Source organism: Nansenia antarctica (assembly GCF_963989245.1).
Source record: "Nansenia antarctica genome assembly, chromosome: 6".
Classification (NCBI taxonomy): Eukaryota; Metazoa; Chordata; class Actinopteri; order Argentiniformes; family Microstomatidae; genus Nansenia; species Nansenia antarctica.
This window is the reverse complement of record NC_137676.1, coordinates 10,947,199-11,019,287: the sequence shown is the minus strand read 5'-3', so window position 1 is coordinate 11,019,287 and position 72,089 is coordinate 10,947,199. Positions and strand designations below refer to the sequence as shown.

Genomic DNA, 72,089 nt, shown 5'->3' with positions numbered 1-72,089 from the left:
AATTTTGAGAAATGTGACTAAAAATAATTTTTATCCTGAAGCATCATTTACAATAAGGAGCTATTAAAAACAGAAAAGTAATATATTTGACATTTTGGAGAGGGAACTGTGCTCAGTATAGTTTTAACATTAAAGGTCCCATATATTATTTTATATATTAATTCACTTCCTGGTAATTGCTATGTTGCAAATACCCTGCGTTATTAAAATATGGAGAAATATGAATTAGGAAATTATGGAAATACTGTAATAGGTACAGATTTCTGATTTTCACAGTGTTGGCATAAGCCCTCTGAGTACAAAAACAATAAACTGTTTTCAAAGGATATGGGACCTTTAACCTTTCAACGCTAGAATGCTAGAACTCCCAAAACACTAGCATGAAAAAAGAACAGGGTACATATTATTATTTATTATTTTTAAATTCTTCTTCTCTCTGTAGGTCTGTGATACCATACTTGGACACGCCAAGGAGCGCTTCTCCTTCACAAACCACCTGGTCAGTGCCACCTTGCTGCAGGGAGACAGGTTTGAAGAGTACAAGGGGGCCTTTCCGGAGGATGCACTGAACAGCACCTTGAAGGCCTACCCAATGCTCAGTGGAAGCCAGCTGAAGACCGAGCTCAATCTCCTCTACAGCAAGGAGGAGTTCAGAGCCTGTCGTGGTGCTGTGGACCTCTTCCAGCTTTTTATGGAGAACAATCTTGGAGAAGTGTTTTCAGAGACTGTCACTCTCCTAAAGATCCTCATAACCACACCCATGACCACGGCGGAGGCAGAGAGGTGCTTCTCGACCTTGAAAAGGATCAAAACCTTTCTCCGGAACACCATGACAGAGGACAGGCTGAATGCATTGGCCATGATGTCAATGGAGAAGACACTGGTGATTGATATGACAGACTTTAACCAGAAAGTCATTGAGAGATTTGCAGGCGTGAAGGAACGAAGGGCAACATTCATGTTCAAGTAGTGTAACTGGGGAGGGACACAGGGTTTGAAAGTAACAAAGAACACATTTATTATCACAATTGCATTGTGTTCCATGTCTTTCTCCATTGAATAAATAATGCCTAGTTGAATGGCTAAACAAGACAACTGTCTGGACAGTACAATCCATTTGAGCTGCTAGAATTATTCACCTTACCGCTGCACAGATAGACAAAGGGTCCATTCTGTTAACATTAGGTCTACTCTGCTAACAAAGACTATTCCAGTTGATTTGTCAGTTGTTGTGCATTATATTTTTTGTTGTGTTTGCAGTTTGCCCTTTAATACAAGTTATATATATATTCTCATGCTAAAATCCAGATTTTAAAGTTGATATTCTTCCCCGTGGAGCATGCCCCCATAACCTGTGCCCCACCCAAAAATGTTATCACCAGCCGCCACTGCTACATAGCCTTTCTTACCTTCAGCTGTGCATGAACTACAGGTTATCAACTGTGAAATTATATCTGTTCTCATATCGGTTATCATCATATCGGTTATCGGCCACGAGAAGCGGGTAAACATCGGTTATCGGTATCGGTTGGATAAAAATGCATATCGTGCATCCCTAGTCAAAACCAAAGCGGAATGTAGGTTTCAGAAATAGACGGACCTCAGAAGGAGGCCAAAAAACAAAGGAAAGAAAGAAGAGTGGAAAGAGTGTTGTAGTGTTTTTTCAACTTCTGACACTGTTACCTGCTGTGGAGGCAAAAGCCTGAGGAAAAGCTGCCCCGAGGCTGAACGCTCTGATAACTCTGACACCGGTGTCATGAGGAGTCTTAAGTAACTTACAGCTGCACATTTAAATTATGCTTGTGAAATGTGCAGAACTAAGTTGATCTAGTGGCATAAGTTATTCATTAGCAACAATTCTGTATGACACTGACCAACTATCTGGAGGTGATAACGAAAGGAAAGAAACCAAATATAATAAGAAATCAACACCTGATTTGAAAAATAAAAAGATTAAACGCTATGCTTTGCTTTGACCCAATGCTGAATGCACCATAGTTAGCTACTGTATGAGCAAATGCATGAAAGACTAGCAAATCGCGCTGCCAGCAGGATATCAGGGTTTCGGACCCAACGGCAAAGGGAAAAAGACGTCACCAGAGAAAAACGGACAGGTCAAGAGATCAAAATGCTAAGTCACCCCAGTAACCTACAGCCCAGAGACGGAGACCTGTAAGCCAACATTACCAAAGTTACTGGAATATAATATTCATTAAGCAAACATCTTATCTCACTTTGATGTGTGATAGCCACAGCCAATCAAGCAGTAGCTACAGACTTCAGGGGTGGAAATCAGGCCCGATTCTCCACAATCCATGAAATCAGCCCAGGTGAGACCCTGACTCTTACTAGGGATGTCCCGATCCGATATTGATATCGCATATCGCCGCGATATTAGTCCTGAATGCTGGATCGCAGATCGCACCAGAAAAAAAATAGGCAGCGATCTGGGGCTCGCGATCCGGCGTGTCACTCACGTGATGACAACAGTAGTAGTCAGTGGTCACGAGCATGAGAGTTGGCTAGTGCTACCTGTGTGTAATGAGTCTGACAATGTCATGTTGCCAGCTGGTGAAATCATAAACCATTTGCTTACGTAATTTTTCGTTTGTTTACATAGTCTGAAACTACAGATGGTAAGCTTTCAAATGATGCGTCATACATTGAAATCGGAAAGAAATTTAAGACGACACGAGTATTTGAATGTTTGTTTGTATCAATGTTTTGCTCAAGAATGGTGACTGCTAAAAACGCTGCTAACAGCTAGCGGCTAACGTTTCGTTCTAAAACGAAAGTATGTTTACAAGCCAGGTATCACTTACCGGTAGCCTCTGGCAACAGTGACTCCAACCCACAGATTATAAGTATTAAGTAGCAGTAACGTGCAGTGAGGTCATTGGCTGGGTAGGCAGTGAGCTATTTAAAAAAAATCATGCGATTAACGCAGCAGCCAGACTTCAAATGGCATAGCACATAATATAAAGGCAATCAATAGCCCTTATATCTTTTAACGCAGGCTCAAAACTCACTTCTTCAAGAAGTAGGCCTACTACCAGAATCCTTCAAGCACCTATTGTATTGTTAGTTTGCTATTTTCTCTATGCTATTGCTATTGCTATATTGCTATACTGTATTTTTAGTTTGCTATTCTTCATTTTGCCTTAAAAAAGCAGTACACTCCTACGTTAAATGCAATTATTGTAAGTTGCTTTGAATAAAAGCGTCGGCTAAATGACTGTAATGTAATGTAGGCTAATATACTATACTATAAAGTCAATCACATAGCCCATATATACTATACTATCAAATAGCTGGTCAAAAATGTCATGTATTGTTATCTCATAACTACACATAGCGTAGCGCAACAGCCTGTATGGCATTGCCTACATTCACCTGCATCTCAACAGGATTTACAGCAGCACACAAAACAGCTCAATGACAATATAAATTCACCTGCATCAACAACACAGGATTTACAGCATTTGAACCGGCACGCAATAGCCTACATTATCTTAACTGTTGGATATCCATGATGCTGATCTCAAGTTAGCTGTGGAAATGTAGAACCGCGGTGCGAACAGCAGAGGACTGGAATGCCGCTACGGCAAGCCAAACGCAAACTGTCAATCATGCTGTCAGAGGCAGCCTGCACGGTGCCTCAACGTCCATCAATGAAGACAATGTGAGAACAGACTACGCATGCGCAAACCTACGAAACCGTTGGTCTATCACTTCGCATAGCACAGAAGCACAAGCACAGTCTGCCTCTCGCACACACAGGTGCCTCTCACCAGCAATCAGCAACCAGCTAGCTTTGGGAGCAAACTCTCCTGGTGCCAGGGCATGCATTATATTTTTATAACAACACATTTTACATCATTTATTTTTATTTTAACAACATTTTAACACATTAAAGTTAAGAATAATGAGTAAAATAAATTAAAAAAAATATATATAATTTTTTTTAGATAAAAAAATAATTTAAAAATATTTTTAAAAGACTGATATTCTTTTTCTTTCTTAAATGCCTGGGTGAGGCACTGCCTACCCTGCCTCACCTGACTGCACGCCACTGGTATTAAGTGATCGTTAAACTGTTGTATATTATATCGAGTGGTACTTTAAAACTTCCACGTTGCCTGTTATGAAAAAAACGAAAAGCAGATATTGTTGACACCCCTTTGATTCTGCAACTGGTTTCTGGTCTCAGGCTACACTTTTAAAAAGGGTGCTATAATTGATTTGCCATTTGTAAGAGAAGATAAATAGAATAAAAACATGAAGGCACTAAAACTAGAAATCAGACAGCAACTCTTTTTTTTTTCTACAATACTGAATGCTGCTTTAAATTGTTTTAACTTTAAACCAGTTGGTCACTGAGTACTGCAGAGTACTGGTTTTGTTGCTTGAATAAAGGCTGGCAGTCTTTAATAGCCAACTGTTGTTGTGGACTATATACTGGGGAAGTATTTGTTATTATTCAGGAGTAAAACAATAAATACAAATATCGGATTGATATCGGTATCGCAGATACCTGAAGCCCAGGTATCGGTATCGGTAGTGAAAAAATGGGATCGGGACATCCCTAACTCTTACTGTGCGTGTTGTAGACAGGGACAGATGTGTCGACTGAGGGTGTAATAAGCTACCTCTCGGAAAACAGAAATACGTCAAATCACAGTCTTCAAACTATTTCTGACCTAAAACTCAGATTTTCGTTTTTTTAGCTAACATTCAACTTGAAGATGTGAAGTACCCACTCGTTATTTTTCTGAACAGTTTTACGGATGGATGACATTGCTAGAGTCGTGAGGGACAGCTCTCCGGTGAAACACGTCAACATCCCCCAGCTTGTAGGCCTGGAGAATGGCACTGTGCTTGTTCAATGCTACGACTGGCAAAAGCATCTTGGTGGCTACTTCCGAAAGCTCCCACACATTAAGAGTTACCAGCACTTCAGGTAATTCATTGTCATGTATTATCTATTTCATTTTATGAACATGGTATGGCGGTAATATTATTTCATTTATTATTATATTATATTTAATTTATATTATATTTAATTTAATGTATTGTCTTCTGTCTGTTGCAGCTTTGATGCTCGGAGACCTGGCGTGGTTATGGCCAGGGAATACAACGACGCAGAACCAGTCGAGTTTCAGCTACTGAAACGCACTGATGTCAAGCCCCCCAGAGGTGATCTTCCTGTGCAAGCCCCACCCGGACTTGACGTGGACAGACAGAAGTATCTCTTTGACAAGATCAGAGAATTCTGTTATGATGAGGCAAAAGACACCACATGCCCGTGCCCACCAGACTCCACAGCGCCTCAGAACAAGGTACCTCAGAACAAGGCACCTCAGAAAAAGGCACCTCGGAACAAGACTGTCCGTTTGTAGCGGCAGGAGAAACACGCTGGAGGAATGCAGGAATTGCACACTACCAGACTACTTGAGAAATACCTGAACACTTTCATTTTCATCTTGTTGAACTTTGCACAGCATGTTACTGTTTACACTTTATTACTTACATGTGACACTTTATACACTTTATGTTACACTTTATTACTTATCATTACTTATTTACTTGTGTTTGCACAGCATGTTACACTATTGATTGCACTTTAATTCTGCTGTAGTGTGACTACCATCACTTATCACTTTATTACTTATCATTACTTACTTTACTTATTTACTTGTGATTATTGTGATGGTATTATTGCGATTATGTACCTTGCTGCAAAGCTAATGTTGAAGAACCACAGCCAAAGATTTGTATTGTTGTGTACTGTAAAATAAATTCTGATTCTGATTCAATACTTTTTTGTTTCATTAAAAGAATAATAGTTACAACAACCATAAAGCCTCCATAATGATAAGCTGGCTAATTAGCTTAGGTAATACCTTGCTAGGTAATAATGTTAGCTATAGCTATCTGACCCAGTGACTAACACTGACAGATATTGACAGCTGACACCTCAATCTAGAGGGGGAGTGGTTGGGGGTGGGGTTAACCAGCCATTGTTACCGCCCATTACCTGGCTGTCAAGGTGTGAGAAGAACAACATCTTTGAAGGACATTTTCTCTGCTTAGTGATTTCAGGTGTAGCAACTTTCAAATACTCATGTTGTCTTCAATTTGTTTCCGATTTCAATGTATGACGCATCATTTGAAAGCTTACAATCTGTAGTTTAAGCACATAGTAAGTAGTAAGAAATAGAAAAATGATTTCGCCTACAGGTAGTGCGTTTCATTGTCAGTTGTCACAGATGTCAAGGGATGCAGTAGCAGTGCCTGTTCCTCTGACCTCAACTCAACCGCCTCTCTTTTCATTCTGACAGTCTTCAACCTCCAACCTCGGCCTCTCCACAGACAGACTGGCAGCTACCCGGCTTGCCAGATCTGCCGCTGAACAACAAGAAAACACCCAATACTGACCTACGAGATTTATAATGAACTGTCTGACAAGGTTTGACAAGGTGTTTATCAATGGAGTGTTTGACAAGGTTGAACATGGACTGACAAGGTTGAAGATGGATGGATTGATGACTTTATCAATGGACTGATGGACAATGTTGGTGATGGAGTGACTGATGATACTGACTCCAGTCTGACTGACAAAGTGGACAGTGTTACCAAATGACAAGACCGCGTGGACATTCCACAGCGAGTGGGAACTCGCTAGCGAGTTTATTGACAAGGGTGGTTCCTACCTGTACTTTATTTAGAAAATAAATAGAAAACTTCTATCTTTGTGTCTGTTCATCCATGGTGGTTATTATACAATGTTCTCATGACCTCTCAAGTGAACTCACAGAAGCATTGATAAGATAAGAACATCAACTTATTGAAGAGGGCCAACATTGATGTGACATTGAGGTGGAACTGTATGATTTCTTTATCAATACTGTAACAATTTTTAAAAATGTACTAAATAATCCTAACGAATTAACCATTATGGTTATAATCATAGCCTATTTAAAGGACCATTTCTTAGATTACGGTAACTCTTTTGTCCATGGATTGTAATAGGTGATAGTCTAGAATACATTCCTTACGCAGCATTTTTCAAACTATGGGCCGACTATCTGTCTCTCTCGCACACATGCCGCACACGCACACACACACACACACACACACACTGACTGCCCTACTTTTGCATGTGTAACCAACCGGAAGAAGCGACCTACTGTAGAGGGCCAGCCAATCAGATGGCTCGGAGGCAGATTTGTCAGCCAATCAGAGGTATGAGAGCTAGACTTGGCCCTGTCTGAGGTCATGATGACAGGAAGATGATAACCAAGTATGTCTGATAACTGCACTGCTGAGTCCACAACACACACACACACACACACACACACACATGTGTACACGCACACACACACACACACACACACACACACACACACACACACACACACACACACACAGGCATGCATGCACGCACTGCTTAGATTGGGGCAGATTGAGATGCTCAACATCAGAGGGAGAGGAAGAGAATGGAGAATAAAGACAGACACTGTTTGCCTTCTAAATAACACATGGGTAAAATGGTTATAACACATGAATAACCTATGGATTGTTTCCATTAGATATGATACCTGGAACTTCAGTGGTTGTGACATACGAGGGCAGTTTCAGCTCTAGAGAGGATGAGCAGAGTAGAATGTAGGTTAGTGTGTTAGAGATGTGGTGGGTGGAGGAGGAAGAGGTGGGGGAGGGTCCTGATGTACTGATGTGAAGAGCAGCAGGTGTATAAACCCATATTATTATTATTATTAATCATCACATATCATCTTCATATCATTGATGTCCTTTTCTGAGTGGACTGAGCCGTGCAGCAGTCAGTCAAAGTAGCAAGCTACATACAGCCAACACACAGCAGGGTAGCTAGCTAGCTACACACACAGTCATGCTACAGTCAGAGTAGCTAGCTACACACACAGCCATGCTACAGGCTGGCACCATAGCCAGCTCTTTGGTAGTTCTCTAGCGTTGGCATGTGCTAAGTCATTATTCCACCTGGGTGCCTCCCCCCATTTTGACCCAGGTCAGTATGTAACAGGGGGGCGAAGCTGACATCAAGTATGCTGATTTGAAAAATAAAAAGATCAAACGCTATGCTTTGCTTTGATGCAGAATGTCTGCACCACAGCTAGCTACTGTATGAGCAAATGCATGAAAAACTAGAGAATAGCACTGCCAGCAGGATGCCATGGTTTCCTAATTTGGGTACCTGGCTGGAGTGAGATTTTGATGCCAAGGTCCTGGCGGTAGCATGGGGGGGGGGTGATAGTGATAGACTAAGACCCAATCCCATTTCTCAATTTTACCCCTACCTGGTTGAAAATCTTCCCTATAAAATGGGATAACCCTTCAAGACCCTGATACGTCATCAGTAGTATCATAGAAAAGCATCGACGCTTGCGATTTGTTCACCACTTAAGTTGCACGCTATTAATCAATCAAACAAGTCATCAAATAAAAAAGAACAATGCCTCATTATCAGGCCAGTTCATGACAGAATAGCGGTGCTCTGTAGGCTAGCAACCCGTGCTTATACCCTGCCAGTCTGCATTGATATAGGACCAACAACAGTGCAACAACTTCGCGGCTAAATTTCGGGTGTCATATGGGGGGAAATGCAACATGGAAATATGTCAAAATGCGGGACTGTCTTGCACAAGGCTGTGTTTACACCACCAGGTAGAAGTGACAATGGATAATTTTTGCTCACATATGGCACATATGTAACATGTACGTGTAACCAGTAAAAAAGCACATTGAATCTGATATTCTCAGATCCGATTCAGGCCTCAATCTCATGCCAGCCTCAGATATACGTGTCTTTGCGACTGCGATCTAACCAGGCAGGTCGCATATAACTCTCAATTCCGATTTGCACATCATTGAAAATGATGACGTTTGATGTGAGTTTCACTCACTTCAACAGTGAAGTGCTTTCTTCTTCAGGCGTTAAAAAAAGTCGGATATAGGCACTAAATCGGAACTAGGCATTACGACCTGCGATGTAAATGCAGCCTTAGAAAAGCATCGAAGTTTCATCCTATCAATCAATCAAACAAGTCATCAAATAAAAAGCAACAATGCTTCATTATTCGGTTGTTATGTCTGACGTCACGTCACGCGTGACATTTAGCAATTTCCGGGTCCAAATAAAAAAATCCCCGCACCAGAGTACCAGTATACTAAAGCAGTAGAATGACAGTTCAATAATTTTTTTAGACCTATTCATACAACAAGGCAGGGGCGGCGCTAGGGGGTGGCTACTGGGGCTCAAGCCCCGGATGTTTTCTGAAAAGCCCCGAATGTTTTACTTAAAATTTTTTTAAAAAAAACTCTCGTGAGTAACGTGCAGTACCGGAGTCCAACAGAGAGGCAGCAGCTGCGCGACATTAGCCTGCATACTGCGTAGCCTGCCCTGCCCTGAAGAAGAAGTGATCTCAATCAGTGCCTGACTTGCACAATTGTAAGGATGGATATCCCAAAGTTGTTTTCAACAAAACAAGCGCCAAGAACTGTTGCAGCAGCCGTATCAGCAGCTGACAACAATGACTTCAGTGATGACATAGATGATGTTTCAGGTTTGTGAATCTTATTAGAAAGGTGACTGACTCACTGACACTACTTTTCCGGTTTGCTAATGCTAGCTGGCTATCATAACATAACGTTATGTTATAATGAAAATGAAACATAGCAAGGTACTGTTACGGTACATGGTAAGAAATCAAACAAAGGATAATACTTATTCAAATAAAGTAATATTATACTTATAATACTTATTCAAATAAAGTGAATAACAGGCTGATAGTCTTTGATATCTGCACTCTGGTTGACTGAGTAACAAGTGAAAAAGAATGATGTAACGTTAATGTTACAGCTAGTAAACATGGAGTAACCACATTAAGTATGCCCTTATGGTAGTATGTATGTATACAGAACATGACTCAAATCTATCCTAAGATGTAACTCTAACTAACTAAGTTTGTTTAATGTCCCAGGGGGGATTTGATTTCACAGTACTATACACAGGCCAACAATACATGTAATATATCGTCATATAACACAGGACAAGACTCTAAATACAATATAAGTGGTGAGCACAGAGTCTGCCCTGATATACATACTGTAACATAACTAGCCTCAGCCCATCAATTATGTAATTCTATACAAATATAAATGATGGTGACTGACAGGGGGAGCTACGTGTGCTGACCTCCCTCTGTGCCCAGAACCACCACAATTAGTTTGCTTCATTAAAGGGTGTGAATGTATATGTGTTCTCCAGTGCCTTTTGTCCGCTTTAAGGTGGTGGTAAGTTGAAGGTTGAAGGCAAAAAATTTCGGCGCGCTCCGCGCGCACATTATACTCTCCCTCTGGGCTAAGCCCCGGATCTCCTACGATCCTAAATCCGCCCCTGCAACAAGGGCACAGCACTTTCCCGTTTTTCCCATATTGTCAGCGTCTTTGAGCGTCGGAAAAGCGCTATACAAATATAATGAAATATTATTACTGTGGCATTTCGAAGAGAGCGCCTCAGCTAACGTTGGACCCGGAAACACGTCACGACTTAACAACTGAATCAGGCCAGTTCATGACACAATAGCGGTGCTCTGTAGGCTAGCGATCCTGCTCCTTCCCAGCCAGTTTGCACTGATATTAGAAGAAAGGTAACAAGTGCAACAACTAAGCGGCTGAACTTAAGTTTAATATCGGGCGTCATATGCCATTTAAGTATGCGACATGGAACATGCGACATGGAAATATGTAAAAAATGGGCGACATGCACAAATCAGCCTTAAAACATATAGATACAGTAGATAACGTTAGTAGACATGGAGCGCAGTTTTTCCATGGCGTTCCGAAATCCGATGTCACAGTCTAGATAGCTAGTGTGAGCTAACGCCTTTGATGCCACTCGCTGTACTAGCCTAACTAGCCGACATCAGTTAAGTGCTAGCTAGCTAACGTTAGCAAACAATGTCAATATGAATTTGCACGCAATTTGGGGAATTGGGTTGTGCTATGTTTGATGGATCACCTTATAACATTACTATTGGGCAGTGGCTAGCTAACGTTAATCTGGGGTTCACATTGACATTTTTTGCTAGCGTTAGCTAGCTAGCACTTAACCGATGTCGGCTAGCTAGGCTAGTACAGCGAGTGGCATCAAAGGCGTTAGCTCACTCTATCTAGACCAGCGGTTCCCAACCTTTTTGGACTCATGGCCCACTTTACAAATCTCTACAGTATTCGCGGCCCACTCAGGCATTTTACAGATGCGTAAAAAAAATGGGTGTCCATTATTTCCCCCAGGAATTTTCACACTAGTGCCGGTGAGGCCAAACCTAGCGCGCAAAGCGCACACACTTTTTTTCGAGTGCACGCGCATGAAACTCAAAACAACGACGTAATTTCACCAAAAACTAGAGGGAGCGTGGCAACATTTTAAAAAATAAATAGCAGTTAAACCATTAAAGCCGAGCGGCGATGTTTTATATAGCAGGTGATCAAATACCAAGATCGTAAATGTTGTATGTGTTCAATATTTACGACCAAACATCCTTATGTGTGTGGGCAACTCCCGACTCTCGACTAGGGTTGCCAGATGGGCTCGTTTTTTGGGGGTGGAATTAGCGGTTTTAGACTGTGGTTAGGGTGGAAAATGTCGATCCCATCTGGCAAACCCTGTTCGCGAGTCCGATTGTGACGGGGATGGAATGTAGCCAATCAAGAAGCGAGCTGACTTCTTCTTTTCGGATGGAAATATCGGCGCACACCACACACAATACGATCAAGGCTGTTCAAGCCAAGATTTTTAAATCTTTTTCAAATTAAAACGTTTTTGTAACAAAAAAAACGTCAATAAAACCATTTTTTTGCCCATGATTTGGCGGCCCACTTGCAGTACTCTCGCGGACCACCAGGGGGCCCATAGGTTGGGAACCGCTGATCTAGACTAACGTTAGCTAGCTGACTAACGTTAGCAAACTAGCCCGCTCCTGGAACCCAGATGGCTTCTGTTTACGGCTCTGCAGCCAATCATACTGATACGTCATCTGTAATGGCAGGGCCCCAAACACACAAACAGACCCGAATACATTCTGTACCGACACCGTGAATAGCCCTACCCTACATGAAAACAACAGAGCCATAGGGGTGAATTGGGATTGGGCCTAATTACACATTCAAACATGCCCCCGGAGTATCTACACTACAGTGTACATTCAACGTCACTAACAATTTATTGATCCATTGACATTTTATTTCAAAATAGAATAGTGTTTTGTCGTAAGAATTGTTTGGGCAGCGTGAGACTGAAGGTAAAAGTGTGCGTCACATGTCAGAAGCATGAGAGTTGGCAACCCTGACGTTGCAGTGACTAGCAGCGGGTTGCAGTGACTAGCAGCAGATTACATTGACTAGCAACAGGTTGCAATGACTAGCAGCAGTTTGCTGTGTGGGTGGAGGAGGTCAGCAGGAAGTTCATTTATGACAGAAGAAAATATTATTTCATCCTGACAGACAGACTCTCTTACTGCCTGATGGAGGAACAGCTGAGTCACTGCAGTCTCAGCCCACCCACACACACGTACACACACACTTATGCAGAGTGTCACCATATATCACAGAGCAGGAAGGAGGAGGGGAAGATGTATGGTTGGTAGTAAGACAGTACTACACCACAGCACACACAACCATGCAGAACTGCACATATACACTTCCACAGCTAAGGGTCTAGACTGATATCTATGTGTATCTATATATACACTCACAGAGAACTTAATTAGGAACACTACACTAATACTGGGTAGGGCCTCCCTTTGCTCTCAAAACAGCCTCAATTATTTGTGGTAATGATTCCACAAGATGTTAGAAACATTCCCCACACCATTACACCACCTCCATCAATGAGAAGGTGAGCAAGTGTTCCTAATAAAGTGTTCGGTGAGTCTAGATTATTCTCAGTTCTATGTGTGGCAGTTTGACCTCAGTTTGATATCTGTCTATCGGCTGGGCAAGCTATTTCCATTTAACGGTTATGCAAATGAGGGTGTCATACAATGCAAAGTTTTACAGTAACTGGGAACCAGTATGAGTTCATGAACAGTTGAATGAGCAACTTCCTATTCTGACAACCTCAGCTGACCCTGCCTAGCCCTATTCTTGCAAAGCTCACTGTGTCAAGTTTAGTTTTAGATTCAATATTTTACACATCACAGAGCCTCTGTTTCTGTCCCCCCCCCCCCCCCCCCCCCTCCCTACCTCCCCTCTCCTCCTCTTCCTCTCGACTACTGACTACTGGAGCTCACAAAGGCAATATCCTCTTGCCAGGACCAGGACAGAGACACAGGGGATTACTGTCCGGCGGGTGAATTATCTCTGTTGCCATCAGGCGCCGCTTTGCCTTGCCTGCTTGTAGAACAAACCGCTATTCCAAATCCTTCATCCCTTCTGCGGTCAGACTGTTCAACTCTCTGTAGGTGCTCGGATAGTCTAGCGATGCACTGTAGGCTATAACGCATATTCATGGTATTCATTGATTGTTGAATTGTATTGTATTATTTAAAGGTACCCACGATACCCAATGATCTTCCTAGCTCCTGGTGCACTTGTTGTTGTTGTTGATGTTTGTATGTGGTGAGACGTTTTTAAGTTTTTCTGTGAACATGCTGCCCTAAACTATTTGCCCTAGTGGGACTAATAAAGTTATTTGAATTGAATTGAACTGAATTGCACACACAGCACAAGATGTCACACACACACACACACACATACAGATTCTCAAAATAACCATCATAATTGGGATTGTGTGTGTGTGTGTGTGTGTGTGTGTGTGTGTGTGTGTGTGAGTGTGTGTATGGGATATGATTGGTTTAACTCCTTCAGTGCAGAGGCTTCTGTAACCCCTGCTGTCACTGGGTCAACAGGATTAATTTTTCATGTGTCCTCCTGAGGGGTAGGAGTGTGTGTGTGTGTGTGTCCTGTGAATTATGCACGAAGGACAAAAGATTAACACTTAGTGAGAAACTCATGAAGGTCCTGGTATTAAAGACCTGAGGCTTGGGGAGGAGAGGAGATGAGAGGAGAGATGGGGCTGGGGAGGAGAACATGGGGAGGAGAGGCTGAGGAGGGGATGGGGAGAACCTGGATAGGAGGGGCAGGGGACGAGAGGCTGGAGAGAGGAGAACCTGAGGAGGAGAGGCTGGAGAGATGAAATGCTGGGGAAAGGAGAGGCTGGAGCGGAGAAGAGAGGCTAGGGAAATGAGAGGCTGGAGAGGAGAGGCGGGGGAAAGGAGAGGCTGGGGAGGGGGGGTTTATAGTGAGACCCTGGTATAAGTGTGGTTCTGAGCCTGTCAGGATCAAATAGCATTCTCTCTCTCTCTCTCTCCCTCCCTTTACCTCTCCCTCTCACCACCAGTAACATGGCTAACATCCGTTTCCCATGAGGTTTCTCCAGTTTCAGTGTGAAAGTGCAAAAACGTTCCTCCTGATCATAATGATTTAAATGTGAAAAAAAAGAAAAAAGATCAGAATATTGTTTATGGCTTGTAATTCAGTATCAGTATTATCAGTTTGTATAAGCATGTACTCCCAAAATCGTGTCGTTAAAGGCATCGTATACGGTAGCCTCGGCCTCCACAGAGAACACGCTCTAACAGGTGCACCGCGCTCTCGGCGGAAGCGTTCCATCGAAACGAACAAGACATGTTGCATTGTATGACATTTGCTAAGTCGGTCTACATACCAAAAAAGAAAGCGAGAAAGGCTGCTGCTACAATCCCTACTCTACATCCGCTACCTCGTTATCGAGGGCAGATGTCACTGACAGTCCATTACATTACAACCCCAGATGCGGTCTCGAGAGGCAGATAGTCATGCCACGGAATGGAACGGTATTGCGCGTGTCTTTGTTTGTTCAATCACCGCACAGACAGACAAAGGAAGCGTGCGAGGCGGCCCGGTAAACCCAGTCTCGAGGCTTTTATATAAGGCTTACGGAAACATGTATTTCGGGCTCTCATCGATCAGATGTGTAAAGCATAAGAGAGTTCATCTCGAGGGTATTCATATCATATGGATGGTTATTATAACGGGGATATAACAACACACGTTGATAAGATCAATGCCACGTAAAATGAACGCTTTTTGTAGTCTTGAACCATGATATTGTTTAACACTGACCTTTTCTTTTCTATCGATTGCATTTCTCAACGTGACTCCTCGGCGCACCCTCCCCTATAGCGACATCACCGTACCCTCGTGCGCGCTACGGAAACAGCACGACTTCAGTATGAATCCTCTCTCGGTCACTGCCTGTCGGTTCTAGAACGATCTGACATCAACATTCCAACGGACAGGTAGCCCGTTAAATCCTCATAACGGTCTAATCGCCATAAATCAGCATTCAACAGCCAGTATTTAATACACTACAGTAGCCTATAGACTACTACTACTACTACTACTACTACTACTACTACTACTACTACTACTACTACTACTACTACTACTACTACTACTACTACTACTACTACTACTACTACTACTACTACTACTACTACTAATACTACTACTACTAATACTACTACTACTATACTACACAGACTGGCTCTGTCTATCGCAGCCTACACCCCAACGATTAGAGAGAGCAGCACGCTTGTAACGGATTAAATAAACACAACCAGATGTTGTTGATGCTTGACAACGAACCCGTTTGTTCATCTGTCAAGCGTTATCAATCCAGCTGTGTGACCACTGTCTACTACATCCTAATCAACAAAGATCTCTTTGATCATTTTAACACAACTGAACTGTGATGGAGACCTTCACTGAGCAGAGAGAGAGAGAGAGAGAGAGAGAGAGAGAGAGAGAGAGAGAGAGAGAGAGGATACATATCATTTATTTTAGTGTCTAGGGCGAATAAAACATGTGCGCCACAGTGTTAATAACGGTCGTCCACGTTGCCGTTCACGGAGAGCGACAGACACAGCCCCGTAGCCCGCGCGTGTGCTGCTGATGCTGCGTGTCCGGTGCGCCCTGCGATGAACTGGTGTTGATGGAAACTCTGGTATGAGAGACACCCGTTAGATACTCACATAATAGTCGTGTCTCGTTATATTTCACCGGCCATCTCGACCATGCCGTTAGGTTGATGAAATAATCATTCAAAATGGCACGTATACTGTCCTTCTTTATTTTTATTCGGTCCTCCCAGTTTCAACGGCGATGGCGGCAGGGAGAGAGGCAGGCAGGCAGCGTCGGGCGGTCGCTAAGCACTTTCTGATTCCGCGAATTCAAAGGAGCCGATACCGCCCAATGACATTGCACCCCCTATGGTGCTATCTCTACTGGACCAATTGGTGCGTAGCTGAATGGTTTGGAGCACAGACAGGCGAGTTATCAGTATTACACGTCTAGCCGAGGTTCCATCCTAACCTGTCATGACAATATTAGTGGACGCTGTGGTTTTGAATATGCTGTATAGGTCTACTGCACCTATATGAGTAAATATGATTTCCTAGTTTAGGCCTATTACTTCAGCATGCGGTGGTGGTGGTGGTGATGATGATAAACTGATGCAAACAGGTGTAGCTGCTCAAAGACTACTTAATACTTACTGTATTGGCTGCTTTGATGTGACTAACAACTGTTAATCCATACTATTACTCTGTGTGTGTGTGTGTGTGTGTGTGTGTGTGTGTGTGTGTGTGTGTGTGTGTGTGTGTGTGTATGTGTGTGTGTGTGTGAGAGAGAGAGAGAGAGAGAGAATTGCTGCCCCCATGTCTTGTTCATCAATCACCTTCATCAGGACGTCAGCTTCACACAGATGTCTCTCTATCTCTGTGAGAATGTGTGTGTGTGTGTGTGTGTGTGTGTGTGTGTGTGTGTGTGTGTGTGTGTGTGTATGTGTGTGTGTGTGTGTGTGTGAGAGAGAGAGAGAAAGAGAGAGAGAGTGTGAGAGAAAATTATTATATGTAATAAGATACATTTAAGAATCAAACATCATCTTGGGTTGAATGTCTGCAGCAGACTGTAGAAGATGATTTCCTGTTGTCACACACAACAGAACCAGTTTCTCTACTTGAAGCTTGACATGGGCTAAGACAATAGACACATTTACATGATTACAAAGACCTGATTGCCCTACCATCGAGAGCAGTTTATGACCTTTGTGTTGCCCCAGACCCAGTACTCTAAGACCAGACTGAACCAGTTGTGGCCATTGTGTTCCGCTTTCACCCTTTGTCTATCTGAGAGAAAGTGGGGGCCGCTTCCCCCCTAGCCTTCATCATAATCACCTTCATCAAATGTACAGGTCCACACCCATTGCTCATGATTGGTTTAAACCTCACCTGAGGGCGGACCCCTTACCTGAAGGTACCTGTTTGTATAAATACTCAGATGAAATGAATGATGATACTTTTTGAGGAACTTTCACTGTCAAGACCTATCTGACGTGCTGGTAAATTTCCTCCTTCTGCAGAAGAATATTAAATATCTTTTCTTATACATCTTGAAACGAAACAGGCTGCCATTATTGAATAATTTACTCTAACAAGTTGGCGACGAGGAAACAAGGGGAGCGGCTGCGGAGGTATCCTGTTCTGTCCGTTCTCAGCCATTTCAGCTGACGAGCTGTTTTTGAGACGGACCTCTCCCGTTTCACCTAGCAAGTGACGCGGTCAGGAGATCCCCTCTATTTTTTGGGATTGGCTGGGAGCGGATGATCAGGGCCTTAGCACGCTGTCTACGTACTACACGAACAAGGGTAAGCCTGTCGATTTTCATTTGTATACGGAACGGTATTTAATCGGAGAAAGATACCCATTTGGAGAGGTCTTTGTTTCCGGGTGCACTTTGTGATGCATGACTTGTGGCGTTTTTAGACGATTTACATGTTATCGTGGCTATAATTGCACCTGGCAAAATCATAAGACTACTCTTTTTGTGTATATGATATATATATATATATATATACGTGTATCTTTCGACGTTGCTGTTATCTGGTTACAGTAAAAGTATTAACCAGAGGGAGTGGCTGCTGACCTGATTGCAGACAGGGACTAATCAGGGGGAGTTGCTGTTCACCTGGTTACAGAGAGGGCCTAACCAGGGAGTCTAACCGATCGTGAACAGTGGTTAACTAGTGCCATTTGATTGTGATAAGACTTTGCTGTTTTTTGGTTAACAAAAGATCCAAATCAGCTGATATCTTGGTCAACAGAGGTCCAAGTTGGTTAACTAGAGGTCCAACATATTGATATCTTGGTCAACAAAGGTCCAAGTTGGTTAACTAGAGGTCCAACATATTGATATCTTGGTTAACTAAGATCCAACATATTGGTTAACACAGGTCTAAAAATAATCCTAGGTTGATCTAGGATTGGGTTTTTATTACACAGAGGTTAGTTCTGTGTAAAAGTGGGGAGGTGGTACTTATCCATAAAATTCATTGAGCCAACCAGGTGTTCTGAATTTTCCATGTATGAATATAGAGTTTCATTGAGCTAATCAAAGTTCTGAACTCCAGTTTTAATTAGTTAATCAGTGTTAATACTTCAGTTTTTCTGTTGACTCAGTGCATATGTAAACCAGCCACCCCTCCCCTGAAGCCCAGAGTCTAATATCCACAGACCAAGTTTGTTTGTGGATTGTATTGTAATTGTTTTGTAATTTTCTTATTTGAGATAAGACATTACAGCTGTTTTCTATCTTATGGGTATAAAATCAAGTCGTTCAGAGAGAGTGACACCACTTCTTGGTCCTGCTAAGATAATGGCAGACAAATGGGGTTTATCTGCTGTTATGAAGGACAAGAGAAACGTTCTAGAGAACAGCATGGCCAGCCACAAACAAATTTCAGACAGTGGGGTGATAAGGGTTTTGCATGTTATAATTGTGGGGGCAACCATTCCTACAAATTCTGCCCGACACCACAACAGCAATTTTAGGAAATAGTCTATAATTGTTGTTTCTCCATGTACAGTTGTATATCTTTGATGGTTTAAGAATGTTCTTGTTTTCCGACACTTTTAGGAAAATTGTTGAGTTTTGAATGTTCTTGTTGTGAAAAGAGACCCTTTTTGAGTTTCTGTTTTTCTATTTTAAAAACATTTTTTTTGCATTAGGCAAGGTTTTATATTTCCTAACCCAAGTCATGGGGAGCTGCTTTCTTGCGCAGAAAGACCCTGAGAGTTATTTATATTCTCAAGAAGGTAGGTTTATGTGTGAAACTCTGGGAGAACTGATCACTCTCCACTTTGAGTTTTTTGCATAAACCTGTCCAAAATTATATAGATCTGTTTGGTATTCATGCATTGTTCAGACCATGATGTATTGAAAAAAGAACCATGTGGCCTGTCGTATCAGAGGCTCATAAAAAAACTATATTTTTGATTGCTAACTCCCACTAACTCATTAACAATTAACCCTGGTTTTTCTTGTATTTGAATGATTTTTCAGTAAGTATATTTTGACATCATAAAACATGACACATTTGTTTATGATTTTCAAATCACACGAAAATGTTCTACCGTTTCCTATTTTGATATTAAGATGTTGGTTTGATTAGACATACAATTCTGTTGCAGTTTTTATTTTATTTTGTTAACTGTCTCCTCAGACAGACCAGTGGTGGCCCTGTATTATTGCAGATACACTTGATTTTTGCCACGGCAAGAATGTGATATATATTTCAGAGTGGAAGCCGTTTTACCAGAATCCAGAGACGGCGTGCTACGCAATATCCAGCCAGATGATTGAGGGATGAACCAGGGCCACCAGAGAGGGAAACGACGACCAGGGTTACCAGACCCACCAGAGAACACCGAGGAGATGACGATGAGGGTGCCAGGCCCGACAGAGGAGGAACCAGAGCCACCAGGGTGCCAGGCCCGACAGAGGAGGACGCAGCCACCAGGGTGCCAGGCCCGACAGAGAACCACCAAACGACCATCGACGACAGTGTTCCAGTTTCAACAGCCCGTTTCAAGGAGGAAAGACACATAGTATCATGAGAGATTTTGCTTCGAGGATGAATTACTCTGATTGTTGGATCTGTCAACAGATACCTGTGAGTCCAGCCAGGGTCCAAAGTGTGGACACCTGTACTAGTGAAGATGCTGGTGAAATGCCTGCATCATGTTTTCGATAGTGCTAAAGACCACTCCCCAGACCATGTCCAACATGGAAGGAGACAGACGACTGCCTGAACCTCAATGACACTGACAGACAACGACCGATTAGGAAGAGATTGAAAATGCAAGAATCAAGAAGGCGTCGGTCGTTTGGATTTATTTTAATTTTATTTATTTTTGTCTTGTGTATGATGTACTGTGCTTAATTTTAAGCTTGGTTGTTAATTTTAGGATTTTTGGGTTGTGATGAATTTTTATTATTCTTTCTCCAAAAATGTTTTGACCCTTATTTTATAAATTGTTCTTGTTTTAAGAGTTTACATCTTAAAAAAGTGTGGAATGTGAGAGAAAATTATTATATGTAATAAGATACATTTAAGAATCAAACATCATCTTGGGTTGAATGTCTGCAGCAGACTGTAGAAGATGATTTCCTGTTGTCACACACAACAGAACCAGTTTCTCTACTTGAAGCTTGACATGGGCTAAGACAATAGACACATTTACATGATTACAAAGACCTGATTGCCCTACCATCGAGAGCAGTTTATGACCTTTGTGTTGCCCCAGACCCAGTACTCTAAGACCAGACTGAACCAGTTGTGGCCATTGTGTTCCGCTTTCACCCTTTGTCTATCTGAGAGAAAGTGGGGGCCGCTTCCCCCCTAGCCTTCATCATAATCACCTTCATCAAATGTACAGGTCCACACCCATTGCTCATGATTGGTTTAAACCTCACCTGAGGGCGGACCCCTTACCTGAAGGTACCTGTTTGTATAAATACTCAGATGAAATGAATGATGATACTTTTTGAGGAACTTTCACTGTCAAGACCTATCTGACGTGCTTGTAAATTTCCTCCTTCTGCAGAAGAATATTAAATATCTTTTCTTATACATCTTGAAACGAAACAGGCTGCCATTATTGAATAATTTACTCTAACAAGAGAGAGAAAGAGAGAGAGAGAGAGCAGGTGCATCCCTGTCAGAAATATTGCTGTTTCTCCAAGTCATTGCTGCTGTTTTCATAAGGGTAGTCCTGGATCAAAGGGTTAAAGTCATAGTTCACCCAAAATACAAAATCAGATATGTATTATTATTTACCCTGAATGCAGGCCCGGATTAACCCCCTAGGGTGCCCTAGGGTGACCAGACTTGATGTGCCCCCCCTGCCCCGCAACACACACAACCTCCTACTTACAAAAAACATAGATTTACAAGAGCATATAACTACAGTACAGGCTCATCCCAGTTGGGCCTAATGGAATGGAATGGAATGGAATGGACTTTATTTGTCATTGCTACAGTACAGGTACCAAACAACGAAATTTAGGAGGGGTGGCTCCCCTGGTGTTAGGAAAGGAAAAAAAAAAAAAGAAATAAAAAAAAAGGCCATAGTATAGCCTTTACACTGATGCTCAAATCTGAATGCAACTCACATCACAATGCAACACGACTTTCTAAATATAGGCTAATTATTTCCATCATAAATGGCCTGAAACTACAGGCAAAACCATAACAAAGGGGGAAAATGCACATACTGTATACTACAATAAAACAAGCTCAATACCAACCAAGTCCAATAACGACTGTTGCAGGCATATAAGAATAAGAACATATTTTCTGTCAGCATTAATGAAGCGTACTACAGGTATTACTGAAATAAACAGCGCCTCTCTCTTTGCCGCTCTGCTCACCTTCGTGATGCTGTATCAGGCGCAGGCTATAGCCCTGTGCATCACACAGGCCCAAATCAATCACAGCGTCATATTAGCCAGAAATAATCATAAATAAGCCTTACCTTTAGCAGAACTTCTTCTTTCTTGATTTTACGCAGGCAAAGTCGTTCACTAAATCCTCAAAGTCCATTTGTTTGACCAACTCTGATTCAATTGCCAGCAGGGAAAGTGCAGACAGACGCTTCTGTCCCATAGTGGTTCTGAGTTCATTCTTCACCCGTTTGAGTTGGGAGAAGGATCTCTCGCCCTCGCAGTTGGTAACTGGCAGGGTAAGGAAGAGCCTCAGTGCGACAAACACACATGGGAACGTCGTCTGTGGTCCATTTATTCTCAGGATTTGAAGCATCTCCTCCTGAACGGGTTGTCTCCTCCCGCACAAAATCCTTGAACTGAATAAGTTCATCTCCAAAGTTTTTGTCCAGGTCATCTGGATATGTGGAGGAGAGTGCAGCAGCGCGTTTACGCACAGAATCGCGGTCCATGTCGGAATCAAACAAAACGCCAAATAGTCCATTCAGGTCCCTGTATGCATCAATGCGCTGAACAAGACAGGACAGCAACCTGTCAATGGTCACATTGTAGGTTTCCACCTTGAATCGCTGACTCCCAGTTAGCATCGTGTCATCCCCTGTTGACTCATCTGCAAAGGCTTTTCTTTTTCTCATCCGCTGTGTCTCGTGGTGATAAGAGGGTCTCACGCTTTTCACATCCCGAGAAGCATTTTCAAATGTAGAAAATTGATCTCTGGGTGATGCCACAAACGTATGCAGAGATTCCAGCAGTCACTGTGCAGTAGGTACGTTTATATCGGGCTTTTGCAACGTGTCACTTGCAGTGGCGGCTGGTGCTAAAATGTTTGGGTGGGGCACAGGTTATGGGGGCATGCTCCACGGGGAAGAATATCAACTTTAAAATCTGGATTTACAGTCAATTTTAGCATGAGAATAGCTCTACCCCCCTGTACAGACCTCGCCATCCCCTCTACCCCCCTGTACAGACCTCTTCATCCCCTCTACCCCCCTGTACAGACCTTTTCATCCCCTCTACCCACCTCTACAGACCTCTTCATCCCCTCTACCCACCTCTACAGACCTCTCCATCCCCTCTACCCACCTCTACAGACCTCTCCATCCCCTCTACCCCCCTGTACAGACCTCTTCATCCCCTCTACCCCCCTGTACAGACCTCTTCATCCCCTCTACCCCTCTGTACAGACCTCTTCATCCCCTCTACCCCTCTGTACAGACCTCTTCATCCCCTGTACAGACCTCTTCATCCCCTCTACCCCCTGTACAGACCTCTTCATCCCCTCTACCCCCCCTGTACAGACCTCTTCATCCCCTCTACCCCCCTGTACAGACCTCTTCATCCCCTCTACCCCCCTGTACAGACCTCTCCATCCCCTCTACCCCCCCCTGTACAGACCTCTTCATCACCTCTACCCCCCCAGTTTTCTCTACAATTTCTACAATTTTCTCTCTACAGTTTCTACACGTCAACGTGTACCGAAACACTTGTTTCCAACGTGGTCCTACGTTTCTCCTACACCAAGACACATACAAAGAGCATAGAAACATACAAAGAGCATAGAAACATACAAAGAGCATAGAAGATACAATCAGAATACAGTCTGCCATTCCTTCTCCCAGCATCGATTTGGTTTTCCTATCATGACTGAAGGACAGATGATTCACTTACTTACACAAGTTTGACTTCGGTAATAGGTCCAGTTGCAATATCATCAAGTTGGGAACAAAAGATGCCTCCTTCTAATCCATTTGTTCAATTTGTTTACAAAGTCCGGTAGTGGTTTGCTGTGTGATTTGCTGTATAGTTCCATATTCCCCCTGCGTGTTGGTCGCACGGCAGCGGAGACGGTCGCTGATAATTAAGACCAGCAGTAGAATGTTGCCAATAGACATATTACACAAAACACAAAACGAACAAAACAAATAAAAACACGAAGCAAACATTACTAGCCGCCATAGCCATGGTGAAGCAGGTGAACGAACGTGATCTGAAAGCTACGCCGGCCGTATGACATGACGTAAGCACGTAGGCATGTCCCAAAACCCCATAGACAAATGACCGAATGGCCTGAAGTTACCAAAATAGATTTTACATGCAAGTCTACGAGAACAGCCTAGTGCAATTTCGAGTAGATTGAAAGTTGCCCTGAAAGGGGCGGGACTTGAAGCTGATTGGAACATACTCCACAGAACACTAGCTGATTGGACTATGATATACTCCACAGAACACTAGCTGATTGGACTATACTCCACAGAACACTAGCTGATTGGACTATGATATTCAGAAGCAACACTGTCTAGAAGTCATAGGAAAAAAATCTCTCTCTTCTCCCTTTGGTGGGGCATTGTCCAATTGCCCCTAATGAACCAGCCTCCCCTGGTCACTTGTGGCTTTGAACCTAGCACAGTATCCCATAGATTGGACATTATTGCAGTCTCCAATTTGTCGAGATTACGACAGAGCGCAGCAGCCTCGCGCCTGGCGTCATCTTTCTCATCCGTATCTGCTGCAAACCTTCCCAAGGCCTCTCTTATTGCACTATAGTTTTCTCTCAACGCTTTGGTAGAGTTAGCCCTACAACTCCATCTAGTACTGGACAGTGGTTTTAGAGTCCCACTGATGTTCACATCCTTATTGTTAAATATCCGGCTCCATCGGTGAGGGTATGCTGCACAAAACGCATACAATGACTGAAGTAGGTCAAAGAAATCACTCACATCCTTACAGCTATTAATGGTGTTTACACCGACAAGATTAAGGGAATGTCCAGCACAGGGCACGTAATGAATCAGGGGGTTTGCTTTTTTAAGATGCGCCTGGAGGCCATTATATTTACCAGACATGTAATTGGTGTTGTCGTAACTTTGTCCCCAGCAATTCAACAAGTCTAACCCCAGGTCATGAACCATTCTTACTACACATTCAGCAAGACTTGCTTCGGTGTGGCTGTGAATGGGTTCGAAACCAATGAATCTCTCTACCACTTTCCCTTCCTCGCTGACAAATCTAAAAATAAATGTCAACTGGTCAACGTGCGACAAATCAGGGGTTGAATCAACGATGACTGAGAAGTACTTGGCATGCTGTAGTTCGGCTGCAATCGTTTTCTTTACTTTCTCACCCATTAATTGAATGAACTCAACACACACAGTAGACGATAAGTATGATGTTGTCCTTCGTCCCTTTTGGCCATACTTCTCTATGTGTTCTCTTAAAAACGAATCAAACTGTGCAATAAGTTCCAACAATCCGAGGTAATTGCCATTACCTGATGCTGATGAGCCCAAAAGTTCATCATCACCCCTGAATGCCAGGCCTCTCTCGCTTAAGAATTTGATTACAGCCACAACACGCCTGAAGACCTCCTTCCAGTATTTCCCCTCAGTGTCCATCTGCCACCAAAGCGAAGCATCCACCGTGCCCACGTTGCTCGATCTGCGCAGTAAAGTGAGCATGCAGTGCCTATGGTTTGCACTCTTCTTGTGGTCCGAAATTCGCTCAGGATGTCTCCAGTCACAGAACCCAGACGTAAAAGCATTACGCTGTGACTCAGATAGCAGTTTACAGGCAAAGCAGTAAACCACCTGCTGATGAGTAAATTAACCACTCTCTAGGCACTATCTCCTTGTTTGGGAGGCAACAATGCAATAAATCATTGGTAAGTGACCACGTTTGACCTCCAAGACCAATGTCCCGCACAGAGGCTGGGTATTTTGGGGCCCTATTCTGGAAGGCCACCGGGCCTTTAGAAATTGCCATTTCCCTCACATGCTCCGTGATGTCCCCCCATAGTTCCGGGTCTGTTGAGATGTTATAATCCACCAGCGGCTGCTGATCTTCCGCAATATTTCCCGGATCCACCTCGTCGTCTCCATCATCCTCGCTCTCGTGCACCTGGCTGTCCTCGGCGCCATGGCTCACGTCTGCCTGAGCAGTAGGACCATCTGCTGGGCAGTTAGCATTAGCATTAGCTTCACCGCTCTCGTCGTCGTTGCTAATAATAGCTCTGTTCGCTCCCTCGTTCGCTCTGCTGCCCCCACTATTCACTTCGGTGCTAGTTTTAGGCCTAGGTGAAATAAAAAATGTCCCAATTGTGGGGACATTTTTAAGAGCGGCCATGTGTCTGGAGTCTTTGCCTTGTTTAATTGTTCACTTGGCAGAGCCACTCAGTTGTCATCTGTCCATTTTGATTTCTATGTTGATAGTTTATAGTTGATACTGGGCTGCATTTAGATTTCTTTGTTGATAGTTTATGGTTGCACTGGGCAGCACTATTGGGAGGCAGAGTTGGGATGGAGGGCTCACTGGATGTTGGGGGGTTACAAAAAATACACTTGATAGCAATGTTGACAGGTTGAGGAACGTCAGGCATGTGTTAGATCCGGGTCTCGGGCGAATGGGTCTGGAGTACAGTAATACTGGTGGGTACACCATCTATGCGATGGGGAAAAGCACATAGGCCTACTTCTGTTTTTGTGATTCACCTGGGAAAATCGGTGTGTGCTTCGACTGTGCTGCCAAGAAACTCTCCCTCTACAATGCAGTTAACATTATTGATATGGTGATATTGGTACATGTCATTATCTTGATATTGGTAAATGTGCTAGTGTAAATGCTAACGCACTGACATGCTGGTATGGTAGCACCCCAAAGACAAGGCTACATCAACAAGCATCAATGTAATCCAAGCAATCTTTTATGTTTTATCAATATGTTTTTATAAAGTTGTCAAAATGCATCTCTTGCAAAAATATTGTATTTGATGTTTTGAAGGGTTTCTTTAATGATTAATGTGTCTTAAGACCATACTAAAGTTATGAATACAGGTATGAAATCTATGCAGATGTAACATGTTGTCAACCACTAGATGGCATGGTTGTCCACGTGACTTTAACTTCCTCATTATGGCCTCATTACTTTGCAGAACTTTGCTTAAGCAAATCTTTTGCAAAAACAGATACCTTCGTTTGTATTTATTATCCTAAATCATGTTTTTGTGTGCACTCCAGGGAACTCTTCCGTGAGTGATAATATTTTGATTTATTTTACACAATGGTATCAATTTCAAAGCCAAAGGTTGAGTTTCATCTTTCTGCAATCGGAGTAGCAGTTGCTAATTTCTCCAGTTTCAGTGCGTACGCATGGATCAGAGTATCCATGGAGGACCGCACATTTTCACGTCAAGTGGCCTACGCCTTCTTTTTTGCGTACACAGTGTTTATAAATGACCCCTATGTGTTATACTCAAATTGATTGTTCTTAATGACCACTGAAATAAACAATCTTTTGTCACCAAGTTATTGATCTAATCCATTTTTGGTACAGATTCAATGTGACCGTATGTGAGTCAGGGGAGGCTGGTGGAAGTAGGCTCATTGTAATGCATCAAATGAATGAGGAATGGTATAAAACACAGGTAGAGTTTCATTCTTCATTACATTCCATCCATTACAATAAACCTGTCCTCCAATTTCTATCTCCACCAGCCTCCTCTGATGTGAGTGTTTCAATAAAAATAACGGGGGCACTGTTAGCATTGGCAGTGTTAGCAGGGGCTGTGTTAGCAGTGGCAGTGTTAACATTGGCAGTGTTAGCAGTGGCAGTGTTAGCCGTGGCAGTGTTAGCATTGGCAGCTTTAACAGGGGCAGAGAATGTGCCTCAACTGGTTTCATTGTGTGAAAGTGAGCACTGCCAGGTCTGATAGAGAAGCTGTTTCCTCATTCTGAACTAGTCTTAGGAAGAGCCAGGAGCAGGTGGGAGACATGGCCTCTGCCTCTTACATAGATGAACTGAGCTGTCCTGTCTGTCTGTGCCTCTTCATTGACCCTGTCAGCCTCCTCTGTGGTCACTCATACTGTAGGCAGTGTATCACTGACTGCCTGAGACTGCAGATGAAGTGCCCACAATGCCGAGCCGCCATTCCAACAGCAGAGAGAAATCTCCCAACTAACTACACTTTGAAAAACATGGCCGAACAAGCTAGAGAGGACGAGAAGGAAGTAGGAGGACAACACAACAAGAAAAGAGTGGTGAGTTTAGTAATTTCAAGTTATTTTCCATATACGTACATAGTTTTTTTTTACGTCAAATATATATATTTTTACTTTAGTTTATTACATTTTTTATACACAAAATGACAACAGTGTTAGAGCACTTGTGAATGACAGTGTCATATTATTGAAACAACAACAGCAGAATACAAAACAACTACAACACAAACAGTCCGCTTGGTCATATTTCACACGTTACAGTAAACATAATAACCTCACCAGGTCAGAATAAAATAAATAAATAATAATAATAATAATAAGTAAATAAAAGGAAGTAAATGGAGTCTTATTCAGGGATTACTGGGATTTTTTAATTTGCATGATAATTTGATCATTAGCCTAGACTAAGAAAGGCCCCCACATCTTTTCAAATTTCTTTCAATATCTGATTTGTTGTAAGTTATTGAACATTTCTTTAATCCATAGAGCGTGAGTAGGCGGTGTTGGTGATTTCCATTTTATTAGTATTAGACGTCTTGCCAATAATGTTAGAAAAGCTGTCAGATCCGCTTGGGTCCTAGGCAAAGGCAACTGAGGGATGCCGATCAGGGCAGTAATGGGATTAAGTTTGATAAGTGTCCCAGTTACCTCTGACTATTGAAAATCTCAGTCCAGTAATTACGCAGAGATTTACACGACCAAAACATAGATGGTTTGCAGGTGTTTGATGATATTTTTCAACGAAGGGTCAATATTGTCATGAATTTTGGATAGCCGAACCTTGGTCCAATGAGAGTTGGTGAAAAACTTTACATTGTATCAACCCATGTCTGGCGCCGACAGATGAGGTATGCGCTCGTTTGTGAATATCCCCCCAAAGTTCTGCAGAGATCCCCTACTCTAAATCCTCCTCCCAAAGAGTCTTCACCGAATTCAGAGAGGTTGAAGATAAGGTGTGGAAGTAGTGAATTCTTACTACGAATGGTTGTGGTGGGCCTGCCTCTCTGTGCTTGTCTCGCAGCGTGTAAATGGGCATGGTTCAGCAGAGGCTCCTCGTCCAGGCGCAGTAGATCTTTAAGCAAGTGGGAAATGAATTCAGTGGGACAGAGACCAGTGGTGTAGTCTACGTGATACGCAGGACTACGCCGTATACCCACTAGGAAAGGCCAAGGATTTGCGTATACCCACTAGAAAATGCGAGAGGATACGTAACGGCGTTTTGTGACAGAACTTTCACACTTTTATTCATAAAATTCACCCCGTCTGTGTTACGAAGCACTTACTTCGAACTTTCTAACATGTTTGTTATCGCATAACCAGTCGTTCAGAATGCTAGTCTCAGTATTTCCCCTACAGAGCCTTGGGGTGGGCGGGCCGCGAATTTGCGAATCCTAGGATGGTAGGGGGAGGCAGGGCAATACCGCTACCTGATTGGTTGGCGAAGCACTCCCTCATTGGCTGGCGAGTCTCTCGTGCCCTGCCTCCCCTTACCATCCTAGGTTTCGCAAATTCGCGGGCGGGCCAGACCTCCACACACAGCTTCGTGCCGCTGGAGAATGGTTTGGTTTTGGTTTTGTTTTAGCGCGAGAGAGTTTTTGCAGGGTGAAAGCTCTGTAGAAGAAAGTAAGCAAGTTGAAACGTTAGCAAATGTAATTACTGTGTTCTGACAGAGAAAGTTGGTTCAAATTAGTCGTTATTATTGTGATTAGAAAGTGTCTGATTATAGTTTCATGGTGTGAATAATAGTGTCAAAGAACTAGCAAGCTAGCTAGCTCAGAGGTGATTAGATGAGCTAGTCTGCTGCACACTTGCCAGCTAAAGAGCTAACTGGAGGCACTTTATTATTTTACTTAAAGTAGATATACTATCTTTCTTATTCTGCTAGAGTTGGGCTTTATGGTAATACCATAATGGCATATACAGTACATGGACAGTGGATTGAAGCATTGGAACAAACCCTCACTCATTGGAAATGTCTGTTTTTTGTAGTTGGACATATGATTTTCTTACAGGTGAGAGAGTAAGTAAAGACAGCATCTGACTGCATTGCCCACAGCAACCCAATATTCAATTAGAATGATGTTATGATTTGATATGAATTCAATGTATACCTCTTATTAAATTATAAATACTCTGGTTGTTATATTTGCCTTTTGGTTGACAGCAAAAGAGGGAGAGAGGAGGATAGAGAGGGAGAGAATGAGAGAGAGCAGGATGGTGTCGGCACACCAGAGAGAGAGAGAGCAAGAACCAGGTGAGAAAGTGGACAGGTAGTCAAGACCACATAAGTAAGTAGCCTTGAGAACCGATGGTTCTCGAGCCTAATGTGGCCCATAGGGAAGGAGCCTATCTCCTGTTTCTGTAGCGTGAGGCAGCTTGATGTACAAGTATAGTCCATGCCACCCCCCCCAAGGCAGCAAACACCGGTGTAGATGCATACTGTATGCATAAGTGAGTGTGGTGGTGCTTATGGGGTGTCGCTACGCGCTACGGGACAGGTGTCGCTCTGACTGGGAGGGCAAAATCACAGTATACCCACTAGAAAAAACTAGACTACACCACTGACAGAGACCCTCCAACCTCTCCGGCAGACCCACAAATATTGAATATTGAATATTATTGAATATTATTCTTTCTGCATCTCCCCTCTAGGTCCTCGTATCGGTCATCTAGATCCGTTATCTGGTCACTGTGGTCAGTAGCTGCTAGCTCCAACTCATACATAGTTTGTGCGTGCTGTTCAATCTTTTTTTGCAGTGGTTCTACGGACTCCTTTAATTCCTTTCGGACAGAGAAAATCTTGGGAAGGAGACTGGAAGACAGAGTACATTTTCCCACCGAGGTCAGCTTTCAGGGAATCTATCATAGTTTGGCGTTGAGTGGGACATTAGCGTCAGCCTCGACCACATGTGGCGGAGTCCTGTTCTCGGTGGCTCGGTTTTCTGAAGACATTCCGGTTGTTGTGGTTTGTAAAAGTCACGTAATATATGTTCTATGTTTTCCATTCCAACCATAAATGACCAGAATTGTGCAATAAATGATAAAAAATAAAGTCACATTCTCCGGAGCAACGACGATCCGACCACGCCCCTCTGTATGGTTTTCTGACAGAATAGATGAATAAAGAAGAAACCTTTTTCTTGTGGTGCATGGACAGAGTGCACCTTTAAATGAATAAAATACATATGAAAGGTTTACATAAACAAGATGAAAGCCCTGTACATCCTTTCATTCATCATGGTCCTGTGTGGTACATGGTAGATCATTTGGATAAAAGATCCTGCCTAATGACATTTTGGCATACATGACATATGTTTGGAGGTGTTTTTCTTAGTTGTTATTCTAACATTTTATTACATTTTGTTCTTCAAAGGGGACTGACCAGTTGTGTCCTGAACATGAAGAAAAACTGAAGCTCTTCTGTGAGACAGACCAACAGTTGGTTTGCCTCGTATGCAGGGATGGGGAGACACATGCTGGACATAAGTTTAAACCAATCAAAGAAGCAGCTATGTCCAGGAGGCGGGAGCTAGAGGAGGCTATTCAGTTCCTGTATGGTGACAACAGCGCCATTGATCACATGACCAAACAGCAGGAAATAGAGATGACAAAAACCAGGAAGAAGTCGCATCAGCTGATGACCCAGATCAGCTCCCAATTTGAAGAGATGCACCAGTTTCTGAAACGGAGGGAAGAGGAGATAAAGAGAGAGCTGCTGAAGAAGGAGAAGAAGGCCTTGGAGGAGATGAAAGTTAATCTAGATCTAGCACCATCACAAAGGAGAGAGATGGAGATGAAGATGAGATCTTCTCAGGACATTCCAGAGTCTGAGTGTTTCCTCCAGTGGTGGACTGGTGGAGGCGGGGCTGAGATAGAGGACCTGAAGAAGAGGAACAAGATCCCACCACCCCCTGCCAACCAGGATGAGCGTCCATTCACACCCAGAGCAGATAACCTACAGGTGATCCCAGAGTCTCTCTCTCTGGAGCCCTATGAGACTCACTTGCAGTTCTTTGTGTGGAAGGAGATGATGCAGGTCATCAAGCCTCTGCCTGAGAGACTCAAACTACAATCACAGGGTGGAAATCTTACTGTCTCTCATGATGGACGCAGTGTTTTGTGCCGTTCTGCTAATTCAGCTCACATGGTTTCTTCACCTCGCAGAGCTCATCCCTCCAATGTGTTTCCATCCGGACGTCAAGATGATCATAGAAACTATGCAGTGAGTGAGAGTAAGTTCAGTGCTGGGCAGCACTATTGGGAGGCAGAGGTGGGACAGGCAGCTCACTGGACGCTGGGGGTTACAGAAAATACACTTGATCGTGAGGTTGCCAGGTTCAGGAACATTAGGCAGGCATTAGATCAGGGCCTCGAGCGAATGTGTCTTGAGTACAATGATAAACAATACACCATCTGTGCGATGGGGCAAAGAACAAATATCACTCTTAGAGATGAACCTAGGAAGATAGGGTTGTACCTCAACTGTGCTTTCAAGGAACTCTCCTTCTACAATGCAGATGACATGAAGCTCATTCATACTATGCGATGTGATTGGAAGGATCTCACCAAGTCAGCCTATGTGGACATCGGTGAATGTAGTGGAATAGATTCAGACCCCCTGACACTATGCTGGTACTGATATGTTCATCATAGGTCCTGTCACATCATCTTTATTTTCAACCAGTAATGTTGCAATTCTGATATTGATTATCAGCTGTACAAATTATTTGATCATATTATGGAGTATTCAGAGAGAATGTATGACTGTGGTAAAAGCTTACGGTTCAAAACCTATGAAGTCCCTATGAAACCACCTGAGGCTCAAACCACTCTGAGGCAATAGGGCCTCATTTGTTCATGTTAAAGCATCATACTGTGTATCTGATGAGATTGGAATCCCTGGAAAATACAAAACATGTCCTGCAATGTTGTATACCACCCACTAGATGGTTGTCCATAGCTCAAACTCAAGATTGAGATAAAGAACCCCAGAGATGATGACGAGGAAGGTTGAGGGACCATGTGCTATACATTTGCTGAGGAGACTTTCTGTATCATGTAAGAGGATCGTTCCTCAAAATCTCCCTTACACCAGCAAATATCTTCATTTAAAACATTGTTCACACACAGAAGATTGACCTGCAAACATATATTCTCATATATTGTCTTGCTGCTGGGTTGTCCGGATATATTTAGTACTACTTTAGCAACAAACCTGAGGTCTTAATGATCTACAATATATCAGGTTTTAATATGACCTCCATCTGTTGTCATAAACAAACACTTGCTTTGGTTTGTGTTCTGATTCCACTTTTTAACTATCTCTTCAGGCTACACCTTAACTGTCCCTCTTGAAACCTCCCCATCCCTGTCAGTTTCTCTACTGTAACATTAACAAAAGAAGAAAAAAAAGCTTCCTTCTTCTAGCATTATGACTGCCATTCCTGGCTGGGTGCTCAGGGTGTGCGCTGCATAGCGGCAGTGGAGCCCCTAGACTTTTGGGGGCCCTAAGCAAACAACATTATGGAGGCCCCTGGTAAGGGTCTTAGGCGGGTGACGATGTAGACATTTTAAAATGTATTTATTTCCCTGACACTAAAATATAATATGGTTTTACGAAGTTCGCGCATATGCGCACGCTCGTGTGTGTGTAAGTAAAAAAAGTCTGAAACAAAGGAATTCATTATAAATGTCATAATGTATTAATTAACAGTCACACACACGTCCGAGTATTTGATCAACAAAGGAGCCATGTGTAGTAACATCAAATTGGAGCAATATAAATAATGAAATATCAACTCACAATGGTGCTTATTAGAACTCTTAACACACTTACATTCTGAAACTGCTGGTGTTTTCACATTCTGAAACAGCAACATTAATATGTAATATCAAACAGAGCAAGAACAACAAATAAATAAACAAATAAATCAAAAAATCAATAAACAAGTATATTCTGAAACCGCTGGTGTTCTTATTTACATTTTACATGACTCCACTGGGTCTGTCTGTCTGCCTGCCTGCCTGCCTGCTTGCCTGTCTGTCTGTCTGCCTGCCTGCCTAAGACATCTTACTTATTTTGCACTCTGCATCTTATTTAAATTTTTGCACTCTGCAGCTTCTATCCACTTACCACTATCCTGGTGTCGTTTTTCATTGTCTTCTCGTTTCTTTTTTCTTTTTTGGTGACCAGAAATGTGCGATCGCTTCATGATTGCTGCTGACAGTTGAGAGGCAGCTAGAAGTCAATTTCAAGCTAGAAGGGGGCGGGGCCCCACTAGGGGGGTTTTGGGGCAGCGGCGTGGATACTGCCAATAGTGGTTACGGATATGGATGTCCGTGGTGTTATAGATCATATAATAACGCCGTAATTGCAGGGAATACTTTACCAAACTAGCTATTTCACAATGAAAAGTAGTTAAACTCCTAACTACCCTCATATTGTTTAGCTTGTCAAACTAAAACTGTCCTTGGATGAATGTATGCGCAGCGGGAGCGCAGCGTGAGCAGACTCAGAGCGACTGAACGCTGAATGCCATGATTTCCATTGAAAATACATTCATCCAAGGACAGTTTTAGTTTGACAAAAAGGCCCCTTTTGTTTGGTGGCCCCAAGCAATTGCCTTGGTTGCCTCTATGGACGGGGCGCCTCTGCATAGCGGGCCGGGGTTTTCACTGACATTTTCTTTTCCATACCTTGTGGTATGGCAACTGCACTGTGTCCGACCGGAAGGCCCTGCAACGGGTGGTGAAAACCGTCCAGCGCATCATTGGCACCAAACTCCCTACCATCGAGTCCCTCCAGGCAGACCGGTGTCGGCGGAGGACAGTAAGCATCATCAAGGACTCCTTGCACCCACAGTCTGTTTGATCCCCTACCATCTAAGACAGGGGTCTTCAACCTTTTTCAACCCAAGGACCCCTTGGACGAGAGACAAACAGAACAGGGACCCCCACATGTAATATATATTTTTAAATGTCTCACATTTTAAAGCCTATAATAACTTTTATATTTACTTCATTCACCTTTTCTTTCACCGTATTAACCTATTTATATACTGGGTTATTAGCCTATATGTGTTTATGATTGATAAAACGTTCATGCATAATTATGATTGGTTATTATTATTGTTGTTGTTGTTGATGAGGCTTATATTTTCTATTATTATTATTTTTCAACAATGAAACTTTTAGCTTCAGGAAGCCAGGTATGCCTACCTCAGTGAGATGACTGGCCCTGGTTGGTGGTACACACAGCTTGTCTATTCTGGGGGAGATGGAGGTGGTCAGGCAGAGCATCATGTCATCCTCAGACTGCTGTCTGGAACGGTATTTGCTCTTCAGGTAGGTGAGGGAGGGAGGAGAATCCACTTTCACAAAGATAAGTTGTTGCAAAAGGCAAGAGGCTCATCGAGAACTGGGTGAGAGGCTGTGACTCGTACACATTCTTGTGTGTACTGTCTGTGGTTAGGTCGATCAGCTGATCTTCCTCAGCGGCTGTCAGGTTTGAGCCGTACGGATGCATTGTCTTTGCATGGAAACCGTATCCATGTCTTGTGCTTTCTCCAAGACTCAGTCTCAGAAAGTACTTCTCAAATTGACTTTCGAGTGCCTCCAAGTGAGAACAATTGCGCATTTCACGTCAGGCGAGGGCACCGCGGAATCCGCGGAAATGCATTGAAATGCGCAGCCAGCTCCGCGTGGTAGCAGAATCTCGTGGATAGCTGTGCGTAATTCAAAGACGCGCGCCAATACTGATCCACGGGAAAGCCATCTGACCTCGGAATGGTAAAGGAGCGGCGCATAGAGAAGCAAAGAGGCGGGTTTGTTATTATCAAACTAACTAAATTAGTAACGTTATGCTAGTTATTAATTAACGTTAATTTCGCAATGAAGACCGAACTGCAGCGTTTTAGCCAACACCTAGCTTGCTAGACAGGTGGTTTTTTTTCAGCTGACTTTATGTTAGACTCTGCATCATGGGCATAATTTATTTTGTAAATTGTTTTTGTCAAAAGTTGCTTATTATTCCCTATTAATGCTCGTACTTTACTCACTCATTTTTGTTATATATTTGAATTATCACTGATTATTTTGGTGAAGAATGTCAATTATTATGACAAAAATTGGCGGACCCCCTGCAGTACCTCTGCGGACCACCTAGGAGTCGCGGACCCCCGGTTGAAGACCACTGATCTAAGAGATTCAAGAAGTACAGGATCCTCAGGTCCAGTACCAGCAGGCTCCAGAACTGTTACGTTTCTGGGACGTTTGACCCAAATGCAGTGCAGCTCAGAATGAATGAGATGGAAGGGTGTGTAAAAAATAAAGTTTTCCTCTTTACTGAGAACGTAAGGCAGGATCAAACAAACAATGGACTTGACTCGAAAATAAAGGGGAGAAACCCAGTCTCCGAAAACAGGCTATCTAGTCATAAACACTGATAGGTAGAAAAATAAATAAATAATAATCAAGGTTCTTACAAGGTACCTGGTAGGTTACGACAGGCAGTATCAGGATTCTCAATGAGCAAACTAATAAAGTCTTTAAGGTACCTGGGATTTCATAACAGGCAGTATCAGGATTCTCACACTGAGGGCAAAGTGATCAACCGACAAGGGGAACAGGGAAGTGGGGCACTTAAATAGCAGAATACAAACAATCACAGCTGACACAAATCAATAATTAAGTCCAAACTGAGTTCCCGAGGCACTAGACTAGAGAATCACTAAAACGACTCCCCCTGTAACACAGAACAGCTTCTTTCACAAAGCTGTCACTTTGATGAACAACAATAGAGTGTTGTCTGTTTGTATTAAGTTTATAACCTAATAAAGTTATTACCCAGTTGAATGGCGTGCCATGTCTCTTATAAGAGAACAGAGGAGAACATAGATCATTTAGTGAAGAGGTTAATTCTCAATTACCAAGTGCATTACTGCTGTTTGCACATCCTACCTTTGTACATACCATATTTTTGCACATTTGTACATACCTCTTTTGATATTGCCTCTAATTTATACATCTGTATACACCATACTGTACATAGATACCTAAACTGTACATAGCTTACTGCTATCCATCTCTTCTAAATACCTCTAACAACCGTACCTGCCATACTGAACCTATCACTTATCACTATCACTATTTGCACTTCTGGTTAGATGCTAAACTGCATTTCATTTTCTGGTACTTTTCAGGTACTCTGCAATGACAATGAAGTTGAATCTAATTTAATAATGAATTTAATTAATTATTATTAAATGTTCAAATACCAGATTGCCCCTTTATGGTCATGGCTTGATCTGTTTAATCATGTTACATAACACCATATCACTATCTCTATCTGTACCTTTGGATAGCTAGATAGAGGGTGTTGCAGATGCTCTTTCATACCACTCTGAAAAAGAGAAGAGACAACAATGTCAGTGGTTGACTCTCCCCTGTCTCTGTCACCTGGCGTTCCTGGTTTTCCTGGTTCTGTCTCACCTGGACACGGCCCTCACCTGTCGCCCCGGGACCCCGGCAGAATGTCTTGATCCAGACCTCCCCTTCGTACCTGGCTACAAGTTAGCAGGTGAGGGCTATGATGTGGTGAAACTGGAGCGTAAAGGGGCCTATGTGACCGATGTGTACAGCTACCTGAACCCTGACGACTCCTGCCGTGTGTGTACCAACCCTCTGATGGGGGGGCAGCTGCAGAAGCTGCCTCGGTACATGGCGGACTGGCGCACCCAGAGGCGCTGCAGGCGGAACATCGTCAGCTCCATCTTCTCCTCCGTCAGCTCCCTGGTAGAAAGTAGTGCCTCTGTCATCAGTAACGACTGGACGGTGGGGCTACACCTATTATGCATTCATTCATTCATTCATTCATTTGTTCATTAGTTAATTCCTTTATTCATACATTCATCTTTCCTTTCCAGCTGGGGCTAAGCCTGGAGCACAACCAGGCGCACCTAGGGCTGCAGTTAGGTGGCAGCAAGTCCAAGGTTCAGAGCTTCGCCTCCTCATCTTTCAAGGCAGATAAGACGTCTCTCTCTGTTCACCAGTTAACCTGCTCATACTACAGGTGAGATTATATTGTACAGGGTATGTGACTGAACAATTTGTGACCACTGCAAGTCAAATCCATACAAACAAGTCATGTTTACAGATTTGTTCTCTGAACAAAAGGCCAACATGGTGAAATTGTTAAAGTATTATGAATATCTTGATTAAATACGTACATATTTGAGAAGCACATCTGCATGTTCTGTAGTTTTTTTTCTTCATACTCTTTTCCTTCTCCTAGATTCCGGATGTCTAGCAGGTACACTCTGAGTCGTGAGTTCCAGCGTGACGTCAGGTCTCTACCCCAGCAATACAACCCCACCACCAATGAAACCTACCAGCGCTTCATCGACACCTACGGGACCCACTACATCCGTCTCGTGGACCTGGGGGGCCGGTTGAACAAGGTGACTGCCATCCGCACCTGTGTGGCCACCCTGAACAAGGTGTCTGTGTCTCAGGTACAGAGCTGCATGAGTATGGGTCTGTCTGTAGGGCTGGGGCTGGTAGGGATTAACGCCACTAGCAAGGAGTGCTCCAAGGTCCTGAGCAACCAGGACAGCGTCACCGGTTATGTCAACGGCTACCTGAGTCACATGACTGAGGTGACGGGAGGTTCGGACTGGATGGGAGACGTCTCCATGACTGAGGAGGACTCAGCTGATTTCAACAAATGGCTGACTAGTCTTATAACGCTACCAGATATCCTGTCCTTCTCTATGTCTCCTCTGCATGATCTTGTGGCTAATGCTAAAGTGAAAGCTAACCTGAAAACTGCTATCAGCCAGTATGTGATTAACAATGGCATAGAGAAAAATTACACACAAAAGCATTGTGGGATGACTTCACCCAACCTCTCTCCAGACTGCTGCCCCCTGCTGGCAGGGAGGGGCAGACTGACTGTGTATGTGGACCGTGGATTCGATCTGGATGGTGGTGATTGGGGAGGGAGACCAGAGGGTTATGTCAAAGTGGGGTTTGGAAGTCAACGTCGACAGACTCACGCCATCAGAGACCGCAATCCACATTGGAACGTACACTATGATTTTGGTTATGTAGAGACTCATCATCGCCTTGCTCTAGAAGTGTGGGATGACGATGTTTGGCATGATGACAAGCTGGGTGGGTGCGCTGTAGATATACAGAACGGAAACCGTGGGCATCACTGTGGTCTGAATCGTGGTAGTTTCACATTCTCCTACACTCTAACATGTGATCTCTATCTGACTGGTGCCAAGTGTGACCAATACGCCCCCTCTTCAAACTAGCAGGCAGATAGACTAATAGTAAGGGAAACATATGAAAATCTGCGAAGTAAATCGTTACCAAGAAATTTCTTCACCAATGTGTTTCTAAAGGTGTGTAATAACATGTCCTAAAAGGTTGAAATTCAACTCCTGTGGGAAACCTCATAAAAAAACTGCTCAAAGTTGGGGTACCGATACCCGATTTTCGAAAATTCGAAAATGCTTAAATTGGACTTGAGTAACTTTTGAGGGGTCAAACTAGGCATTTTTCATGATTCTGAGTTGATTGCAAGCATTTATTTGTCACCAAGAGCACTTCCTGGTGCAACCCCCAAACCCCCCCCCATCCCCATTGGTGGTTGGCATTCAAAGTGAGGAAGTTTGGAGGTAACAGGTAACATTAGACAACATTAGACAGCACCAGCAGAGAGGCACTATGATGGGCATGGACACTTAGTCATAGGCCTCACTACATGTGGAACAATAGAACCAGGCTGCTTGAGCTACTCACACAGCCCAGCAGAGAGGCACTATCATGGAGGTCATAGCTCCAGAAGAGGGGTGACTGGTAGACAGCTAGGCCCAGTGAGGGCTCTCCTAATCGGACTGGCAGTGTATCACATATAGCCTGGAGGTCAGAGCTCCAGAAGAGGGGTGACTGGTAGACATCTAGGCCCAGTGAGGTCACTCCTAATCGGACTGGCAGTGTATCACATAGAGCCTGGAGGTCAGAGCTCCAGAAGAGGGGTGACTGGTAGACAGCTAGGCCCAGTGAGGGCTCTCCTAATCGGACTGGCAGTGTATCACATAGAGCCTGGAGGTCAGAGCTCCAGAAGAGGGGTGACTGGTAGACAGCTAGGCCCAGTGAGGGCTCTCCTAATCGGACTGGCAGTGTATCACATATTACCTGGAGGTCAGAGCTCCAGAAGAGGGGTGACTGGTAGACAGCTAGGCCCAGTGAGGGCTCTCCTAATCGGACTGGCAGTGTATCACATAGTACCTGGAGGTCAGAGCTCCAGAGGAGGGTTGAATGGTAGACAGCTAGGCCCAGTGAGGTCACTCCTAATCGGACTGGCAGTGTATCACATAGTACCTGGAGGTCAGAGCTCCAGAAGAGGGGTGACTGGTAGACAGCTAGGCCCAGTGAGGGCTCTCCTAATCGGACTGGCAGTGTATCACATAGTACCTGGAGGTCAGAGCTCCAGAGGAGGGTTGAATGGTAGACAGCTAGGCCCAGTGAGGTCACTCCTAATCGGACTGGCAGTGTATCACATAGTACCTGGAGGTCAGAGCTCCAGAAGAGGGGTGACTGGTAGACAGCTAGGCCCAGTGAGGGCTCTCCTAATCGGACTGGCAGTGTATCACATAGTACCTGGAGGTCAGAGCTCCAGAAGAGGGGTGACTGGTAGACAGCTAGGCCCAGTGAGAGCACTCCTAATCGGACTGACAGAGTAGCAGTTAGGCCCTGGAGGTCAGAGCTCCAGATGAGGGGTGAATGGTAGACAGCTAGGCCCAGTGAGAGCACTCCTAATCGGACTGACAGAGTAGCAGTTAGGCCCTGGAGGTCAGAGCTCCAGATGAGGGGTGAATGGTAGACAGCTAGGCCCAGTGAGAGCACTCCTAATCGGACTGACAGAGTAGCAGTTAGGCCCTGGAGCTCATGTGACCTCCAGCATAGGGCCACAGGCCTAGTCACAGCACCCATGGAAGGTGTGTTGTCTCTGGGCTGTGTGTCTAGCTGAACACCTCTGGTAGTCCTTGGTACATCTCATGTTGGTACATCTCTTCCACAATGGGAGGTGAGAGTGAAGCTATTCAGCTTCACTTTCATCTCCCTTTTTTTAGGCCTCCATAACAGGTAAGTTACTGCCCAGCAGAGTGTCTCTCTGCTGGGCTGAGTGAGTAGCTGAAGCAGCCTGGTTCTATTGTTCCACATGTAGTGAGGCCTATGACTCTGTTTCCATGCCCATGATAGTGTCTCTCTGCTGGGCTGTGTGAGTAAATGAAGCAGCCTGGTTCTATTGTTCCACATGTAGTGAGGCCTATGACTCTGTTTCCATGCCCATGATAGTACCTCTCTGCTGGGCTGTGTGAGTAGCTCAAGCAGCCTGGTTCTATTGTTCCACATGTAGTGAGGCCTATGACTAAGTGTCCATGCCCATGATAGTGCCTCTCTGCTGGTGCTGTCTAATGTTGTCTAATGTTACCTGTTACCTTTAAACTTCCTCACTTTGAATGCCAACCACCAATGGGGGTGGGGGGGGTTTGGGGGTTGCACCAGGAAGTGCTCTTGGTGACAAATAAATGCTTGCAATCAACTCAGAATCATGAAAAATGCCTAGTTTGACCCCTCAAAAGTTACTCAAGTCCAATTTAAGCATTTTCGAATTTTCGAAAATCGGTTATCGGTACCCCAACTTTGAGCAGTTTTTTATGAGGTTTCCCACAGGAGTTGAATTTCAACCTTTTAGGACATGTTATTACACACCTTTAGAAACACATTGGTGAAGAAATTTCTTGGTAACGATTTACTTCGCAGATTGGTCAAATATCTGGTAAAATGCCCTTACTATAATTCGATTGATTACAATAGTCTAGGGATGATCATGACAAAACAAACAAATTGTCTTTGTTTTATTTGTGTTTCTTTACGATAAGGAAATATGTTTTGAACAGGACGTTTTATTTACAGTTTTTTTTATTACCTGCCAAAGGCTCACGGACTACACTTTTTTGAAAACATTGAAATCTAAAGAAATACTGTACTTTGCAACCTCCTGAGGTCCTATAAGGGACTTGATCAGAATTCAGACATATTTACAGATAACCTTTGCCTCTCAAAACAAAGTCTGTATATATGTTTTGTCAATCCACGATAATTTCTGAATTATAATGGTTAGCTAATATTATGACCTAAAAGCTCTGTTAAGGTGGTGTGTTGTCTTTCTGTCTGATTTGGATTCTGAGCCATTGTTCTGTATAACTACAGAAGTTATTGTCTTTCTCTGACCATTAGAGAAGGCACAGGTCTGTCTGATATACTGTATCTCTTATACATTTTCAACCTACGTCTTTTAAAAATCAAGTAAAAAATGTAATCAATCATTAAATAATCTCTCTGTATCAGTTTGGTGTGATGTGTGCCATGGTCCATATCATTGGTGATACTGTATGCTGAGGAGAACAACTGCATAAAATGACCTTTAATCAAATGTAGCATTTATATTTCTTCATGGCCACTCTCTGAATAAACATGTATTTTCTGCTGTCATGAATACTCTGTCTCTTCTCCCTCTTATAGGCTACCGGGCTGAAGATTATTTATCTTATTGGTTGATTTTTAAAAAAATCTGTTTAACCTTTTCATCCAATACAGCAGCTCTTAAATAAACTATCAATGAGTTCTGGTCATGAGCAAAATGGCTTTTTCTCAGCATTCTCAGCATTTTCTAATTGAATCCTCTGCTAAACCAGCCTTCAGGTGAATTTCTCAACATTTTAAACTACCAACATGCTAAAGAGTCAAATATTCACCGGAGCAAGAACTAGACAGGGACAATGGATTAGTCCATGGGTGAGGCGGCACAGTAGGTGGCTGGAGGGAGACACCTAGGGACCACACTGGGAAGTGCGACCCCCGTCCCTTACAATCCCTTTAAATTGAACAATAAAAATGTAATTGCAATGATAGCTGTATACTGTACTACTGTTTAAAAACGTGGAATCAAACATTCAGTTTTCACAAAACAGAAACACACACGGTATAGTAGGCCCTTTTGTGCTTTAATAATGCAACGCATTGAAATCAGTTGGATTGAAGTGGTATAAAACCTGAAGGTGGACACACCAACCACTGTGCCAATACTGTGGTCTGTTTTGGGCCAATAATGTATTGATATAATAATGTATTGCTAAGAACTGTTTAGACCAATGTCCATGTGACTCTTAATTACTTTTTGTAAAAAACACTTCCTTTGTTGTTCCAGAGCCACACATACCAGACCTGTGTTTACCATACAATACACAGAAGTGATGGTACATGCCTTTGAGAGGGCTGCATTCAAGGACCTCTCTCATATTGCTTCTGTTTCTAGCCCACAGATAAACATTGAAAGTCTGTTGAACTTGAAAAGTGAAATATGAAGTATCACTGTATGATCAAATATATGTTATATCAAATGTTATGAATTTAAAAGATGCCTACATGCAGTCTTTGCATTAGAAAAAAATATTCTTAAGTATTTTGTCAAATTGAACTGTATCCAAATAAACTCCTTCAATACATCAACTTATGATGATAATTCAATAAATGACTAGGACACACTAACCACCGTGCCAATACTGTGGTCTGTTTTGGGCCAATAATGTATTGATGTATTGCTATAGTAATGTATTGATAAGAACTGTTTAGACCAATGTCAGAAGTATTGGGGTGGTAGACAACCTTCTGTCAATGAGGCAGGCACACTAGCGACTGTGTCTATAAAGCGAATGCTGCAGGGAGTGTTCATACCGTAGCATCCATACCATGGCCACTAGTCACTAGGAAGTGTCCCTACCATGGGCACTAGTCACTAGGAAGTGTCTCTACCATGGGCACTAGTCACAAGGAAGTGTCCCTACCAAGGGCACTAGCCACTAGGAAGCATCCCTACCAAGTGTCCCTACCAAGTGTCCATAGCATCCCAACCAAGTGTCCCAAGCAATTGTCCATAGCATCGCTAGCACCTGCACTCACCATCAACACCGGAGCACCGCAGGGTTGTGTGTTGAGCCCATTCCTCTACACACTCTACACCAACGACTGCACCAGTCCGTCACCCATCACTACCTAACTTAAGTACTCAGACGACACAGCCATTTTTGCCCTGCTCACAGACAACCACTCCGTCCTGGACTACCACAGCTCCATCACACACTTCACTAACCATCTCCACCTCAATGTGAGTAAAACAAAAGAAAGATCATCATTGGTCCCCCCACACCACAGTGCCCTATTATCATCAACACCCAAGCAGTTGAAATGGTCGACAGTTTTAAATACCTCGGAATTACACCGGATAATAAAGTTTCAACCAACACACCACCGATATCTTTAAAAGGAGCCAACAAAGATTATCCGTCATCCGCAAACTTAAAGGTCTGTATGTTTCCCCCCTTCTTCTCCTACTACTGTACCAGAGCATTATCCAGCCCATCCTCATGTACTGTTCCTCCTGCTTCTTCAACATGTTCACAGTCATCAACCGGGCCAAACTCACACACATCACCAACACTGCAGCCAGGATAATTGGACTCCCCACACCCAACCTCACAGCACTAAACAACAGGGCCATCTCACGCATCATAACCACAATAGAACGGGACATCACCCACCCACTCAATCTGTACCTCGCCCCACTGCCATCCGGGTGTAGGTACAGAACGCTAAGGTGCAAAAGGGCTCGCTTTGGCAAAAGCCTGATTCCCGCAGCCATTGTTGCCTTAAATAATAGACTGCGCTGAGTGTGTGTACTTGTGTATCTGTCATGTGTAGTACTGTCTGTTGTTGTCTGTGTTATATGGTGTTGTATGTATATATATACTGTACAGTGGTGTGAAAATGAATTTCCCCCTTGGGACAATAAATCTAATCTAATCTAATCTAGCAAGTGTCCATAGAAATCAACTATAATGAATCAACCTTCAGGTCCCATGAAAGGAACTATGTTTAACTTATCTTATTTCCTTATTGGTATACCGTGGTCTGTTTGGGCCAATAATGTATTGATAAGAACTGTTTAGACCAATGTCTATGTGACTCTTAATGACTACAGACTGGAAGAGGAGGGATTTTTGTGAAAAACACTTCCTTGTTGTTTCAGAGCCACACCTGCCAGACCTGTGTTTACCGTACAGTACAAGGAAGTGATGGTACATGCCTTTGAGAGGGCTGCATTCAAGGACCTCTCTCACATTACTTCTGTTTCTAGCCCACAGATAAACAGTGCAAGCCTGTTGAACTTTTGAATACATGAAAGTGAAATATGAAATATCACGGTATGATCAATACATTCACTTTATTAGGAACACTATACTAACTATACACTATACTGGGTAGGGCCTCCCTTTGCTTTCAAAACAGCCCCAATTATTTGTTCCATTGATTCCACTAGATGTTGGATACATTCCTTTGAGACTGGTCCATGTTGACATTCATGCAATTCTTACAGGTGCATATTCAAGCTGTGAATCTCCCGTTCTACCACATCCCAAAGGTGTTCTATTGGATTGAGATCCGGTGACTGGGAAGGCCACTGAAGAACACTGAACTCATTGTCATGTTGAAACCAGTTTGAGACGACTTTTGCAGTGTGACATGGTGCATTATCATGCTGGAGGTATCCATTAGAAGATGGGTACATTGTGGCTATGAAGGGATGCACATGGTCAGCAACAATACTTAAATAGGGTGTGGCATTCAAGCGATGAATGATGGTATTAATGGGCCCAAAGTGTGCCATGAAAACATTCCCCACACTAGTACACCACCTCCACCAGCTTGGACTGTTGACAGGTATACATGTGTTCCTAATAAAGTGTTCAGTGGGTGTATGTTATAGCAAATTTAAAAGATGGCTTCATGCAGTCTTTTCATTAGAAACAACTGATATTCCAAAGTCATTGTATCCAGATAAATTCCACATATTTCATGGATCTTTCTGCTTTAAGGCATAATATTATGATGATAATGTGATATGATAGTTCAATATATTCCTTTTTTTATTTGTTATATATTTTATTATGTCACAATGTGAGACTGAGCAGTGAATCTATTTCACAACATAAAACAGGTACCTTACACAGGTACCTTACACAGGCGCTAAAGATAATAATCATATGAATGGGAAGAGAAACAGAAATAATTAATGGAAATAAATAGATCACTACATTATGATGTATTATCATCACTACATAATAGTGATCATAATGTCTACATACGTAAACAAAGAAACATGTAGCCTCCTTTGCAAAAAATGAATAAAGGAATATGAATAAAGGAAATAATACACAAATACTACTACAAAAAAAATCTTTAAAAGTTCTAAGTAAGATGTTATCTCTAAATCAAAGCTGTTGTTGTGAATAACAAGTGGGTGTAGTGGATCGTGTGTGGAGTTTACACTTTGAACCAAAACAAACCGCTGATCATGTTTTATGGCGATGCCAGCCCCTTAGTCTGAGGAGTGACTTCTCTATAAAAAGAAATGGAGGAGAGAAGAGAGCATCAGTTTTGTGACTCGACCTTGAAGACAAGGCTATCACGACAGACATACATCTATAGATATTGAGTTTAAGTTGTTAGACTTATCATTAAGATTGAGTGTTTCAATTCTTACATTTTGAAAGAAAAGGGGAAACATCGGTGAGTTACTTATACTGTACTGTATGTGTTTGCAATAAGAGAACAGTGATCAACATGTTTGATTGATAACTGATATGGTATCATGACATGGTGCATATGTGGCTGTACAATGAGTACAGTGCTTGATGTCACTCTCTACCAGGCCCGTCACTATGGGCGGGCCTCAGGGGGCCAGGCCCCCCCACAGACGTGCTGGTGCCCCCCCAACTGGCAGCCAGATATTTAAAAAAAAAAAAAAAAACATATTTTATGTTAAATGAAGACATTAAAATTGAGAAACAATAGTGTGTTTTTCATTTTGTTGGACGGGATTCTAGTGACAACCAATCATTTGAAAGTTGAAAGTTGCACGCTACGCTACGCAGTACGCACGCTGCTGCTCCCGCCATTTCAGTTGTGTGAGGCAGGCGAGCACTGAGCAGTTGAGTGAAATCTGCGCTTTTTGATGGATAAAGCTTTTTGAATAAAGATGGATATAAGAAAGTGGATTACCGGTAAATCCTCGAAAGGTGCAGCTGCACCCAACCCCGATGGACATACGTAGCACCAGCATTAGCGACTGTGGGCAGCCTGACACTAGCACCCCGACGGCTACCACTAGAGAGGTAAGTCCTACTAGCCCAACTGTTAGGGCTAGGGCTACTACTAGCCTTGCTAGCCCCCCGATGAAAGTTTTGTTACTTTTCGAGCCACCAAACAGACTGCTACAAAGCGAGAACATGGACCTGTTCACTGCGGTTACTCTTGTGAACAGTGCATCTGAATGCATAAAATCACTGCGCACAGAGGATGAGTTTACTGCGCTCTGGGACCTCTGCTCTCCTCCAGCCTCAGCCACTGACGAGGCTGGTCCCAGCTGTCCAACTAAGAGAAGACGCACAATTAACAAGAGCTTTGGTGCATTTGTAGTTGAAGGAACGGTTGGACAGTCACAGAGGGACACTGGCGAAAAGACAGAGTTCCTGAGAGTGTTTTACAGTGTTATTGATGCTGTGCAAGGAGAGATGGATGCGCGTTTTGGAGAGCGCAGCTGCAAGCTCATTGGTGCGCTGGCTGCTTTAAACCCAGAGGCCGAGGATTTCATGGATCCATCGAAGGTCACTCCTCTCCTAAGATTAGCTCGAACTGAAGTGGTTGAATCTGAATATGCTGTGGCTCGTGGTGGGTTCCTGGTAAAGAAGATGGAGGACACCTCGTTTCCCCCCAAAGATGGACAATGGACAATAGCCAATATTCTCAGTATACATTCCACTCAGCACTCCAGGCCATGCCAACTGTCATCCAAGCTTATACACTCGCCCTAACTTTGGGAGCGTCTACCGCGACTTGTGAAAACTATTTTTCAACACTTAAAAATGTTTTCTCTGAGCATCGGCGCAGCATGTTGCACAAGTGCAAGGCTCAACTGATTCAGCTTGCCTTCGAAAAGGACCTCACCCACAAGTTCAAGGATGAGTGGAAGGACTTACTGATGAGGAGATTCAGCACTGAAAAACGCCGCCTCCTTCTTTTCTGAGCCGGGTGTGTGTGTGTCCGTGTGAGCACACGCCGTGGTGATGTTTTGCTAGTTGTATTCTCGACAGCTTTTTCAACTGGAGAGATGAGCTGTTTGCACGGTTATGCTATATTTAATGTGCTTTGTGTATAACGTGTTCAATGATGAGGATCTGGCTGATCCTATTTGCTGTAGATGGGTGGTTTTAATGTGATGATCACACGATCGGTCGGTCATACTGTATCCCTTTTGGAAGTGCACTGATTGCGTGCCAGTCTCCTAATTTTAGTTACGTAGGCTATCCCTGGCATTTATTTAATTCTTGTTCTTGTAAGTGTGCCGGGTTGGTGCCAATTATTTACCTGTGCGCATTGTAATGCACAACTTGGCCTCTCCACGCTATAAAGTAACTTGCATTCAAATAATTTTAGCTTAGGCCTACTCGGGTCGACAAGGCCTTGTAATAAACCAGCTTCGCCTGTGTTTATTGTTATGTTATTTGCTGCATTCTGATAATTTTAGGTCTAGTCTTCATCGGTAGACTACGTGTCCAATTTAGCCTCTGCAACCTACTATGCATGTCAGTGTTGCATGACGAATACCATAGCATATCGGATTATATAAAATAGTTAATAATAATTGTGCCCCCCCATGCAGTTCATTGGCCCACCCTAAGACTGGGCCCTGGTGACGGGTCTGCTCTCTACTGAGACTTGTTTCAAGCGCCACATTAGTTGCAGTTCTTTCACTCCAGCATAGATACAAATCATTGTGATCTCACTGCAGTGTTAATTAGTTCTGTAGATGTGTATCAATCCACCAGCCTCTCCTGATCACTGCATTTCTCACCCATGGTTTGAACCTGTGTTGTTTTCCTAGCCTGTATCAAGCAGACTGTGCAGATAGCACAGTAGTCCACCATGACAGCAGCAGTCATCTCCTCCTCTCCTCTGGCCCTCCTCCTCTACCTGTGTCTCCTGGTCGTCCCTCACCTGGCTCAGGTGTTCTCTACCTGCCACGTAGGCAACGCCACAGAGTGCCGCTCTGCCTCCTACGTCCCTGGCCACGCCCTCGCAGGGCAGGGTTTTGACGTGGTCAAATTACAACGTACAGCTTCCGTGGTGATCGACGTCCAGAGCTACCTGAGCCCCACCAACTCCTGCACCCTGTGTCTGAACCCTCTTCTAGGGGACCTTCTGCAAAAGCTGCCCCTGGCTGTGCAGGCTTGGAGCTCTGATGACAGCTGTAGCCAGGCTCTCTCCAGCACTGCCTTCACCTCAGTCAGCTCCCTGGCGGGCGCAGCCTCCTCGGCCATGCACAATGACTGGAGGTCGGACCTGGGGCTGGCAGGGTTGACCAGCAGGCAACTGGAGGGCAGCAGGTCGGCAATGACGCTCTTCGCCTCCAACAGAGCCCGACAGGACAAGTCCCTCTTCACCCTACACCAGATGACCTGCTCCCACTACAGGTAAGATCACACTACTGCTCAGGGAAGGAGCGGAGCAGGGGAGGATGGAGGAGGTAGAGATCAATCGACGGGCTCATTGTAATGCATGGACGGAATGAGGAATGGTATCAAACATGTGTCTGATTCCATTCCATGCATTACAGTGAGACCGACGACCGTCCTCTACCACCACCAGCCTCCCCTGGAGATATGTGCTATTGTGACGTGTGAGGAGGAATATGTGATCTGCTATGGGGAAATACTTGCTAATTGTTTACCTTAAAATAAATAAATGTTATGGTGTGTCCTGTTTTGTTCAATGAAGACTGTGGAGACTGTTACAACACCTAGAAGCTAAACTCAGTGTATGTGTGTGTAGCAGGCACGTGCCGTGAGCTTTTAGATTGGGTAAGCATAAGATATAGAAATACACGTAATTACACATACACGCTATCAGTGAACGCAGTTTCAAGGAAATGCAATTTAGATGCCCTAGAACCCGCTAATAAACTGTAGTGTCACTTTGTGATCAGATTACCAAAAACAAAAAAAACAGTTGCCAGTTTCGACTATATCAGGGGTGCTCATTGTTCAAAGATCTTTTCAAGTAGCCAACCTACTGAAATCTACAAGTCCAGTTTCAACATCGCACACACGCACAACACAGACACACACCGTTTCCATCCTCCATAGTAAACACAACACACTTTCTTTTCACACTTTGTCACACAGGCACTTGACATCACATCACAGACCCTCCCTCTCAAAGTACTCAAACCATATAAACAAGCACAGATCGCCACCAGCCTCGCGAATCATATACATCATATAAACCGCTCATACCAGGCTTGCTGTAGCCGCTGGCGACTCTCCCTTTCTGGGTCAGTGTGAACATCGGTGAGCGAGCGGCCGGGCGGCCTTTAGCCAGTAGTTGTGTTTTTCCAGTCCAGTCCAGTCTACGAAATCCCTTTAGGTCGCTGACAGTAATGTCCATATTCACAAAATCAAGCAAGTTATCCTTATTGATTATTATTATTTAGATCGTTTGAGCTAGCTGGCATAAGCTATTCTGCCGGGCGAGAGGTGAAATGTTAAGTGAACTTGAAAGTGATAAGAGCCAATCAGTAGCTCTTATCGGAATGAAAGACCTACTCTGATTGGCTGTAAGCATGCTTACCCTGGTCACATTAAACAGCGGGTTGAGGCATCGGAAAAAAATAAAAAAGACATTTTCACGCATTCGAATGTACGCGAGGGAAAGCAGAGAGCGGAGTGCTTATATGCAAAGCAGAGTAGGGAGTGCTTTACTCCTACAGGTGGCGCTAAAAATGCAACGTCAAAATGAATGACTCCTGCTGCCCTGGGACCTAAAATACGACTCTTTTAATGAAAACAAACAAACGGTTACATTTTTCTTTTTTCGTTGGGTAAGCACTGCTTACCCTGCTTATATGGACGGCACGTCCCTGGTGTGTAGCCCAGCTACTAAAGTGAGCTATGAGCATTTCAATAAATAAGACCATTTAATAAATAAGCATCATTTCATGGTTATGTACACGGTTATTAACATTGTTATAAGTTTATAATGTGTACTTGTTTACAAGCTCTAATGTGAGTTCGCTCATTGGTTATATCATATGTCATTCATTCATTTCTTTATTTCATTGGTCCATCGGGAAGAGCTAGCCAACTGTAATGTATGCTGAGAGAGAGGGGGCGGGACTTTGTACTAATAGCGTTAGGTTGCACTAAGTAACGTGTCAGAATGTTTGAGGACATCGTCGAGTGAAGTAAGACTTGTATATGCTGTGTGTAACAATTCGGGAATCAACGAACAGTTATTCCTTTGGATGTTGGTGCACATTGAAGCTACCAGAGAATTGGAAGTCGAGAGACCAAGCAACAGGAAAGCTCTCCGGTGGACAAGGAGACCGTTTCCAATCGCCTGGAGTAACTCGAGACCGTCCAGTGAATCTTCGCGCCTGTGTCCTTCAATCATTCTCCTGCGCTCGTGGGAGAGCGCTGGACCCCATCCCCCCTCATCTCTGCCTCTTTTTACACCATCTTTCAAACCCCTCGTTTACCTACGAGTTCCCCACGAGGTTACGTGAGTACTGAACCACGCAAGAGCTTTTGTTTTGGGCTCGTGTGGACGAGTGAAGTGGCCATAACAGTTTCAAGGCCCCCCCGCTCACAAGCAACGTCAGCTGCAACGGTAACACTGGTTAATGGACTGAGTTACAGAGTGCGTGTGTGTGTGAGTGTGGGCCCACCTTTTTATTTTACTGAATGATATATTGTACAATTGTGAATCCTTTGAGTTGACTTTGAGTTGATTGGAAACATTACATTTATTTCCTTGAAAGGAATTGGAATAGGCTTTGAGCCTATATTTTGTTATGTGATATTGTGATATTGTCTGTTGACATTGTATTGTGAATATTGTCTATTGACTTTGTATAACATTATAATTGACTACCAACACTTTAAATTTAGCATTTAGTAAATAAATATATACCCTTTGGTATTTGCATTTAAAGGTAATAGTCAATTCATATGATATATTAAAACATAAATACATTAAAAGGATTAAAAAGGAAGTCCTATTTAAAATACTTCCACATAGTTAATGGAGGCACTGATCGTCATAATTTGAATAGTTTATTATTACAGGTAATACCGCCACTTATTTAAAATAGAACTCAGGCCCCGCCCATATGGCAGGGGTTACATGTGTATTTAGACTAGAGTGGTGATGAGAGTTACAGTAGATAGGCATACAGTACAGTGGATGAATGAACCAATGGATGGGAGAATTATTGTCAATTAGTAATGAATAATTGAATTAATGGATGAATTAATTAATGGATAAATGGATTAATGAATGATTGAATTGATGATGAGAATTGTTGTCAATTAGTAATGAATAATTGAATTATTGTCAATTAGTAATGAATAATTGAATTAATGGATGAATTAATTAATTGATAAATGGATGAATAAATAAATGAGTGAATGAATGAATAAATACGTAAACGCTGATCTCACTCTACCACCCTCTACCTCTCTCCTTCTCAGTTTCAATATCTTCAGTGTCCCTCCTCTCAACCCAGAGTTCCACGAGCAGTCTCTCTCTCTCCCCCGCAGTCTCACCCAACACACCCTCCCCCTCTACCAGCGCTTCATCAGAACCTATGGGACCCACTACGTCAGCCAGCTGGGCCTCGGGGGGCGGCTGAGGAGGACTACAGCCCTGCGGACCTGCCTGGCCTCCCTGAACCAGGCCTCTGTCTCTGGGCTGAGAGACTGCCTGAGGGTGGGTGTCTCCGTGGGTCTGGGCCCGCAGCCCGCCTCAGCTCTGTCCAGTAGGTGTAGAACCACTCTGGGGGGCCGGGACGGTGTGGCAGGGTACACCCACGGCTTCCTCAACTACATGACGGAGCTCACTGGAGGGGGCGGCTGGAACGGAGACATGTCCCTGTTCAGGAACGACTCGCTGGGCTTCCACACCTGGCTGAGCAGCCTCAGGTCCGACCCAGACCAGGTGTCCTACTCTCTCCAGCCTCTTCACACTCTGGTCCCTGACGCCACCCTCAGCGCCAACCTGCGCACCGCAGTCAGGCAGTACATCACAGACAACGGCATGTCTAAAACCCACCAGCAGCCCTACTGTAGCAACCGGCCCAACCTCTCCAGCCAGTGCTGCCCCCTGCAGGTGCGTAGAGGCCATCTGCAGGTGAAGGTGATCCGGGCCTGGGGGCTGAAAGGGGACCCTACCGGACGCACCGAGGGCTACGTGAAACTGTGGTATGGTGACAGCTTCAGACAGACCAGATTGGATCCGGTCTAACTCTCCACACTGGAACTCCAACTATGACTACGGGAACGTCCACACAGGCCAGAAGCTGAGGCTGCAGGTGTGGGACAAGGACGTGACATATGACGACTACCTGGGGGGCTGTTACCTGTACCTGAGGAATGGAGAACACTACCACACCTGTGGACTGAGTCGGGGCGGCTTCGCCTTCTCCTATAGGCTCACCTGTGATAACCACCTGGCCGGCTCCAGCTGTCACCAGTACACACCCTCGCTCCGGTAGGGAGAGAGGTCTAAAAAAAAGTTTGGGGTGTTTCTCTGCTTGCCCAAAATATCCTCCACCTCACCTCCCATTATATATGTTGTGAATGAAAAAGCTTTTCTTTCTTCTGTGTTTTATGCTTCATCAATAAAATATATTTTTTACATAAAACCTTGCATATTTCAGGTGTATTTATTGCACACAACACATGAACAGAGAAATTATTAAAATTGTCCCAAAATAACAAGCCTTAGAATGTCTAATGACTGAGTGTGCCTCAGACATATTGATCAGTTATCAACATCATTGTCTTATGGTCAGGACAGTAGGCGGTGGACCCCAGGAAAGCCTCAGGGCCGGATGGCGTCCTGGGACGGGTGCTGAGGGACTGCGCCGACCAGCTGGCCGGGGTTTTCACAAACATCTTCAACCAGTCCCTGTCCCAGGCCACCATCCCACCCTGCCTGAAAACCTCAACTATCATCCCAGTCCCGAAGAAAAGCACGGTGAGCTGCCTAAACGACTACCGCCCGGTGGCACTCACACCAATCATCATGAAGTGCTTCGAGAAACTAGTCCGGGCCCACATAGTCACACGCCTCCCGCCCAACCTGGATCCATACCAGTTCGCCTACAGAGCCCACAGGTCCACAGAGGACGCCATCGCGACGACTCTCCACTCCACTCTATCCCACCTGGAGAAGGGAAACAGCTACGCGAGACTGCTCTTTGTGGACTTCAGCTCTGCCTTCAACACCATCCTTCCAGACAGGCTAGTGACCAAACTACTAGACCTGGGACTATCACACTCTATATGTGCATGGATCAAGGACTTCCTGTCTGACCGCCCCCAGAGGGTGCGGGTGGGCTCCCACACCTCCACAGCCCTCAGACTCAGCACTGGGTCCCCCCAGGGCTGCGTGCTAAGCCCCATCCTCTACAACCTCTACACCTACGACTTCACCCCCGTCCACCCCAGCAACTCCATCGTAAAGTTTGCAGACGACACCACCGTGGTGGGCTGCATCTCGGCTGAGCAAGCTGTGCAAGGTTAACAACCTGCTGCTGAACCAGTCAAAGACCCAGGAAATCATCGTGGACTTCAGGAGGAAAAAATCTGAGGTCCAGCCCCTGCTCGTCGACGGAGGGAGCGTGGAGAGAGTCTCAACCCTCCGATTCCTGGGGGTGCACATACAGGATGACCTGTCCTGGAAGAACAACACAGCAGCCATCATCAAGAAGGCACAACAGCGGCTCTTCTTCCTGAGAGTCCTCAGGAAAGACCACATCGGACAGGAGATGCTGGTGGCCTTCTACCGCTGCGCAGTGGAGAGCATCCTCACCTACTGCATCTGCATCTGGTTCTCCAGCTGCACAGCCGCAGAGAGGAATGCGCTACAGAGAGTCGTGAGATCGGCCCAGAAGATCACCGGCGCCCCCCTCCCCTCTCTGGAAGAGCTGTACAACACACGCTGCCTCAGGAAGGCCTCCAAGATCTCCAGAGACCCATCCCACCCTGGGTACGAACACTTTGCTCGGCTGCCCTCGAACAGGCGGTTCAGGACCATGTTCGCAATAACAAACAGACTGAAGCTCAGCTTCTACCCCAGGGCCATTCAGGCCCTGAACACAGCAAAGACCTAGGTTCTAGGCCCTGGACAATCTAGACAAATTGATGGCAGCTACTAGATTGAAATCAAGTGTAATACTGAAACACAAATGTGTACATTTCAAACCTGCAAACTGCGACACTTTAAATGAATGTGCAATAACACTATGTGCAATATGACAACCCTAGGGTACATAAGGTTGCAGAGAATAGGAAATGTTAGAATAGGTATAGCATAGCATAGAGTACAGCACAGTGTTTTATTTATAGTATAGTATAGTGCAGCGGTCGGGAACCTATGGCTCGCGAGCCATATATGGCTCTTCCGGTGACGGCATATGGCTCCCAGACAATTGGGTTGAAAAGTAAAAAAAATTAAGTTTGGAACTGATTTTAAAATACTTGTGATATTGCGTAATAATACTGTGTCATTTTAAAGTAAACAGAAATTAGTTTTGAAGTAAAATTTCACGGGACTCTTCACGGGACCCATGACCCGTGACCCGTGGGTCGGGTCGGGAACCAATGTCTCGCGAGAGTGTCAGAGGTCGTTGTAAAGGTGAATAAATAAACTTTTCTCTCACGTTAGATGAGTCAACAGATGTTAGCCATCTATCTCAGTTCAGTATATTTGCCAGGTATGCTGCAGGTGACACTGCGTGAGGAAAGCTTGGCTGTTTTGCCAATGAAAGGGACAACCAGAGGAGAGGATTTATTCACGTCTTTCATGGAGTTTGCTAAAGAAAAAAAAATGCCGATGGATAAATGTATTTCTGTCTGTACTGATGGTGCACCCTGTATGTTGGGGAAGAACAAAGGATTTGTAGCGCTTCTCCGTGAACATGAAAAGAGAGCCATCCTAAGTTTTCATTGCATCCTGCACCAGGAGGCGCTTTGCGCTCAGACGTGTGGCCAGGAACTAGGTGAGGTGATGTCGCTGGTCATTCGAGTGGTCAACTTCATTGTTGCCCGAGCTTTAAATGATCGCCAGTTTAAAGCTCTGTTAGAAGAAGTTGGGAATCATTATCCCAGTCTGCTTTTACACAGCAACGTGCGTTGGTTGTCAAGGGGAAAGGTGCTCAGCCGTTTTGCAGCTTGCCTGAGTGAAATCCGGACTTTTCTTCAAATGAAAGGCGTCAAGCATCCTGAGCTAGACATCACTGACTGGCTCCTGCAGTTTCACTATCTCGTGGACATAACAGGCCATCTGAACCAGCTCAATGTGAAAATGCAAGGTATTGGAAATACAATCTCATCCCTTCAACAAGCAGTGTTTGCATTTGAAAGCAAGCTGGAAGTCTTTCTCAGGGACATTGAAACAGGTCGTCTTCTGCACTTTGTAACACTGCAACAATTTAGAGATGCATGCTTAGCAAGTGACTCCACTCAACATCTGGATCTCCAGCAGCTAGCTGGCTTTACGTCCAATCTCCTGCAGTCATTCAAAGCACGTTTTGGAGAATTTCGTGTGCGCACTGGTCTTTTCAAGTTCATCACTCATCCACATGAGTGTGCAGTGGACAAAATCGACCTGACATGCATCCCTGGGGTCTCTATGGGAGACTTTGAGCTGGAAGTTGCTGACCTGAAGGCATCAGACATGTGGATGAGTAAGTTCAAGACACTTAATGGAGAGTTGGAAAGTCTTGCGCGACAGCGAGCAGAGCTGGCGAGGGAACACAAGTGGACAGAAATGAAAAAACTTCAACCTGAAGACCAGCTGATTCTGAAAACTTGGAACGAGCTTCCTGTGACATACCACACAATGCAGCGTGTTAGTATTGCCGTATTGACCATGTTTGGCTCTACATATGTATGTGAGCAGTCATTCTCGCATAATGAGGAACATTAAGACCAACCTACGCTCACGTTTAACTGATGGAAGCCTCAACGCCTGCATGAAGCTCAACCTCACCACGTATGAACCAGACTACAAGGACATCAGCAAAACCATGCAGCACCAGAAATCGCATTAAAAGTAAGACATTACATTTATTATATGTTAAAAAATACTATATGGCTCTCAATGAAATACATTTAGAAATATTTGGCTTTTATGGCTCTCCCAGTCAAAAAGGTTCCCGACCCCTGGTATAGTGGATAGTGTACATAGCCTTTATTTATGTAAACCAGCTCCTTTCCCTTCTTGTTTTTTTGAGTTTTTTTTTCTTTCCTAGCACCAGGGGAGCCCCCCCTCCCAAATTTCGTTGTTTGGTACCTATATCAATGACAATAAAGACCATTAATTCATTCATTCATTCATCATTCATTCATTCATTCATGTATTGTTTTCTGAATTTGTATGTTTAAATATACAAATTATACATTATCTATTTCAAATAGGCGTTTTTCCAGAATAGAAATCTAATCAGTAAAAACTAATCTATGCAAGCCTTAAGAATATGGATAATAACACATACAATACATACAAATCTTACTATACTCCTCTTACTGTAGGTTATTGTCTTTATATAATGTGTGCATATAATGCACTTTGAATTGCCCTTGTCGTATGACATGTGCTATACAAATAAACTTGCCTTGCCTAAACCCTTTTGGAAGGTTTTGTTTATGTCCAGGTTTCACACATCTCTGTAGTTACATGTTCAGTGAGTGAGTCTAGTTGCTGGTGACCGCTAGGACCATAGGCAGATGCCTTGTTGGTAAGTAATTTGTTCAAAGCAAAAAAACAAATAAAGTGTGTGTTTACCCCCTCAAATAAATTAACTTAGCCCCAGTCAGATCCATATTTAGAGGTAACTTTAGCTAGCAAGCTAGTTTAGAGTTAGTGGTAATGTATATCTAGCTAGTTAGATAACTAAGCGACCTTGGGTTCCCTGAAAGGTGCTATATAAATTAAATGTATTATTATTATTATTATTATTATAACTAGCTAGCTAGTTTTTTCCACCATAAACCATTTCCTGAAGCCACAACCATCTCCCACTACTGAAGCTACAGAGCAGCGATGCAGATCCAAGGTCAACAACATTCGATCTCTGATGCAGCTCCTCCTCTCTGTCTCCCTCTGCTACCAACCCCTCGCCTGGGAGTTTGCCATCCCTCCCATGCTTCACAGAGGTTCAGCAGAGCCACATTATTTAAATCCTTAGAGGTATGAAATCATGCACTTGCGCCCTGGACCCCATTCCCACTGCTCTGCTCGAGTCATACATCCCCATTCTCAGCCCATTCATCACTCAAGCTGTTAACCTCTCCCTTCGAACTGGTCATGTCTCACCTGCTCTCAAAGTCTCTGTCATCCGCCCCCTTTTCAAGAAGCCCACCCTCGACCCGGAGGTTCTAGCCAACAATAGGCCTGTCTCCAACCTTGCCTTCCTGTCCAAGGTGCTAGAGAAGGAAGTTGCTTTCCCTAGGTTTGACCCTCACCTGACCTTCAGTGACCATATAAAACACCTGTGCAAAACCTCCTATCATCTCAGAAATATTTCCAAACTCTGTCCCACTCTAACCCTCAGATGCAGAGAAACTTGTCCATGCCTTTATCTCCTCAAGACTGGACTACTGCAATGCGCTCTTCATCGGGATTCCTGGAAAAAGCATACAGAAGCTGCAATGCATCCAGAACAGCGCTGCCAGGATCCTGATGAGAGTCCGCAAATACGAGCACATAGCCCCCATTCTACACTCACACTACATTGGCTCCCTTATTCAAAAAGGCCTTTGACTGTTGAACTGTGTTCATTCTTGTGATTTATTTTGTGTTTTTTTTGTTAAAGTTAAATGTTTTTAACTTATTATGTTTTAGGCTGTTTTTTTGTTTTTACTCTGTAGCACTCTGTAGCCTGCTGTGTACCCAGGCTTGAGACAGGGTTTTATATTGTAGTAATATTAATGTAACTTAATTTACGTTAAATTTACAGAAGATTCCTTGTTTGTAGTGCCTCTTAAGTTGTAATGAGATCTGCCCCAATTACTGCACCCTGACAATATTTTAGTTTAGAATAAGGTTGGTAATTTAATGTCAAACTAGATGTATTCCTCTATTTCAGAGACCCGCACTATAAGGCACTAGGTGGGCCAAATCCAGTGGTGTAGTCTAGTTTTTTCTAGTGGGTATACTGTGATTTTGCCCTCCCAGACAGAGCGACACCTGTCCCGTAGCGACACCCCATAAGCACCACCACACTTACTTATAGTATGCATCTACGTACACCGGTGTTTGCTGCCTTGGGGGGGGGGGGGGTGGCATGGACTGTACTTGTACAACAAGCTGCCTCACGCTACAGAAACAGGAGATAGGCTCCTGCCCCCTAAGGGCCGTTAGGCTCGAGAACCATCGGTTCTCAAGGCTACTTATGTGGTCTTGACTACCTGTCCACTTTCTCACCTGGTTCTTGCTCTCTCTCTCTGGTGTGCTGACTCCATCCTGCTCTCTCTCCTTCTCTCCCTCTCTATCCTCCTCTCTCCCTCTTTTGCTGTCAACCAAAAGGCAAATATAACAACCAGAGTATTTATAATTTAATAAGAGGTATACATTGAATTCATATCAAATCATAACATCATTCTAATTGAATATTGGGTTGCTGTGGGCAATAGAGTCAGATAATGTCTTTACTTACTCTCTCACCTGTAAGAAAATCGTATGTCCAACTACAAAAAACTGACATTTCCAATGAGTGAGGGTTTGTTCCAATGCTTCAATCCACTGTCCATGTACTGTAAATATACCATTATGGTATTACCATAAAGCCCAATTCTAGCAGAATAAGAAAGATAGTATATCTACTTTAAGTAAAATAATAAAGTGCATCCAGTTAGCTCTTTAGCTGGCATGTGTGCAGCAGACTAGCTCATCTCATCACCTCTGAGCTAGCTAGCTTGCTAGTTCTTTGACACTATTATTCACACCATGAAACTATAATCAGACACTTTCTAATCACAATAATAATGACTAATTTGAAGTTACCAAACTTCTCTGTCAGAACACAGTAATTATATTTGCTAACATTTCAACTTGCTTACTTTCTTCTACAGAGCTTTCACCCTGCAAAAACTCTCTCGCGTCGCACGCGCACACAAAACAAAAACAAAAACCATTCTCCAGCGGCACGAAGCTGTGAGTGGAGGTCTGGCCCGCCCGCGAATTTGCGAAACCTAGGATGGTAAGGGGAGGCAGGGCAATACCGCTACCTGATTGGTTGGCGAAGCACTCCCTCATTGCCTACCATCCTAGGTTTCGCTAATTCGCGGCCCGCCCACCCCAAGGCTCTGTAGGGGAAATACTGAGACTAGCATTCTGAACGACTGGTTATGCGATAACAAACATGTCAGAAAGTTCGAAGTAAGTGCTTCGTAACACAGACGGGGTGAATTTTATGAATGAAAGTGAAAGTTCTGTCACAAAACGCCGTTACGTATCCTCGCGCATTTTTTAGTGGGTATACGCAAATCCTTGTCCTTTCCTAGTGGGTATACGGCGTAGTCCTGCGTATCACGTAGACTACACCACTGGCCAAATCTACGATGCACTTTTTGATTATGACATCACCGCATCCAAATGTATTTTTTTTTTCTATTTTATTTTATTTAACCTTTATTTATACAGGTAAGAAACACATTGAGCCCCAAGGGCTCATTTTCAAGTATGACCTGTTCACAGGCATACAACATCCACCACAAACAAATACAATACAAAACCTGGCCTACATAGTCTAAAACTAAACTAAAACTACATAGTCTAAAACTAAAACTAGTCTAAAACAGTCTAAGATAATCTAAAACTAAACTAAAACTACAAAAACCTAAAACTAGACAGCTAAAGATCTAGGGACAGGGAGGGGTCAGTAATGGGCAAAAGGGAGGGTCAACTTAATAGCAAGAACAAATCATGGACTCGCACTGTATGCCTCTCAGCAAGAGCTTGAAACTGGAGAGAGGGATCAGCTGAGACAGTTTCAGACTCTGCTGTAATGAATTCCAAGAGGAAGGGGCTGCAAATGAGAACGCCCTTTTGCCTTTCATGGTCCGGACCAAGGGGATGGAGTATGTGATGATGTCTGTGTGTGTGTGTGTGTGTGTGTGTGTGTGTGTGTTTGTGTGTGTGTGTGTGTGTGTGTGTGTGTGTGTATGTGTGTGTGTGAGAGAGAGAGAGTGTGTGTTTTCAGACTCAATTGGACTCAAGTTTAACTAAAGAAAAACACATCACAACTTTGATAAGTGAAATTATTTTTTATTTATTATATTTTATTTATGTTTATTTGTATTTTTATATGTATTCATAATTAAACCCTAACATGATAAATACATACCTGATATAAATATCTTATAACATAACATATATTATCTAACATATTATCATATTACTACTAAATAAATAAATGTGTATTATTCAGTCAGGAAGGGCTACCAATCAGAGGGTTAAAGTTAACTAGTCAGATGCAGACAGGAAGCCCATCTTCACAGCCAGGTTCAGGATCCCTGGAATGGCCTCCAGTTTCTCCATCTCTTCCTCAGCGAAAAGCAGCTGCTGGTTTGAACCCACACACTGTTTCTTCTGAGGAGGCACCGTCCATTCCTCCTGGGCCTTTCTCTTCCTCCGCTGTGTTACTGTGCTCTTGTTGACCTCTCTCTCCGCTGAGCGTACCCGCATAGCTCTGTCCCTCTGCTCTAAGAAGAAGCTGAACATACGCCCCCTTTTCTCCTCAGGCAGGTAGTGGAGAACCATTTGGTCATGTTGTAACAGCCAGAGGTAGTACTGTAGCTCAGAGACGTAGTAGTGGAACTGGTTCTGCTGGCACTGCTCCATGTAGTCCCGCTCTTGGAGACAGAGATCTATGTGCTGCACCTGCTGGTGACCAGGACCAGGCACTAGAATACACATTCAATATTGGTCAACAAGTCACATTGACTGATACACAAAACAGCTTTATTTGGTAAAACATTTTTTTAAAATTATTATTAAAATGGTAACAAATCAATGAAATAAGACATGAAACTGTTCTTACTTTGTGGCAAAGGAAGATGCTGTCTACCTTGAGCCATGGAACTGCAGTGGAACTGGTTCTGCTGGCACTGCTCCATGTAGTCCCGCTCTTGGAGACAGAGATCTATGTGCTGCACCTGCTGGTGACCAGGACCAGGCACTAGAATACACATTCAATATTGGTCAACATCAAGTCACATTGACTGATACACAAAACAGCTTTATTTGGTAAAACATTTATTTTATTTTATTATTCAAATGGTAACAAATCAATGAAATAAGACATGAAACTGTTCTTACTTTGTGGCAAAGGAAGATGCTGTCTACCTTGAGCCATGCATGGGGGTGCAAGTGGATGAAGTTGCTGGACGTAAAAGCTCATTTTGGAAAAGTCTAGAATATTAGCTTGGAGTAATACGTTTCAGGTCTAGTCTTAGGGCTGTTACCACCAAAACTGAATTCTGGCACCTATCAACCAAACATTTTAACATTCCGTTGCTACGATGCACTTTTTGATTATGACATCACCGCATCCAAATGTATTTTTTTTTCCTATTTTATTTTATTTAACCTTTATTTATACAGGTAAGAAACACATTGAGCCCCAAGGGCTCATTTTCAAGTGTGACCTGTTCACAGGCATACAACATCCACCACAAACAAATACAATACAAAACCTGGCCTACATAGTCTAAAACTAAACTAAAACTACATAGTCTAAAACTAAAACTAGTCTAAAACAGTCTAAGATAATCTAAAACTAAACTAAAACTACAAAAACCTAAAACTAGACAGCTAAAGATCTAGGGACAGGGAGGGGTCAGTAATGGGCAAAAGGGAGGGTCAACTTAATAGCAAGAACAAATCATGGACTCGCACTGTATGCCTCTCAGCAAGAGCTTGAAACTGGAGAGAGGGATCAGCTGAGACAGTTTCAGACTCTGCTGTAATGAATTCCAAGAGGAAGGGGCTGCAAATGATAACGCCCTTTTGCCTTTCATGGTCCGGACCAAGGGGACGGAGTATGTGATGATGTCTGTGTGTGTGTGTGTGTGTGTGTGTGTGTGTGTGTGTGTGTGTGTGTGTGTGTGTGTGTGTGTGTGTGTGTGTGTGTGTGCGTGCGTGCGTGTGTGTGTGTGTGTGTGTGTGTGTGTGTGTCTGTGTGTGTGTGTGTGTGTGAGAGAGAGAGAGTGTGTGTTTTCAGACTCAATTGGACTCAAGTTTAACTAAAGAAAAACACATCACAACTTTGATAAGTGAAATTATTTTTTATTTATTATATTTTATTTATGTTTATTTGTATTTTTATATGCAGGAAAGACTGCACCGGGGGTGGCGGGGCTAGTTACCCTTTAAACACGTCCTTGTAGCCTTGCTACAGGGACTCCCCAAACTAACTACAAGCAGAATAAGGAAAAAACAACCCGGCGGTCCACCGAGAGGCGGGATGGAAGATGGACCAATCAGGACAGATAACACGGTAACGACTGGAACGGCAACGACTAACGATCAAAGGATCCTGAGAGAATGCAGCTGTGGGTGGTCCAAAGTAACAACCTACTTGGGCCTGCGGATCCACCAGGGGAGGACAAAATGCGGCGGCAGCTACCAGATGCAAGCTTGCACTACGCCAGCAGGTCAGACAAGGAGGAATCAGAGCCAGGTTGAGCACCACAGTGCTACTGATCCCACCATTGCATCCAGTGAGAGAGAGCAAGAACAGCCTCCCCAGCAGGATTTGCAACCACATCTGCACGACCCACAACAGGAGCATCAGAGCAGAACGTCAGGTAGAGAATCCACCAAAGAAACCCCAGAGAAGCCAGACCGGAAACCCAAGATCAAGTGGCCAAAGGCCAGCGACAAGGATTCATGGAGAAGCTTCGACGAAAGCTTACATACCACCCTCCAGAACAGTCTAAGAGGCAGCACAACGTCCAAGCTGAACATCTTCGGCCATATCATCTATGAGGAAGGCAAGGGAAGATTTGGAGAGATGCCTCAGAGGAGGACCGTTCCTAGGCAGAGCGGGAGACGGGAGAGAGAAATCCTCCAGCTGGTAAAGGAGCGGCGACGTTTGCGGAAGGCATGGAGGAGAGCTGAGGAAGAGGAGAAGGAGGGCTTGCAGAACCTCTGGAGTCAGATCAGAACCAGACTCACCCACCTGAGGCGAGCTGAAAGGATCAGGAAACGTAGAAGCAACAAGGAAAAGGCAAGGACGAACTTCTTCCGGGACCCGTTCAAGTACGCCCGGGTTTGCTTGAGGAGACGAAATCGGGGAAGCTGCAGACCACCGAGCAGGAGCTGGAGGAACACATCAAGGACCAGCTCAGTGACAGCCAAAAGGAGAGTCCCCTTGGTTCCCCAGGGCACGTACCGCTCCCACCCGAGCCCTCTTCTCAGTTTGACACCACTCCCCCCAGATGGTCTGAAGTCAAGCAGGTGGTGGAGCATGCGAGAGCTGCATCTGCACCCGGACCAAATGGCGTCTCCTATAGGGTATACAAGAACTGCCCAATGACCCTGAAGCTTTTGTGGAGACTAATGGGCATTGCCTGGAAAACAGAATCCATCCCTTCAGCATGGAGCAGAGCAGTCACTACCTTCATCCCGAAAGAGAAAGACTCCCATAACATCAGCCAATTCAGAGGCATAGCCTTATTGAATGTGGAGGGGAAGATTTTCTTCTCAGTGATGGCAAAGCGCATGACCAGCTACCTCCTGGCAAACAATTACATCGACACCAGCTGTCAGAAGGCAGGCGTCCCAGGATTTCCTGGCTGCGTGGAGCACTCGGCTATGATCTGGGAACAGATCCAGACAGCGAAGCGGAGCAAATCAGACCTGCACTTCGTTTGGCTGGACCTTGCAAATGCATATGGGTCTGTTCCCCACCAGCTCATCCACTTTGCCCTCAAATTCTTCCACATACCACCGTGCATCCAGAGCCTACTAGCAACCTACTTTAACAACTTCCATGTATGCTACACAACCCAGGAGTTCTCAACGTGTTGGCACCGGCTGGAGAAAGGGATAGCGATGGGTTGTTCGATCTCCCCCATCCTTTTCACAGCAGCGTTTGAGATCATCCTAATCGGCGGAAGACAGATGGTCCGAGGAGTCAGATCCCAGTCAGGATTGCGACTCCCAGCCCTACGGAGCTATATGGATGATGTCACCACACTCCTTCAGACAGCAGCGTGCACAGCGAGACTTCTGAAGAGGTTTGAGGAGCTCCTAACATGGGCCCGGATGAGGATAAAACCAACTAAGTCCCGCAGTCTCTCAATCAGGAAAGGAGTCCGGAATGACAACATCTCTTTCTCAGTGGATGGCGAGAAGATCCCGCTGCTAGTGGACCATCCTGTGCGAAGCCTCGGAAGGCTCTACACGGCTGACCTTTCTGACAAGCACATGGCTTCTTCTGTCACTTCCCAGCTCTTGGACGGCCTGAAGAAGATCGACCAAAGCCTCCTGCCAGGAAAATTCAAGGTGTGGTGTTACCAGTTCACCTTATACCAACGTCTCATGTGGCCCCTGAAGTTGTGTGACATCACTTTAACAACAGTGCTGAAGTTGGACGCAAAAGCCAACAACTACATCCGCAAGTGGCTGGGCCTTCCCCGCTGCCTCACTAATACAGCGCTGTTTGGAAGAACCACACTGAAGCTCCCACTGAAATCCATCAGCCTGGGCTATAAACAGGAGAAGGTGAGACTCGTGTTCGAGCTGAGAGACTCACCCGACCCGTTTGTCCAACACAGCAAGGCCCAGGTTTGCACAGGACGCAAGTGGGATGCCACGCAGGCAGTTGACCAGGCCATCAATCGCTTGAAACACCAGGAGATCGTCGGGGTGCTGCAGCCAGGCAGGACTGGGTTTGGATGGGGATCAGCACCCAAGATGTGGTCCAAGGCAACGAGGAAGGAAAGGAAAGATCTAGTGATCTCCGAAGTCGTAAAGATCGAAGAGGAGTGCTACAAAATCAGAGCCGTGGGCCAACAACAGCAAGGAAGGTGGACAACGTGGGAGGCTGTGATCAACAGAGCCATCACATGGAAGGATATGTGGAGGCTGCCCCAAGCAAGGTTGAGCTTCTCGATCAGGGCCACCTACGACACCCTTCCCAGTTCCCGGAACCTGCACCTCTGGTACGGCACAGAGGAGACCTGCCAACTCTGCAACGCCAACAACCCAAACTTGCGACACATCCTCTCTGGATGCAAGGCGGGACTGACGCAGGGTCGGTACAGATGGCGGCACGACCGGGTGCTGCGCAAACTAGCGGAAATTCTGGAAGCACGCAGACTGGAATCAAACAAGAGCAGCCCAGTCACATCACAGCAGCGGATCCAGTTTGTCCGGCAAGGGGGAAAAAGTCAGGGCAGCAGCACGAAGCAGTGGTCCCTCCTGTCTCCTGGAGGAGAGTGGAACATGAGAGCTGACCTCGATCGACAGCTGAAGTTCCCACACGAGATCACATCAACCTCCCTTCGGCCAGATGTCGTACTCTGGTCTACCCCGATGAGGACAGTCATCATGGCGGAGCTGACCGTTCCATGGGAAGAGGGGATGGAGGCTGCCTTCGAGAGAAAGAAGGAAAAGTACACAGACTTGGCAGCTGCGTGCTCGCAAGCAGGGTGGAGGGCAGTCACCTATCCTGTGCAAGTTGGGTGCAGAGGCTATACAGGAACATCTACACAGCGGCTCCTGAGTTCGCTGGGGATCACAGGATCCAAGCTGAGAAAGGCGCTCAAAGACCTGGCGGAGGAGGCTGAACAAGGGAGCTTCTGGCTCTGGCTCAGAAGAAAGGACAAGGCGTGGGGGAAAGGAGGATCCTAGGGCTGGCTGCAGGGAGTGGCAGGGAGACGTCCCTGTCACTGCTCCACCACCTTGAGATGTTCCGGGATTAAAGGAGCGAAACATCAGTGAAGGGTGGCTCCCGGCTGACGACCCTGCAGTCAGCCCACTGGCACCGTCGGAGGTGCGACAGGCAGCAATGCCCAGCAGGTATACCCACCTGTGCTTTCATCTATCTTCATAATTAAACCCTAACATGATAAATACATACCTGATATAAATATCTTATAACATAACATATATTATCTAACATATTATCATATTACTACTAAATAAATAAATGTGTATTATTCAAAGTCAGGAAGGGCTACCAATCAGAGGGTTAAAGTTAACTAGTCAGATGCAGACAGGAAGCCCATCTTCACAGCCAGGTCCAGGATCCCTGGAATGGCCTCCAGTTTCTCCATCTCTTCCTCAGCGAAAAGCAGCTGCTGGTTTGAACCCACACACTGTTTCTTCTGAGGAGGCACCGTCCATTCCTCCTGGGCCTTTCTCTTCCTCAGCTGTGTTACTGTGCTCTTGTTGACCTCTCTCTCCACTGAGCGTACCCACATAGCTCTGTCCCTCTGCTCTAAGAAGAAGCTGAACATACGCCCCCTTTTCTCCTCAGGCAGGTAGTGGAGAACCATTGGGTCGTGTTGTAACAGCCAGAGGTAGTACTGTAGCTCAGAGACGTAGTAGTGGAACTGGTTCTGCTGGCACTGCTCCATGTAGTCCCGCTCTTGGAGACAGAGATCTATGTGCTGCACCTGCTGGTGACCAGGACCAGGCACTAGAATACACATTCAATATTGGTCAACATCAAGTCACATTGACTGATACACAAAACAGCTTTATTTGGTAAAACATTTTTTTTTAATTATTATTAAAATGGTAACAAATCAATGAAATAAGACATGAAACTGTTCTTACTTTGTGGCAAAGGAAGATGCTGTCTACCTTGAGCCATGGAACTGCAGTGGAACTGGTTCTGCTGGCACTGCTCCATGTAGTCCCGCTCTTGGAGACAGAGATCTATGTGCTGCACCTGCTGGTGACCAGGACCAGGCACTAGAATACACATTCAATATTGGTCAACATCAAGTCACATTGACTGATACACAAAACAGCTTTATTTGGTAAAACATTTTTTTTATTATTATTCAAATGGTAACAAATCAATGAAATAAGACATGAAACTGTTCTTACTTTGTGGCAAAGGAAGATGCTGTCTACCTTGAGCCATGCATGGGGGTGCAAGTGGATGAAGTTGCTGGACGTAAAAGCTCATTTTGGAAAAGTCTAGAATATTAGCTTGGAGTAATACGTTTCAGGTCTAGTCTTAGGGCTGTTATCACCAAAACTGAATTCTGGCACCTATCAACCAAACATTTTAACTCAAACATTCCGTTGCTACGATGCACTTTTTGATATGATGCACTTTATGACATCACCGCATCCAAATGTATTTTTTTTTTCTATTTTATTTTATTTAACCTTTATTTATACAGGTAAGAAACACATTGAGCCCCAAGGGCTCATTTTCAAGTGTGACCTGTTCACAGGCATACAACATCCACCACAAACAAATACAATACAAAACCTGGCCTACATAGTCTAAAACTAAACTAAAACTACATAGTCTAAAACTAAAACTATTCTAAAACAGTCTAAGATAATCTAAAACTAAACTAAAACTACAAAAACCTAAAACTAGACAGCTAAAGATCTAGGGACAGGGAGGGGTCAGTAATGGGCAAAAGGGAGGGTCAACTTAATAGCAAGAACAAATCATGGACTCGCACTGTATGCCTCTCAGCAAGAGCTTGAAACTGGAGAGAGGGATCAGCTGAGACAGTTTCAGACTCTGCTGTAATGAATTCCAAGAGGAAGGGGCTGCAAATGAGAACGCCCTTTTGCCTTTCATGGTCCGGACCAAAGGGATGGAGTATGTGATGATGTCTGTGTGTGTGTGTGTGTGTGTGTGTGTGTGTGTCTGTGTGTGTGTGTGTGAGAGAGAGAGAGTGTGTGTTTTCAGACTCAATTGGACTCAAGTTTAACTAAAGAAAAACACATCACAACTTTGATAAGTGAAATTATTTTTTATTTATTATATTTTATTTATGTTTATTTGTATTTTTATATGCAGGAAAGACTGCACCGGGGGTGGCGGGGCTAGTTACCCTTTAAACACGTCCTTGTAGCCTTGCTACAGGGACTCCCCAAACTAACTACAAGCAGAATAAGGAAAAAACAACCCGGCGGTCCACCGAGAGGCGGGATGGAAGATGGACCAATCAGGACAGATAACACGGTAACGACAGGAACGGCAACGACTAACGATCAAAGGATCCTGAGAGAATGCAGCTGTGGGTGGTCCAAAGTAACAACCTACTTGGGCCTGCGGATCCACCAGGGGAGGACAAAATGCGGCGGCAGCTACCAGATGCAAGCTTGCACTGCGCCAGCAGGTCAGACAAGGAGGAATCAGAGCCAGGTTGAGCACCACAGTGCTACTGATCCCACCATTGCATCCAGTGAGAGAGAGCAAGAACAGCCTCCCCAGCAGGATTTGCAACCACATCTGCACGACCCACAACAGGAGCATCAGAGCAGAACGTCAGGTAGAGAATCCACCAAAGAAACCCCAGAGAAGCCAGACCGGAAACCCAAGATCAAGTGGCCAAAGGCCAGCGACAAGGATTCATGGAGAAGCTTCGACGAAAGCTTACATACCACCCTCCAGAACAGTCTAAGAGGCAGCACAACGTCCAAGCTGAACATCTTCGGCCATATCATCTATGAGGAAGGCAAGGGAAGATTTGGAGAGATGCCTCAGAGGAGGACCGTTCCTAGGCAGAGCGGGAGACGGGAGAGAGAAATCCTCCAGCTGGTAAAGGAGCGGCGACGTTTGCGGAAGGCATGGAGGAGAGCTGAGGAAGAGGAGAAGGAGGGCTTGCAGAACCTCTGGAGTCAGATCAGAACCAGACTCACCCACCTGAGGCGAGCTGAAAGGATCAGGAAACGTAGAAGCAACAAGGAAAAGGCAAGGACGAACTTCTTCCGGGACCCGTTCAAGTACGCCCGGGGTTTGCTTGAGGAGACGAAATCGGGGAAGCTGCAGACCACCGAGCAGGAGCTGGAGGAACACATCAAGGACCAGCTCAGTGACAGCCAAAAGGAGAGTCCCCTTGGTTCCCCAGGGCACGTACCGCTCCCACCCGAGCCCTCTTCTCAGTTTGACACCACTCCCCCCAGATGGTCTGAAGTCAAGCAGGTGGTGGAGCATGCGAGAGCTGCATCTGCACCCGGACCAAATGGCGTCTCCTATAGGGTATACAAGAACTGCCCAATGACCCGGAAGCTTTTGTGGAGACTAATGGGCATTGCCTGGAAAACAGAATCCCTCCCTTCAGCATGGAGCAGAGCAGTCACTACCTTCATCCCGAAAGAGAAAGACTCCCATAACATCAGCCAATTCAGAGGCATAGCCTTATTGAATGTGGAGGGGAAGATTTTCTTCTCAGTGATGGCAAAGCGCATGACCAGCTACCTCCTGGAAAACAATTACATCGACACCAGCTGTCAGAAGGCAGGCGTCCCAGGATTTCCTGGCTGCGTGGAGCACTCGGCTATGATCTGGGAACAGATCCAGACAGCGAAGCGGAGCAAATCAGACCTGCACTTCGTTTGGCTGGACCTTGCAAATGCATATGGGTCTGTTCCCCACCAGCTCATCCACTTTGCCCTCAAATTCTTCCACATACCACCGTGCATCCAGAGCCTACTAGCAACCTACTTTAACAACTTCCATGTATGCTACACAACCCAGGAGTTCTCAACGTGTTGGCACCGGCTGGAGAAAGGGATAGCGATGGGTTGTTCGATCTCCCCCATCCTTTTCACAGCAGCGTTTGAGATCATCCTAATCGGCGGAAGACAGATGGTCCGAGGAGTCAGATCCCAGTCAGGTCTGCGACTCCCAGCCCTACGGAGCTATATGGATGATGTCACCACACTCCTTCAGACAGCAGCGTGCACAGCGAGACTTCTGAAGAGGTTTGAGGAGCTCCTAACATGGGCCCGGATGAGGATAAAACCAACTAAGTCCCGCAGTCTCTCAATCAGGAAAGGAGTCCGGAATGATAACATCTCTTTCTCAGTGGATGGCGAGAAGATCCCGCTGCTAGTGGACCATCCTGTGCGAAGCCTCGGAAGGCTCTACACGGCTGACCTTTCTGACAAGCACATGGCTTCTTCTGTCACTTCCCAGCTCTTGGACGGCCTGAAGAAGATCGACCAAAGCCTCCTGCCAGGAAAATTCAAGGTGTGGTGTTACCAGTTCACCTTATACCAACGTCTCATGTGGCCCCTGAAGTTGTGTGACATCACTTTAACAACAGTGCTGAAGTTGGACGCAAAAGCCAACAACTACATCCGCAAGTGGCTGGGCCTTCCCCGCTGCCTCACTAATACAGCGCTGTTTGGAAGAACCACACTGAAGCTCCCACTGAAATCCATCAGCCTGGGCTATAAACAGGAGAAGGTGAGACTCGTGTTCGAGCTGAGAGACTCACCCGACCCGTTTGTCCAACACAGCAAGGCCCAGGTTCGCACAGGACGCAAGTGGGATGCCACGCAGGCAGTTGACCAGGCCATCAATCGCTTGAAACACCAGGAGATCGTCGGGGTGCTGCAGCCAGGCAGGACTGGGTTTGGATGGGGATCAGCACCCAAGATGTGGTCCAAGGCAACGAGGAAGGAAAGGAAAGATCTAGTGATCTCCGAAGTCGTAAAGATCGAAGAGGAGTGCTACAAAATCAGAGCCGTGGGCCAACAACAGCAAGGAAGGTGGACAACGTGGGAGGCTGTGATCAACAGAGCCATCACATGGAAGGATATGTGGAGGCTGCCCCAAGCAAGGTTGAGCTTCTCGATCAGGGCCACCTACGACACCCTTCCCAGTTCCCGGAACCTGCACCTCTGGTACGGCACAGAGGAGACTTGCCAACTCTGCAACGCCAACAACCCAAACTTGCGACACATCCTCTCTGG

The 72,089-nt window shown here is 44.5% G+C and overlaps 3 protein-coding genes across 3 annotated transcripts; all 3 read left to right on the top strand.

The window, feature by feature from the left end:
- Window positions 1-27,893: 27,893 nt before the first annotated feature.
- trim108 (tripartite motif containing 108) lies at window positions 27,894-33,306 on the top strand (the record flags this gene model as incomplete). Its single annotated transcript, XM_080534191.1, has 5 exons — window positions 27,894-27,956; window positions 31,291-31,996; window positions 32,082-32,139; window positions 32,367-32,506; window positions 33,293-33,306. The coding sequence occupies 5 exons, from the start codon at window positions 27,894-27,896 to the stop codon at window positions 33,304-33,306; spliced, it is 981 nt and encodes a 326-aa protein (XP_080390317.1).
- Window positions 33,307-33,348: 42 nt separating this feature from the next.
- Window positions 33,349-39,235, top strand: LOC308160272 (perforin-1-like; the record flags this gene model as incomplete). The annotated part of the gene is made up of 5 exons (XM_080534190.1): window positions 33,349-33,378; window positions 34,651-34,746; window positions 37,332-37,748; window positions 37,841-37,986; window positions 38,209-39,235. 5 exons carry the CDS (start codon window positions 33,349-33,351, stop codon window positions 39,233-39,235), a joined length of 1,716 nt encoding a protein of 571 aa, XP_080390316.1.
- A 9,799-nt stretch (window positions 39,236-49,034) lies between these two features.
- LOC308160271 (perforin-1-like) lies at window positions 49,035-53,661 on the top strand (the record flags this gene model as incomplete). The annotated part of the gene is made up of 3 exons (XM_080534189.1): window positions 49,035-49,582; window positions 52,640-53,373; window positions 53,459-53,661. 3 exons carry the CDS (start codon window positions 49,035-49,037, stop codon window positions 53,659-53,661), a joined length of 1,485 nt encoding a protein of 494 aa, XP_080390315.1.
- Between the last annotated feature and the right edge of the window lie 18,428 nt (window positions 53,662-72,089).